This window comes from Carassius auratus, unplaced genomic scaffold (assembly GCF_003368295.1).
Source record: "Carassius auratus strain Wakin unplaced genomic scaffold, ASM336829v1 scaf_tig00214657, whole genome shotgun sequence".
Lineage (NCBI taxonomy): Eukaryota > Metazoa > Chordata > Actinopteri > Cypriniformes > Cyprinidae > Carassius > Carassius auratus.
In genome coordinates this window covers 1,049,135-1,121,223 of record NW_020527754.1, presented here as the reverse complement: position 1 = coordinate 1,121,223, position 72,089 = coordinate 1,049,135, and the positions used below count along the sequence as shown (strand labels likewise).

At 36.3% G+C, this 72,089-nt stretch overlaps 3 protein-coding genes and 1 pseudogene across 3 annotated transcripts; 2 read left to right on the top strand and 2 right to left on the bottom strand.

The window, feature by feature from the left end:
* Positions 1-7,082: 7,082 nt before the first annotated feature.
* LOC113092587 (bone morphogenetic protein 2) lies at positions 7,083-12,351 on the bottom strand. The gene is made up of 3 exons (XM_026258235.1): positions 11,965-12,351; positions 10,481-10,854; positions 7,083-8,303 (listed from the first exon to the last, which is right to left on the bottom strand). Exons 2-3 carry the CDS (start codon positions 10,839-10,841, stop codon positions 7,429-7,431), a joined length of 1,236 nt encoding a protein of 411 aa, XP_026114020.1. The 5' UTR covers positions 10,842-10,854; positions 11,965-12,351; the 3' UTR covers positions 7,083-7,428.
* A 31,457-nt stretch (positions 12,352-43,808) lies between these two features.
* On the top strand, positions 43,809-59,599 carry LOC113092591 (fermitin family homolog 1-like). Its single transcript, XM_026258239.1, has 15 exons — positions 43,809-43,871; positions 45,571-45,740; positions 48,346-48,579; positions 49,011-49,133; positions 49,632-49,821; positions 52,713-52,815; positions 52,916-53,023; positions 54,348-54,479; positions 55,126-55,175; positions 55,628-55,752; positions 55,835-55,941; positions 56,703-56,927; positions 57,063-57,187; positions 58,565-58,706; positions 58,902-59,599. The coding sequence occupies exons 2-15, from the start codon at positions 45,590-45,592 to the stop codon at positions 59,073-59,075; spliced, it is 1,989 nt and encodes a 662-aa protein (XP_026114024.1). The 5' UTR covers positions 43,809-43,871; positions 45,571-45,589; the 3' UTR covers positions 59,076-59,599.
* Positions 59,600-60,388: 789 nt separating this feature from the next.
* On the top strand, positions 60,389-66,871 carry LOC113092581 (tRNA (adenine(58)-N(1))-methyltransferase non-catalytic subunit TRM6-like). The gene is made up of 11 exons (XM_026258212.1): positions 60,389-60,677; positions 61,188-61,318; positions 61,405-61,514; positions 61,957-62,048; positions 62,135-62,218; positions 62,957-63,081; positions 63,359-63,681; positions 64,528-64,613; positions 64,905-65,007; positions 65,260-65,346; positions 66,092-66,871. Exons 1-11 carry the CDS (start codon positions 60,568-60,570, stop codon positions 66,254-66,256), a joined length of 1,416 nt encoding a protein of 471 aa, XP_026113997.1. The 5' UTR covers positions 60,389-60,567; the 3' UTR covers positions 66,257-66,871.
* Positions 66,872-66,933: 62 nt separating this feature from the next.
* On the bottom strand, positions 66,934-70,802 carry LOC113092583 (trichohyalin-like; annotated as a pseudogene).
* Positions 70,803-72,089: the final 1,287 nt, after the last annotated feature.

Below are 72,089 nucleotides of genomic sequence, written 5' to 3'. Positions count from 1 at the left end.
AGCCAGAAATCATCAGTTAAGCTTCACAGACCATATTGCTACAATGACCTGGTCCTGCAGATTTGCCTTATTTAACATTAGGAAGATTAGACCCTTACTGTCAGAGCAAGCCACCCAACTTCTTGTCCAAGCTCTTGTTCTCTCCAGACTCAACTATTGTAATGCTCTCCTGGCAGGCTCTTCCTGCATGTACTGCCAAGCCTCTGCAACTGATCCAGAATGCAGCAGCAAGGGTTGTCTTCAATGAGCCAAAATGTATCCTCATCAGATACATTGGCTACCAGTTGCCGCTCTCGCATCAAATTCAAGGTACTGATGCTTGCCTACAAGACGATAACTGGCAGGAGACCAACATACCTAAACTCACTAGTTCAATCTTATGTGCCCTCCAGAAGTTTGCACTCTGCAAGTGAATGACGCCTTGTGGTACCATCCCAAAGAAGTTCAAAATCACTCTCACGGACCTTTTCTTGGACTGTGTCCAGTTTGTGGAATGACCTCCTAATCTCAATTTGTACATTCTTTACTTATTTTCAAGAAACATCTAAAGACTCATCTTTTACGCCAGCACTTAACCAACTAATACTAGGTTTTTTTTTAACTATGCGTTCTGTACTAGACTAACTGAGACTTGATTATACTTTAAGATTTAATTGATTCAAAGATTAATTTTCAGGTTCATTTCTCCAGTCTTTAGTATTACATGATCCTTCAGAAATTATTCTAAAGGCTGATTTGCGTTTCTTATTATTGTAGAAAACATTTGTGCTGATTAATATTTTTGTGGAAACCATGGATTTTTTTTTTAGGAATCTTTGATAATATAAACAGCATTAATTTTAAATATATATATATATATATATATATATATATATATATATATATATATATATATATATATATATATATATATATATATATATATATTGTAACAATGCAAAATATTACCCTTTTTAAGTGTTACTTTTGATCTCCTTAACTCATATTTTCTGAATAAAAGTATTAATCTATTTTTAAAAAATTAATCCTAAACCTAATTTTCAAACAGTAGTGTTTATAAGAGATAAATATATTTAGACATATAGAAAATATATCATTTTTCTTATATATATATATATATATATATATATATATATATATATATATATATATATATATATATATATATATATATATATATATATATAAACTTAAGAAAACACTTTGTTTATTAACAATATTTCAATGCCAAAAAAGAAATTGCTGTGTATAAATCTTCCTCATATCTTATTCCTTTTGATTTTGGGATGAAATGTGACCTGGAAATGTCTTTGTGCGATTCACTTAAACTTGTCCATTAGTTGAGCTATCCAAACAGGGCCTTATCTAAGTGCATGCATCACCAAAATTCTTGTAAAGATAGAGAACAGATAGACCACCAACTGCGTTTAGCACTGCGCTACAGCTGCCCTTCAGAAACAAACACCCCAAATATCTCCTCTGACCATCTGTTTACATGCTTGCTCACTAGAGTGTTCCAAACTGAAACATCCTCCACGCAACGCTTTTATGAGAAACATCAAAATGCTTTCATACACCAAGTCACTGTACTGCCATGGTTACCATCAGTCAATAAATGTCAAGAAAAATGACCAAAGTTTACTACAGCAAGTCTCTGGGGAACATGAGCGATGTGGTTTACAGTGAGGGGAAAGAGGCCTGTGTCCCAACAAGAAATAGTTTAAGGTATGAGTCGTAGTGTGCTGGCGCTGAATCAGAGCAAACAGTGGATCTGACATGAGGCCACGAGAGGGTTCTGACTCACTCGGCCAGAGGCACCTGTTCTGTGGGTGTATGTACGTGTGTGTGTGTGTGTGTGTGTGTGTGTGTGTCCATGGGTTTGCTTGTGGGTTTGTGTGCTGGTGCAAAGCAAAATGACTTTGACTCTATTCTGAGTGGATGCCATGGTCATTAGTGTGCACAACAAATGGTGCATGGGTTTGGGAGATATATGCATTCTAAAGACAAACACATGTTTGTGCATTTAATTGTCCTGGAAGACACATTCATAAAGAATAGATTAGAAAATTGATTTTTGTTGCTTATTCAGTTGAACTATTTCAAATTAGTTAATGCAACACAAATCTTGAACGTTTTGTCAACTTCATTTTACTTATAAGCAAGGTTTCTGCAGGTCGTAATTACACAGATTGAGGTCTTAAATTGATCTCAAATCAGAGCAGAAACATCTAAATTAATAAAGTCATGGCACTGTCTGTATGTTGCATGCACTACAAAAAAGAATATCTGCCTCAGTGTTTTTGTTTTCTAATATAAATATCTAAACACCCTTAAATCAGGATTTACTTCAAATGCAAAATTAAATGAGTTTATGATTAAAACAAGAAAACAAATATCTTTCAATGGGTATAAAAACCTTTTTATTATATTCCAGGCCAGTATCTTATATCCTATTGCGTTGAAAGTTTGTAAACAAACCGCACAATTTGAGGAATCATAAATGTGTCTTTAATATTCAGGGGTAGAGGTTCGTTCATTTCTAACCCTAAGTATGAGCAACAGAATTGATGCTCGCCTAGCAAACACCCATAACTATAAAATTTATTTTCAAGGTTTTCTGAGGGAAAATACAGGTGGCACCAAGATTTTCCAGTGACACTTCTGGTCAGCTTAACCAATGCAAGAAAAGCACGGGCTCTGTTCACCCACGGCCTGTAGAAATGAATCCATCTCTAAGATTTTGTGCCGGGGTTAAACAGTTGATGTGCAAATAATCTGCTTTTCCAGGAGCCGAAGTGGAAAAAACACAAACAAACAGAAGACTTCATAAATACAACTGAGTCATTTCCCAACATCTGAAGGCCTGGCCTTCTTATAGACCTAAACACACACAGCCTCTATTCTATACCATTTTCCAAAAAAACGACCACCTCCTCACACACACACACACTCATGTTTGTTTTTGTGAAAAGTGGGGACATCCCATAGACGTAATGGTTTTTATACTGTACAAACTGTATATTCTATGGCCCTACACCTAACCCTAACCTAACTTTGTACATTTTTACTTTCTCAAAAAAACTAATTTTGTATGATTTAGAAGCGTTTTGAAAAATGGGGACATGGGTTATGTCCTCATAAGTCACCCTCTCCTTGTAATACCTGTGTCATACCCATGTCATTATACAGAGTTGTGTCCTGATATGTCACAAAAACAAGAGCACACACACACACACACACAATAAAATCTAATAATGAAATAGAATAATATGTTCTTTAAAGGGACGTAAGAATTAGACCCAACATTTCTGGGTTTGTCGGTCACTCTGGAAAAGTCATTTCAGTGTGTTTCTTTCCTCTTTCAGCAACATGTGGATGTGTGGCTTTTTGATGTGTTTTGAGCTGCTCCACAGACGCTTCGTTTCCAAGTGTGCTGGACGTCATCATACGGATGCTTCACAGAAAGGCGTAGTGAACCTTCTCTCAAATTAGCGTTCCGCTGTGGGATAACAAAAGCCGCAGCAGACCCTGTCCGAACTTCAGCGTCCCTCTGGCATGCGGCCAGCAGTTATATTCCAGCTCAGTCGGCTTCTCCTCATCAAAGGTACACACTGCATAGTTTCCAAACACCGACCGCCAGAAATCTGGAAATCGGATTCTGATGCTGCATGAATCTGGTCAGAGGAACTACAGATACTTTCGGTGTGGTTTGCACTCAGTGAGACAAATCAAATTACTGTTCTTTGCCAAACTGAATCCCTCGCAACAGATGCCCAGACTGAAACTCGCAAAGGCATGTGGTTGTATTTCCCGACCTTTTTTGATGCCTAAAAAAAAAAAAAAAGCATCTTCAGTCGATATATCATTGTAAAGTTTAACTGAAACAGTATGTTTATAAGCTACTGCAATTTTGTAAAGGGGGGGTGAAATGCTATTTCATGCATACTGAGTTTTTTACACTGTTAAAGAGTTGGATTCCCATGCTAAACATGGACAAAGTTTCAAAAATTAAGTTGTACGTTTTAAGGAGTATTTCTGTTCCAAAATACTCCTTCCGGTTTGTCACAAGTTTTGGAAAGTTTTTTTCGAGTATGGCTCTGTGTGACGTTAGATGGAGCGGAATTTCCTTATATGGGTCCTAGGTCACGTCTGCCGGAAGAGCGCGCGCTCCCGTATAGCAGAGCACTGAGAGCAGAGGCATTCAGTGATCAGAGCGAGAGCGTCGCGAAATGTCACAAAATAAGTGTATTTTTGGTTGCCAGGGCAAGACAACCCTGCACAGATTACCCAAAAAAAACAGCATTAAGGGACCAGTGGATGGAGTTTATTTTTACAGAGCATCAACGGAGTTGTGCAAGTGTTTGTTCCCTGCATTTCGAAGATGCTTGTTTTACAAACAAGGCCCAGTTTGACGACGGATTTGCGTATCGTTTATTTCTTAAGGATGATGCAATCCCAACGAAAAAGGGCCACGATCGTGTGTTGGAACCGCAGGCGGTGAGTAAAACTGCTTCAAATATCTCTCCCGCTCGGAGCGAGTCGCTGCTGCTGCTCTCGTTAAGTTTCAGCCTTGGGATCTGATTCTGGATCATAAATATACGCTGAATCTGACTGTTCGCCATGGTTTGTTTTGGTTGGTTTTTTCCTCACGGTGTCACAGCTTCCAAACGCTCTCAACGCAAAAGCCTACTCGCGCTCGGGATTCTTTAGCTCCGCCCACATGTCACGCCTCCAGTCGGTCGTGTTTTTCCGGGAAAAATCGGTACAGACTATCTTTCTCTTATGAATATAATAAAACTAAAGACTTTTTGGAGTTATGAAGGATGCAGTACTACTCTATAGGTACTCAAGATTAACAGGATATTGAGTGAAAATGAGCATTTCACCCCCCCTTTAAGGCAGATTTTCATTTTAGACATAAATGAGTAATTAATAAAACATTAAAGCCTAACTAGTAGTTTCATTGTTTTATGTAAAACAACATAATTGTGAACGGTAGCCATCCAGTGACCAGCGTAATTTCTGCTGTTCAGTAACGTTTTAACTATGCAAAAAAAAAAAAAAAAAAAAAATGCATATCAACTTACATACAGTACATAATATACATAACATATATACTGTATAACAAGTTTGCAAAAACAAAATGTTACCATTTTTAAATATAATATTATTTAATATGTTAATATTTGAATTTTATGTTCTATTCATCTACTTGATAATAATATTCTATTCATCTACTTGAAAATAATGGTGAAATGAAAAAATTACTTCATAGTAGGATTGGCCCACCTGGGGTACTTCCATGTGAAATCATAGCATAGTATACCACTGATGTAGTTGTCTGACAAATGTCAGGAATGAAATATTTTATGGCTCTCTGGAGTGACCCTGACCCTGCTCTAGTCCCCTGATCTCCTGGGTAGTAAGAAGTCAAAAGGTCAGAACTTGTAGGCTAACAGAATAGGACGGACAATGGGAAATGCATGTTAAATGTGAAACATGCCAGGGAGTTGTATTGCTATACAACTCAATTAAAGCTTTATGGTCTCTTTAAAGACAGACCATTAAATATAACACTCCCTGAGAATGCTTCCCTACTCTATGAGCACTCAGGATGGAGGAAGTCAGCTTTTACCATTGCATGAAATTTAATTTTCATTAAAAGCATTTATTCTGGGGTTTTTAAAAGAAAACAGTTCCTTCTGGGGTTGAGTGAATATCTGGTGAACAGAAACCACAAAGGCTGTTGAGTTTTTCCATATGAGCACTGCGGTTTGGTCTATACAATGACAAACTAACACAGCAAGAAATAGAAAACTTTTGGATAAACTTCAGATTGGAAAGAAATAGCCACACACACATAATTATGCTGAAATCAAAGCTGCACAGCCCTCAGTGGGCTCCAGGGTCATTGTGATGTATTATTTTGAAAACACATTTCAGTGTTTCTACATGAATATTTCAGTTTAGATGAGATATGAATCTTGTCTAGAGAACCAGTGCAATTGTTTCCTAGAATGACACTTGATCGTACATAATTACACCTGTGCATCTGATGTGTTGATCCATCATTGGACAAACCATCCAATGGATGTCTGTGGTAAATCTATTTAAAATAATTATATGTATGGCTATATCTTTGGATTTACTTCACTAAAGTTCACAGAGCCAAAAATTCCACTAATATGACCATGCATGCTTACAAAACAAAATAAAAAATTAAATAAAAAACTTTATTTTGATGATCCCACAAAAGCCATACTATTAAGTAACTTTGTAACTATATGTCAGCTAACTCTAATTAATGCACAGTTAGATGTCTTTAGACAGTTAGGTTAGGAGTTGGGTTAAGGTTACTAGAATAAGTTGACATGTACTTGCAAACTTACTTTTAGTTAGTAGAATGTTTTTTTGTGGGATCATCAAAATAAAGTATTATTAGATATTAAGCAGATAGTCTAATAATACTTTAATGACTGCTAGTTGACATGTAGTTTCAAAAAAACTGTTTCCCATTTTTATTATTATTTTAATTTAATATAAAAAAAATTTGTTCATAGTTTGTACTGCCCCTTATCAATGGAAAGTCGTCACAAAATGAAATAGTTATGCTGCCTTCATTGTATATGGCATGTTGGTTTCTGCCATGTCTTGATTCTACACCTGCTTAATTCTTAAGGCCCGTTCACACCAAGAATGATAACTATATTGATAATTATATTAGCTTCCACATCAACACACAATAAAGTTCTATTTTTATAAGCATGTGCTGCAATCAGGTAAAGTCTGAACGGCTGTCGATGTTTTTATTGTTTATCAGCTGGAAGAAAAAAAAAACATTCTGAAAGGGATTCCAATATTATTATGATGCCATTAGTTACAGTAGTGCTGTGGACTTCCCTATTCTAAATAAGAAACTTTATTAAAACTTTATAGTTATAGTCTTTTGGTGTGAATGGGCCTTTACTCAAACCAGAATCTCAATGTCTGCATGAAATCTAATATTACATAAGTAACCACAGGGATTTATGCAACAGCATGTTTGTTATATCATGAATTTTAAAGAACTACACCATCCATGGTTTATTTTTTGGTTTCAAATAATGTATTCCCAGATGCACACTGAATGAAGATCATATATTTTTTTCATGATAAATACACATCATTTACAAATAAAGTGGTTATGCAATAAATACATAATAAAAATCTGAGCATTATACTTCATGTGCAATTGCACTCATTTTGAAATGTACATGGGACATGTAGAAAAAGCCACTAGAAAAAGCAAACACTCTCATTAAAATATTTATTTTCCCATTTTTTTCAGTCAACATAAATATATTCATATATATTTCTTTTCTTCCTCCAAAATAGCTCTTTGAACGTTCTTTTATATAAATAACAGTCTTCATTGGGGAGATGTAGCTCTCATCGGCACCCGCAGCCCTCCACCACCATGTCTTGGTAGTTTTTAAGAATGACTTTCTCGTACTCGTCCAGGTATAGCAGCGATATGGGACTAAGCTCTGTTGGGACGCAACACGCTTTGGGAATATTGGAATTGACTGAGTTCACCAGCGTCTGGACGATGGCGTGATTGGTGGAGTTCAGGTGGTCCGACAGCGGGAAGGGACACTCGCCCTGACAGTAGAAAGCATGGTAGCCGGGTGGCGCCACAATCCACTCGTTCCAGCCCACGTCGCTGAAGTCCACGTAGAGAGCGTGCCGCCTGCAGTTTGTGCGCTGTTGCTGCTTCCTGCGCTGCTTTGGCCTTTGCCGCACCTGCCGCTTCTCTCGGTTTGAATTTAGGACGGCGGAGCCCTGACCGTCATGGCTGTAGGTCACTAGCAGGGGTCGGGCCTGCACCCACGAGTCTTCGTCCGCATGAAGGGAGCGACTAACCCTTACGTGCCTCCTCCGGTTTCTCTCAACCTCCGCGGATCCTTCTGACTCCTCGGGATGGAGCACCTCCACCAGGAGCCCATGGTTATGCAGGGATTCATGGGCCCAGCGAGCCACTGCCGAACCCACGTCAAAGCTCTCCCAGCGAGTATGAGAGTCCTGCACCAGACGGGTGTCGAGAAGTCTGGTAAGAGGCTCTGTGGAAGGGGCCAGGGCTGGCCTGAACACCTCGTAAATATTAATTCGGTGGAAACCACTTGCACCAGTGTCACCGAGAACCTGGTCCCTGAAAATGCGCAGCTCCGCGGCCGTGATCAGCTCCTGGGCAGGAACGGAGGTAAGGTTGAAGAAAAACTGCTGCGTTGTTTTTCCTTTCAGGCTGGAGAGTGCCTCGAGAGCCTCTGGAAGGGCAGAAGAAAGAGTGCGTTAGGATCGTGTCAACAAATTGGGCTACAACAAAAGAATACTGTTGGATTCTGAAGAACTTCAGGCTGAAACCTGACATTTTTGCTTTGAGTCTGAATAGGATTTTCCACTCAGCATTTTCTTGTCTGGCCTGAGAGAGAGATTATATGGTAGAACCAGGTGTTAAAATGAAAGGCTAGCTGCGAGCGTGAGGCTGTTTGTGTGGCTGTAGAGTGACAACATTCTCTTGTTTCCAAGTCTTTATTGAATAAAGGTTGCAATCAGCGAAAGAACAGATACTCCTACGACTCAATGCCCTAAAATAAAACGCTCTCAGACCAAAGAGCTCGCTTAATCTCTTTTGAAAAGAGATGTTTTGGAAATTCCATTCCCAATAATCCAACCTATCTGCTTCATAATCACAAAGAGCCTACAGAAGATAAGCACGCTTTATTTGATGTGGGAAAGCCCAGCTTTTTCTTTCCCTCGTTCTGTCTGTCTTTCTTCACCTTTTCCTTTTTCTCCCAGTGAATCCGTCTTGAGGGGGAGTGACTGTGAACATGTTGGGGCTTGTCGAAAGCAGTCAGCAACAGTTATGAGTCTATTGACATTCCTAATTTCTGTTTGTACATTATGCCAAAACAGCAAATCATACAAGTCGTACATTTATGATGGCTACCTTGAAACTGATTGCGTATCTCAGCTCAGAATCTCAACGTCAAATCAAAGTTATTTCAGCAGTGCCTTATCGGATGGAACTTACCCATACTTATTATTAAACAATTTTACATCAAAAACTTTATGAGGGCTGTGATAAAAATCTAGTCAGGTCCTCAACCACCGAGTTAACCATATTAAAACAATAAGAGAAGCCTGAGGCGTAGGAGGTGCTCAATTACTACAGAGGGCATGAGAAATGTCTCATTTGGAGTAAACGAGGATGACGATTATTGCATTTGTTAAATTGTTTGTTTCAACATCAGCTCACAAAAAGCATCATTGTTTGCACTGTGTCAGCTTGACCACTGGATGTCATCCATTCGAATCTGTGCCATTTTACAGGGCCGCCTAAACAGCCTGTAATGACTCTCATAGTGGGAAGTCGTGGCCTAATGGTTAGAGGGTTGGACTCCCAATCGAAGGGTTGTGAGTTCTAGTCTTGGGCCGGCAGGAATTGTGGGTGGGGGGAGTGCATGAACAGCTCTCTCTCCACCTTCAATACCACGACTTAGGTGCCCTTGAGCAAGGCATCGAACCCCCAACTGCTCCCCGGGCGCCGCAGCATAAATGGCTGCCCACTGCTCCGGGTGTGTGCTCACAGTGTGTGTGTGTGTTCACTGCTCTGTGTGTGTGCATTTCGGATGGGTTAAATGCAGAGCACAAATTCTGAGTATGGGTCACCATACTTGGCTGAATGTCACTTCACTTTCACTTTCATATGGGTCCCTCTCCTTAACACAGTACAGCAGGTTAGCATGATTTTTCCTATGTTACCATGAAACTAAAATGAAATGTTTCTAAATTGTGTGCGGTAGTTTATGTTGACCTCTAAACAGTCTCTACAGAAGACTTCATGAACAAGGCCATTGACTTTCACAGGCTCATATCTTCCAGATCAAGAGAGGGCATATTTAAATCAGATAACATGCCTAAAAGTGACTCAGCTGACATGCCACCCAGGATGATTTCATTATAAAATACAGATTCTGTTTCTAGTGAATTCAAATCTGACCATTCAACAAGGCCACCCACAATCCCCTGACTGGCTCAAACAGTTGGACTAGAATATCTTAATCATGTGATAAAGAGTTGAGCAAAGCTAAACACTCAATATACAATATCTGTACGAAAGATGGCATATCCGCTTGTCTGCGGATTCTTGGAAAATAACTAGTGCATGAACTCCACACCTTGTCTAGAAAACTACTGTAAAAGACAGACACTAACAATTATTTGCAGTAAAGGCACCGTTAGGATGCATTTGTTTGCTTCTTTAATAACAGTGAGAGCTGTTTGTGGAATGTCAGTAGTTTCCAAATGGTCTCGTCACATCATTCCTTAGAATTTTAGAATGTTCCTGGAATAAACAAACGCTCTTTCAAGCCTCAAAATAAAACATTTGAATTTTAAATAAATTTGGAACAGCATATTCACAACCAAAATCAGGCCTCACCTTCATGATGAAAACTTCGTATTGTGTTTGCTCTGCTGGCCGCCCGTTCCACATGCTTTCCCATAGTGCTCCTTGGGCGCCGGATGTTCGGGTCATCATTTTCTGAGTGCATATAATACAAGTCCAGCATGTACTGAGGGACCACTGCCGATTTGCTCGGCATGGGTTTTCGCTTCAGTCCAAACATGTTGAGCAGCCGTAGCTCAAACTCTTTCAGGAAGTTAATATCGGATCGCTCCGGCGGGTGTCTCCCTGAATCACTGTATTTCCGTTGGTCGATCTCTGGAATGAGTCCAGTGGTACTTCCCAGCAACACCTGACCGAGCAACAGCACCATGAGAGCGCGGACCACAGCGACCATGTTCAGTCAGTTCCTGCAAAGAGGAAATGCTAATTAGTCAAATTGATACTCTAAATTCAGCATAGAACATTCTTATAAGAAACATTTTCATGGTAAAAAAACCTTTTTAGCTTCCACAAATTAGTTTTTTTTTAGAAAACCATTTGCTTTAAATAAGCCAGAAACTAATACACTGATCTGAAGAACCTGTAATGTAACATCTCAAGAAACTTGAACAATAATATATATATATATTCCTTCAAAGAACCATTAAAGAACATTGTTTTTTTTAAATGTACGATACATTTCTTGTAACTACAGTCCCCCTTGAGCAATCTGATGTCAAGTGCTGGCACAATGGGTCATAAATCACCCTAGAGAGGTTCCGACCTCTAATCACTCATAGAATTTTAAAGTTTGTTTGGTTATTATGGAATACCTGCTCCTTTAAGTCCTAAAACATTTTGAATACCAGCCCAGAGTTCCAACCACTTATATGCATGGAAAAGATCCCTAGCCACATTCAACCTGCGGCTGACTCAAACCACAGACATATCTAGATCTTTTGGAGATGTCTTTGAGGCAATGAACTCACACGCATGCAAAAAGATTAAGAACAATATTCTTGCCGCAGGGTATAATAAGAGATTGATCTACAGTGAAAGTACGAGACTCCAAAGAGGATGTCAGACAAATGTGATGAAACAGGAAAGAGTGAATCAAAAGAAATCGAAAGAAGAGAGACATGAAGACAGCAGACATGGAGTCTGCAATTAGAGAGAGATAAGACAGCAGTGTCTGGGTGGGGGTCTGCCTTTAGATCATGAAAGGAAAGTCTTCAAAAAGACTGAATGTATAGCAAAAGCCGGTTCGCTGAGGTAGAGCTAGGGTTGTGAGGCTACAGGTGGTAGATCTTACGCAAAACAACTCAAGCAACAAAGACGACAAAGAGATCTTAAGATAAGGAAGCAGAGAGGTGTTTTCTTTTCATTTGCGCATACCTTCTGACCTTATACAGACTACATGTATGCACTTCTATGAAGTGTTATACAATACACCGAGATATAGATATGGTCAACGCTGGTTTTGAAGCGCGCGCACTGTTTGCAAAACTTTATATTAAAGAAAGAAGATGTGGCGTTACCGAAGGAGGAAGCGCTGTGGCCGGTCTGCGTTCCCGTTTTCTCTTAAATTCCTCATGTATTCGTGTTTTAATCCACAAGTGACTTTTTTTATCCCACGACAGAGAGTCGCCGCAACTCAAATCGCCTCTTCTTGTTCATACTTGTGCAACGCTTCAAAAAAACTAGACTGTACAAAACTCTTATGAAGTGCACGAGCGCTTAAGGCAAAGAAAGCAGCAATTCCAAAAGTGACAGCGCGAGTTTGCAAAGTCCTGGATCTGTCATTTTTCGCTTAAAAAAGGATGATCAGCAGATGTTTTTGGAGGCTGTTTGGAGACTCGTCTCTGCGTCCAGCACGCGCCGCGTCTGTGCCATTGATTGGAGCACTTCACTCCGCGAGCTCGAGTCTTTTTGTTGTCTGGTGATGTCACAATGACTGTCATCATTCAAGTCCATTGAAACGCGCCGCGTTCTCTCCATTCAAACGTTTGAACAGGCCCACTGTTGCATGTTGATTGATCGAATTTGTCCTTGCGCGGATTTTATGTATTCTACACTGTAAACATGTTGGTAGTTTAACAGGGAAGGAATGTAGAAATGCTTCAGTTAAACAGTTACTTCACTAAAATTCAGTACATTTACAATTAGGGATTTTCAAACGTTATGGTGCTTCCAATTATTTTAGTCCCGTTACTATAACATAGTAAATTGTCACGTGTAAATAGCCCCATACATATAATACTAGAAAATAACAAACGTGATGTAGAAAAATAAATAAATAAATATATATTTTTTGTCATTGCATTATATTTCCTGTAAAATATTTGTTTTGTTTCAGATTGACAATGAATATTCTTTATATATATATATTCACAACAGCTTTAGAGAAAATGTTGCCTGAGGGATATCACTGGCTAAAATCCCTTTGTAATACATTTCTTTATCTTTTGCAGACATTTTGATCGTGCTAAAACACTCCCAAATATGATGATTTCCCGTGTTATAATATAAAGGCAACTGTACATTCACATTTATAAAAAGCCATTTTTAATATGCCAACATAGAAAAATAGTAAATGTAATGTAAAATATAAATAAATATTCAAATTTTATTTTGTTGAAATGGTTTCTTAAAATATTGTCTGGACAAGATTGTGAATTTTTTTTTTTAATTTAAATTAAATTATTTTTTTCTATATTACTTCTCTATGTATTTCTGTCACACAAAAAATAAGCAGCATTATAGAAAATATTGCCTAAGGCAACGGAAAAATACAAGTTAGCACCCCTTAATGCCCCCTGGAAGTCCCTGGCCCTCAGTTGTAAATCCCCTGTATTAATATAATATAAAATATGTGTAATTGTTCTATAAAATAGTGTAAAACATTATATTTTACAACTACATGTTAATATATGTTATATATAAATATATCTACCCAGAACAATACTTATATCACAAACATTTCACACTATCAAGGTGTGAATCACAGTAAGATCCTAGATTCTTTGCTATTTGAATAATAATGATATGTGTGAATTGATTGCTGATGTGTCTGTTACGCAACATTGTGTTTGTTTTGCATAAATAATTTCTACTTTTTTCTCTTGAACCCTCAGGAAACATACTATATTATAAAAAAGGCTAACGCCTTTTGAAGCATGACATGATATTAACCCATACTTAGAAGATGAGCCACGCAATACTTTTGGCCATTCGTGAAGAAGTTAAATCCCTGGTTATAATTGATCAAGATGTGTTAATGGCTGGTTTAAATCTAGTTTTACGACTATGCTCATTAACGGGTTTGCAATTGCAATGCCCTTTGCTCTCTCAGACCAGGGGGGTTTAAAAGTGACCTCCTCTCCTGAATCCAGACTTAGAACAAGGAAACAGAAAGAGAGAAGCAGCTTTTAAAACCCCTTTGATAAAAATTGATGTTTATATAGTTACTCTAGATTTTGTTTATACCAAGTTTATGGGTAATAAAATGCTGTTTTGTGCTCCACAGAGGCATACAGGTGGGACATAAACATGCTGTGCCTGTCTGATGCCATGACTTAGGAAAGTCAGACTGAAACCATTACTATTAGACAAATCTGCGGACGTCTGCTTAGTCAACAGCACGTATGTGGAAGGAATCCGCATATGAAAACCCCTCATCGGTCAAGGTGTTCATTTCAATTATGTGTTGATGGCACGTTTGTTTTGACAAAAGCAACTGGGCCATTGAGATGGGAGAGACAGCAGTGGATTAAACCCCATTGAGATCAAAAGACATCTTTGTGTGCTTCCAAGGCAATAACATTTTATGAGGGATGATCCCTGGATCATCCACTTAGCAATTAAAATGCACTGATGCATTCCATTCCTCAGGTGATACTGGTCTCTACCAGTCCTGGCCAGTAAAAGTGAGCTCAGTGCACAAATCAGATGATCACTTAAATGATTACAGATAGCTTTCGGGTGCACTAGTTTTATAAGGAATATGTAGTCTGTTAAAGTTGCAATAAAAAACATTTATGTGCTTTTATTTCTAGTTGCTGCTCCCCTAACTTTCACCTTGTTGTCTAACACAGTGCCCTAATCTCACCATTGGCCAAAGGTGCTTTAGATTCAGGGATAACACTTCACAATGCATATTAAGTAGCCTTAATTACTCAAAACAAGAGGACTGCGGAGAGTGAAAAGAATGTTTATCTTTGCCTTATTGTCTAGTGTGGGCTGAACCCAGGCGAGGAGATTGTGTCCACGAGGTCTGCTGGTGTGGAGCGAGGTGTTCGTTTGCTTCAATTTTACCCCAGTGCCCTGTTAAAAAACCTAAAGTCACTATCTAATTCATTGATGGTTGATCTAATTATTCTCTGATGGGATGAAATGTTATCTTTTAAATTCCATCTCATTATTTGCTCAAAGTTATCTGTTTTGTTACACAAATGCCTACGGCCTGTGGGTAAAAATTCTGCTCCAAAGCTTGGTTTGGTGGGAATATTGTCACTCATTTAAATTACAAATGAAGAAGGGACCTATATGAAATATTGTGTTTATGCTTTCAGGGGCTTTGCTGAATCTTTGATCTAAAGCTTGGGAGAGCAGAGAATGTTTCTGCACAAGAAACATCGTCAATGTAAAAAAAAAAAACGGTTGTGCTGCTTCATATTTTTTAAAATACATTTGTAGAAATTATTTTTTTTACCAAATAAATGCAGCCTTTGTGAACATAAGAGACGTAAAAACCTTAATTATTCCAAACATCTGTCCATCAGTGTATGGAGATAACATATATTTAAGTGAACAGATATATTTAATAGATTGATTGTTATTTTTAAAGTCACTAGAGATCAACTAATGTAACTTGAAAAATGCTTGTTTCCAAATAGTTTTCCTTTAAGGAATAGTTTTCCTTCCATTGGTTGGAAAACTGATTGCTCCACCCTAAACTCACACCAATGGTTGAGCTAAAGTCAATATTGTGAAAGTGCCAAAAAAATACTCCAGTAATCTTAGTTTTATTTAACTTTGACTATTGTTTTTTTCAATTATGTTTTATACAAATTTGAAAGAAAAAAAATTGTACAGTGTATGCATAGGGAACATTCAGTTCTTAAGACTTTTTATTTACTGCCTTATGGTCACTTTCTTTCTGACCTTAAATAAATCCAAGACAATTTAAGCCTAAACCCTGAACTCAGAACAATATTGTTTTTTTCAATTATGTTTTATACAAATTTGAAAGAAAAAAAATTGTACAGTGTATGCATAGGGAACATTCAGCTCTTAAGACTTTTTATTTACTGCCTTATGGTCACTTTCTTTCTGACCTTAAATAAATCCAAGACAATTTAAGCCTAAACCCTGAACTCAGAACAACAGTCAAAGAATTTTGGTTTCCTAACCATCACAGCTATTTCAATATGCACAAAGCTGCATGCAGAACGAAATCTGAGAATTCCGCCCACAAATCCTCTTGACTCCATCCCAAACCTCCGTGAGTGTAGAACATGGGGTTTTGTCAGTCATCTGTCTGCATGGATGAATCAAGCAGTATGTTATTGAGCACTTCGGCTAACCGATGAAGAGCAGCCATCATTAAGGAGCATCAAAGTACCAGAGCGTCTCTCCTCTGTCCTCCATCGGAGCTGAGTGGAGCTTCTGTCATCACCTACATTCCATGGGTCTGTCTGGGAAAAGGCATGGAGATGACTCTGCAGACTGAGCCCCTTACATTGTGCTAACAGTTGTTTGGCAGGACGCTTCACTAAAATTCCACGGTCTTGTTCAAATCTGACCTGAACCACCACCATGAGTCTTAATCATGGTTAAGGCCCCACTGGTCATTTCAAGCAAACGCAACAATATGCCATTGTACTTTTCAAGCTTAGAGTCAGTGTTTTTGTGAACCATGAATGAAAATAGTGAATGAAAAAAAAGATTTGTGGGATGCACATCCAGGGCACAAAGCTCCCATTCCACCACATCCCAAAGATGCTCTATTGGGTTGAGATCCGGTGACTGTGAGGCCATTTTAGTACAGTGAACTAATTTTCATGTCCAAGAAACCACTTTGAAATGATTCGAGCTTTGTGACATGGTGCATTATCCTGCTGGAAGTAGCCATCAGAGGATGGGTACATGGTGGTCATAATGGGATGGAGATGGTCAGAAACAATGCTCAGGTAGGCTGTGGCATTTAAACGTTGCCTAATTGGCACTAAGGGGCCTAAAGTGTACCAAGAAAACATCCCCCACACCATTACACCACCACCAGCACCACAGTGGTAACAAGGCATGATGGATCCATGTTCTCATTCTGTTTACGTTACGAGTGGTTATTTCAGTCAAAGTTGCTCTTCTATCAGCTTGAATCAGTCGGCCCATTCTCCTCTGACCTCTAGCATCAACAAGGCATTTTCGCCCACAGGACTGCCGTTTACTGGATGTTTTTCCCTTTTCACACCATTCTTTGTAAACCCTAGAAAAGGTTGTGCGTGAAAATCCCAGTAACTGAGCAGATTGTGAAATACTCAGACCGGCCCGTCTGGCTCCAACAACCATGCCACGCTCAAAATTGCTTAAGTTACCTTTCATTCCCATTCTGACATTCAGTTTGGAGTTCAGGAGATTGTCTTGACCAGGACCACACACCAAATGCATTGAAGCAACTGCCATGTGATTGGCTGATTAGATTATTGCATTAATGAGAATTTGAACAGGTGATTCAATTCAATTAGCCAATTACTGTTTTATAATATTATTCTAGGATATATATATATATTAGGGGTGTAACGGTACGTGTATTCGTACCGGACCATTTCGGTACAGGGCTTTCGGTTCGGAAATGCAATATTTTGTGCGCGGATTATAAGTACATTTTCGTGTTTTCAGACGAACATATTAAGTGGCGGAAGTCTCCGCGTTCAGCGCAAATCCCGCCCTGCAGCTGACTTAAGGCCGGCGAGACACTGGATGCGTGGCGCAAGCGTCTCAGCTGCGTGGTGTGTCTGTTTTTAATTCGGCTCCCATGTTAACAGGTTAGAGCTTGCAGACTGCCTGCGTGAGATGCGCAACTCGCCGCGCGGAAAACACGTGCATGCTAGAAATAGAACTGACGCCTATCTTTCATGTGACACGCAAGCGTGTTGGAAGCGTTTCCAGGCAAAATAGAATAGGAAAATATGTTTATATGTCATTTTGTACACAAATACATATTAATTCATGACACTTTGTTTGAAAGTCTATAGGTTGACATAAATTCAGATATAAATGTAATTTAAAAAATAAATTAATAATTATCGATTTTCAAATATTGCACCTGTCAAACTTAGTCTATTTTGCAGTCAATACTGTTGACAGTGTCCTTTATCAGTAGGCTTTATATTTATGCTCAACATGAAGTATAGATATTGTTGTCATGAAGACAAGAGCCTGGTCTGTCGGCGGTCTCCCTGTTACCTACAGCAGCAGGCACGGCATGGTTCTGGTGAAGCAGGCCTACAAGCTGGGATTGGTAATGCTGCACTGTAATCATAGTTATTTATTTATATTTTTCATTATATTTTATTATATGATATTGGTTTGAGACTGAGAGTATGTTATTTAGTGGAGAGCTTTGCAGCAGTATTTTATTTCTTATTCTTTTTTTATTTTATAAATATTTTATTAAAAAGTATTTTTAAAAAAGTGTATAGTAATAAACAACCTGCAGTTTAATGTTTGCATTTCTTTCCCTTACTGTACCGAAAAATGAACCGAACCGTGACTTTAAAACCGAGGTACGTACCGAACCGTGATTCTTGCGTACCGTTACACCCCTTATATATATATATATATATATATATATATATATATATATACACACACACACACAGACAATGGATATATATATATATATATATATATACATATATATATATATACAGTACATACAGTACAGACAAAAAGTTTGGACATACCTTCTCATTCAAAGAGTTTTCTTTATTTTCATGACTATGGAAATTGTAGAGTCACACTGAAGGCATCAAGGGCTATTTGAGCAAGAAGGAGAGTGATGGGGTGCTGCGCCAGATGACCTGGCCTCCACAGTCACCGGACCTGAACCCAATCCAGATGGTTTAGGGGTGAGTTGGACCGCAGACAGAAGGCAAAAGGACCAACAAGTGCTAAGTATCTCTCGGAGAACTCCTTCAAGACTGTTGGAAGACCATTTCAGGTGACTACCTCTTGAAGCTCATCAAGAGAACGCCAAGAGTGTGCAAAGCAGTAGTCAAAGCAAAAGGTGGCTACTTTGAAGAACCTACAATATGACATATTTTCATATAACTTATAACTTTTTTGTTGTGTATATAATTCCATATAAAATACCACATGTGTTAATTCATAGTTTTGATGCCTTCAGTGTGAATCTACAATTTTCATAGTCATGAAAATAAAGAAAACTCTTTGAATGAGAAGGTGTGTCCAAACTTTTGTTCTGTACTGTATAAATATATTTATATGTATTGCTTTTCAGGCTGAAGTTCTCTGAGTTATAGACACGCTCTCTGTACTTTTCAGAGTTATATTGATGGGTTCATTGGACTATATAGTGCTATATTTAGCACTGGAAATCCTTCTAGGACAAGACAGCAATTACAGAAATATTAAAATGGATAGTAACAGTCTGTCAAAGAACAAAAGAAGGGTGGTAGTAAAGTTCAAGCAAATTATTAAACAAGTGCAAGGTAGACACAGGCTTTCATCACTTCCAAGAAAATGTATGATGTTTAAATATTTTATAGAGAAGGCTTCATAATGTTTCATAATGTTGGGGTTTTGTAGCTCTCTTCACACAACAGTGTGATGCAGTGAAATATTAATAAAAATAGGAGTGAAATTCTGTCCTTATTTCATCTTCATGTGTTTCTAAACCTGAATGTTATTTATTTTCAGAGGAGCAAAGATTAGATTTTTTTGACAAATCTTTATGCAGCAGTTTCCATGAGTCACTTCATAGTCCCCACATCTGTCAAGGCCAAAAACACCATAAAAGTAATAAAAGTGATCCATATGACTCACATTGTACTTTTAGTATTGTAGTATTCTACACAAAGTCTTCTGAAGTCACGTGGTAGTTTTGTGTTAGCAATAGACCAGAAGTTTTTTTTTAATGAAAAGCTTCTTTTATGTGATTGCTTTCAAATATAGTGGCTGTGATTCAGGTTCGGCAATAATAAATTGGGTCATCTGTGTGTCCTAACCAAACACCACTATGGAAGCCTGTTTCTGACATTGAATACAAAAATAAAACAAACTAATGGTAAATTTTTACGTCACAAAAGTTTCTCAAAATTCAAAAAAAAAAAAAAAAAAAAAAAAAAAATATATATATATATATATATATATATATAGAATTCTGAAACTCACAATTGTGTTTTATAAAGTCAGAATTGCAAGTCTTGTAGATTTGATTTCATTTCAAATTGCGAGTTCATATCTCACAATTCAGACTTTTTTCTCGCAATTGCGAGTTTACATCTCGCAATTCTGAGAAAAAATGCAAGAATTTCAAGATGTAAACTCGCAATTGCAAGAGAGTAAAAAATAGAACTAATTCACAACTCAGAATTATGCAATAAAAAAGTCGCTATTACCTCATTTTATTTTTTATTCAGTGGCATAAATGGGCTTCCATAAATCACTGATGTCAAACTTGACAAAATGGCACGTTCAGTGAATGACATCAGTTTCATCAGTCTCTCTATAATATGAATTCAGAAGATTTGCAATAGCGCACAAGTTGTATGGACTTTTTATGTGGATAATTTAATATGGAAAAAAAAAATATTAATTTACATTTTTGGTAATCTATTCTAAGGTCTTTAGAGAGTTTCCTACCACTACAGAAAACTTGAGTAGATCTGAAGAGTTGAGATGAGAGATATAACGCTCTCGGGGTTCAGAGAGAGACTGGTAAATACAGGGATCTGCCCTTTGAATCAAACTGCTCTCGTAAAGACACCACATGTCACTGAATTATACGTTCGCATGATTAGAAGCTTGGGCTGCATAAACATCCCGTGTCAAGATTTACATTTCTCCGCTTAAGCACATGCAGCTGTTTATAGACTCCTCCGCAGACATAAGAAGCTCCAGCTATACATAGCAGCAGAAACCTTTAAAAAAAACACCCGGAGGGGGCTCATTTAGATTAATGGATGCAGTGGTAAATTTAATGTCAATTACGGAAAACGTGCCACACTACGAAAAGAGCTGCTGTACGTTCGACGTTTGTCAAAGCGACATTGGAAAGCAAACATGCACTAGTGGACGTGGCTGGTGCGCGGCCCTTTGGAGTTTCTCAGGAAAGGCCAAGTGTTCTGTTTTTCCCCCACAAATATAATTTTCTGCTTGCGGTTAGACGTGACCTCGAAATGGGCGGCCTACTTCGTACCTATTCCACATATATCATCTGACAAGTAGAGAAAACAAGACATTAATCTTTCTTCTAGACTTTGACAAAGTCTTCAGCAGACACTTGAGCTCGACTGACTGACACCACGTCTGCACAGAGGGATATTTGGAGGCATCTGATGGTGGGTTGTGTCACCTGGCCTGCAGGTTTACACTTGAGAGGCAACCTTAAGTGCACATACCAAAGATAGACAACCCTAAACACTGCATTTGGGTACAAGTCAAACGAAATGGGGAGAGTTCCTGTGAGAGGCTTGTGTTATTTCATGGAAAGATACACAATTTACATCCAGTCTTTACAAGTAGATCCCATACCTCAGATGGACTTGTTGATTGAGGCATGATTGTCAAGCATTTCTGAGTTTATAATGCTTTGTTTTGTCCAAATCTATTTCTGCCCTTCCGCTCACCCCTTATGGTACGAAAACATGTCAAGGCTTTTGGGCTTTAAAAACCAAACCTGGGATCTTAAAGGAAGTGTTCACCCCAAAATACACTTCTGTCGTTGTTTACTCACCCTTTTTGTTTGTTTCTTTCTCCGGGATGTCCAAGCTACTCTTTTTAATGCAAGTGAATGGTGACTACAGCTGTCAAGCACTTTTCAAGACAAGATTTGCAGTAAATAATACACAAATAACATATAACTATGTAAGCCGTTCCCGCCATTAAATAAAAAATAAAAATAAATCTAATTGCAAATTAATAGCTCAAAATTCAGACTTTTTTAACGCAATTCTGCATTTATATCTCACAATTTGGTCATATTTTCTTGCAATTTTGACTTAATTTCAACAATTCCGAGTTTATATTTCTCAATTCTGAGGTAATATCTTGCTATTGTGAGTTTGACTTTATCTCTGAATTCTGAGTTTACATTCCACAATCATGTTTTTGTTGTTTTCACCACAAAAAAAATTTAATAAATAAAAAGAAACACAATTTAGAATTTTTTTTATTGGATTTCCAATTTTCCGTCTCACTTCTCAGAGTTGTGGGTTTATATCTCACAATTTTGCGTTTATATCTTGCAATTCAGATGTTTTTTCTCAGAGTTGCAATTACCTTCTTTTTTTTAAATCCTGTGACATTAACAAGCTTACGTATGTAAGTCATATTAAGTCATATTAAGTTTTACCACTTTGCACAATGTACAGTACATTGTTTTAAAGTAGCTTTCCTTTTTTTTTTTTTTTTTTTTTTTTTTTATGTTGTAGAGCTTTACAAGTACCCATCCAACAATTTTGTGGAAGAAAACAGCACTGACAAACTTCTTCTCTGGGTTCTTCTTTTGGTTTAAACCAAATTTCTGAACGAACTATTGCTTTAAAAGTAGTGTCTCTGTACAGAGCATGCCAAGTATTTGTAGAAAGGTAAAAAAACAGAGGGCCCAGCAAAGTGCACATGGCAGACGTATTTCTTTTGTAAAATCAGCGACAACTTCTTTATTATCTTTCTACAACACGTCCGGAGACATGTGTAATATAATGTCCGAACGTTCATCGACTCTCCTATGAATCTGTCACTTTGAGCTCTATGCTGTATGGAGAAGAGTTGGAAGTGCTCAGAAGGGAGGTAAAGAGCAGACACGTCTTGGCATCCACACAGCAACATTAAAAGTGTGTGGTTTCACAATAATAATAATCTTGAGAGCAGCTGTGTAAACATTTAACTGAGCACGCCTCTTGTGGCACGTTACGGGATACTCATGTTGAACTGTGTATTTAGTAAGATGCGATTGTGCACTTATCAACACTTATCTAAATACCTGCACTTGTCTGTTTTGCATCGTAGCTGATATTGACATAACCCTGGACCGTGATGTTTCATAGCGAACAGCTGTAGGAATTTAAAAGTTTCATTTAATCTGCCTTATGAAACTGTGTCTATATTTTCAAATATTATGTAGTTGCATTCCCAGTAAAGAATGGGACTTGAGTCGCGGGTCTTGAAAACTTCCAGCCTAGTGTTAACAATGTTCTTCACACAAAGATTTGTTTTTGTTTTTTTAAAGAAAGAAAGAAATTAATAATTGTATTGAGCAAAGATGCACTGAATGGATCAAAAATGACAGCAAAGACATTTATAATGTGAAAAAGATTTCTATTTTGAATCTGGCAAATAAAGCAAAATCAGAAAAATAGCCAGTATTATATAATGACATGCACATCAAATATACACAATTTAATCATATTAGCTATTTTTTCTTTTTATCATGGAGAAGGAGTCCAGCACTTTTCACAGAAAAAAAGAAAGACAATAAATTAAGACAGAACTCACAGCAAGTTTCCAGCCCTCTCGGGTCATGTGACTTAATTGCATGTTTGCTCTATTTATCTCTGTGAAAAACTGCTCTGGGTTCACAAAGTGTAGAGGATAATCAGCTGGATCAAACACTGCCTTAAATTACAGCAGAGAATCAAATAGTGGCTGATGTCTATTCATCCACATGGGTAAATACTGTGCCTGTAATTCGCTTTTTCTCTACCCCCACCCCCATCATCACACACTCCATTACCGTGATGTGCCACTAACATTGTCATAAACAAACCCCAGATGCTCAAAAACACACCTCTTTGATCCGGGTTCGAAGACCTCCCTGAATCTGCTGGTACCCCTTCCACCTGATGTTCAGAGACCACTTACAGAGGAAACAGGAAGAGGCCATGTTCAGTTATCTTGCTTTGTACTGAATGTATGGTTTAAAAAGAGTCAGAGAAACAGTAGGCAAGCAGCAACATTTCAAACAGTGGCGTACTATGTTGTTGTCAAATGACTATGACACTTTGAAATAAATATGGTCATTTTGCATTTTTAATCAAATTTTTTAATTTATTTATTGCATACTCAATACTTGATTAATTTTAATTGTTTATCTGAGTATTCCATGCATACAGAAAATATGCTTACTTTGTATGCATACTGAATGCTGAAAAAGTAGTGTGAGTATATGCTTTTCTGAATATAGCCAGACGCTCTCTTTAAATGTTTCAAAATATAGCAATAAAAACCTTTAAAGGACTATTTCAAGTTATTTACAACTTATTGTCTGTGGATAGCATGTAGTCGATTACATTATGTGACACTGGACCACAAACCCAGTCATAAAGGTAAATTTCTTTCAATTGAGATTCATACATGATATTTAAACTGAATAAATAAGCTTTCTATTGATGTAGGTTTGTTAGGATAGGACAATGTTTGGCCGAGATACAACTTGAATATCTGCAATCTGAGGGAGGAAAAAAATAATAATTCAAAAAATTGCCTTTAAAATTGTTCATCTGAAGTTCTTAACAATACATATTACTAATCAAAAATTAAGTTTTGATAATTTTGACGCATACAGTGTATTTTTGGCTGATGCTTCAAATATACCCCAGAGACTTAAGATCCAGGGTCACATATAAGAAAATAATTTTACTGTCCCTCAGTGGATTTGTCCTGTATTTACAGTCATACACTTTTATTTTTGTTTAAGCATGTATAATATGAATGGTTGAATTACATAATATGCATGATTGTCGATTGTACATTTTTCCCTATGTGAACAAACACTGTATTCTTAATAAATACTAGTACACTGCTTACTGCAGACTATGCAGTGTGTTTACCGATTTAGATATCTACAGTTTGAGATATTGATGCTCACCCTATTTATTAAAAAGTGACACATAACTTTGATGACAATTTGTATTGGATATGGTTGGATATACTAAATAAGTAGTATGCTATTCCAAACATGGCCGGATTGCAAGTGTAAGTGTAAGTGTAAGTAAATGTAACCAACCAGGTTTATTGTTTTTAGCTGATCATGGTGTGGAAAGATTGTTTTAAACTTTGGACAGACAAAGTTGGGAAGTGATTCTATTACACTGGTCTCAAGCAAACACATGTTATGGTTATACTTTAAAAACACTGTGATAGTCACATACTTGAAATGTTAATTCACGGTGCCGTCCTCTTGCCTGCTGTTTTACTGCTTTTGTCTGTGGTAATCGCTAGCATGCCTCGAATGCTGCCCATAGACAGAGTTGTAAATAACCTAAAATATTCCCTAAAAGCTAAAACCAGAAGAACATTTTATTGCTTAGAGATACATTACTGTTTGAAGTCTGTAAGAAGTCCTATGTTCAAGGCTGAATTTATTTGACAAAATACAATAAAAACAGTAATATTTTGAAATAGTATTGCAATTTATATTGCATTTATCCAGTCTTCAGTGTCATACGATCCTTTAGAAATCATTGTAATATGCTAATTCTTTATTGACACCTGTTCTCAGTTCAGTTTGAGGAATATTTGAGTTAATCTTTGAGTTTTTAACATTGTTCAGTCTAATTCTGTAACTCTAGATGAGACACATGAGAATATTCTGCTCTTTTTCTAATTTCAGCAAAAATAAATTGAGATTACTCTGTTCATTAAATGCAGAATTTTTTTAATTGCCTAATTTTTCTGCATTGTGGCAACACTATTAATCAAACAGAAATCCTATGACGCATTAAAGAGTGAACTCCAGCAGGACTTCATTCATTCATGAAAATCTAAGTTTGGCTTACAGGCAGTGTTCCCAACCTTAATTCAATATTCTGTATTTCAGGACTGCCTGTAGATCATCTAACGTGGATGTGAGCCATGCAGTGTTTTCCGAAGACAGAAGAGAAACTCAATGAGAGGAGACAGAAGTCCTGTTAAAAGTAAATAAGACGGGTAATTAATTATTTCATATGGCTGTAATTCATCTTTGATTCATTTGGCCCCTGTTCCCGTCACTGAGATCGGAGGCCCTCTCGGTTGGTTTGTGTATGGATCATTGAGAAAGACTGGGCCCCCTTGTCAAATTCTACCTAAGAACGAAACATTCTATTTTCCTAACCTGGTTAAGTAATCATATTACCTCAGGCTCTATAAAGTGGAACAAACAGTAGCATAGAAGTTTAGCTCCTTTTTTTACATGCTTTGAGTGACAGATTGGCTTCCATCAAAGGGGCTAGAATCAAACTTATGGAGTCATTTCGCTTTGCTAAGAATACTAAATTGATCCTCACATGCGGAACATCTGGTGAAAAGCAATTTCCACCCAAGTGTTTTAGTATTTCCTCATAATTAATTTCACATGTACATGACAAGAGCTACTGGCCTCCCAGAACAGGCTCACAAAAGCCAGCTTTGTTCCCCTCTGTCAAAGAGTATGCTGTGGTTCCTCGTTTAAACGCGCTCGTTCTTTTGACGCTCAAATTGATGATGAAAGGTCCGCTCAGGAGACACAAGTCATATCATCTGCTTCAGAAGCTCCAGAAAGCATGCTATGCTTGCGACCGAACTTTAGCCCTTTTTACACCTGGTTTCAGATTTGTTTTTGTCGATTTGATCACAAGTTGAAAGAACATCACCTACATCTGAACCTGGCAAAGATTGAGCTTCTTGTCTTCCCTGCCACTCCAACTCTACAGCTTGATTTCACCATCCAGCTAGATTCTTTTACAATCACCCCATCAACTTCAGTCAGAAATCTTGATGGCCAGATGACCTTCAAAGACTGTTGCAATGCTCTTCTGGCTGGACTTCCATCAAGCACATTCAAACCTCTACAAATGATTCAGAATACAGCAGCATGACTAGTCTTCAACAAGCCCAAAAGAGCCCATTTCACACCTCTCTTTATCGACTTGCGCTGGCTACCGGTTGCGGTTGGTATCAGGTCTTTCTCTTTATTTATTTCTTTCTTTCTAGATTGTACTTATTTGAACAATGCCTGAAACTTGGTATTATGAGCACTTCCCGTGGCTGTTCGCCTCTTTAATTTATGTATTCCACAGTTGTAAGTTTGTTTGGATAAAAGCATCTGCAGAATGACTAAATTTAAAAATTACTAAATGTAAGTGGACAATGCTAAATACAGGTGTAAATGTGGTCTGAAACATTTTCAGGTTGTCCACTTTTGAGGTAGTCAACACTCATGTGAACATCCACTAAAGATCACCTCCTCTCTGCTTCTGCCTGATTCTTAAACATTAAACTTTACCATCTTAAATCTTAAGTTTGATTTGAAAGAAAAAAAGTACAGTGTTCCCTAACACAAACCCATTCTAACATAAAGCCCCAGCATTCGGCATAGTTTTGCAACAATTAGAGCAGAAACAGAAGCTGCTGCTATCCGAATCATTTTCTTATTTTGAATTCATATGTAATTGCACAAGTTTATTTCACAATATTAGAGTGAAAGATCAGAAAAGGCCTCCCCTCAAAGAAACCAGGAAAGTGGTCAAAATCGACAAAAGACAGCAATTAAAGGGGTCATTTTCTTTGGAGTGTTACAAGCTCTGGATGCATAAAGAATATCTGTAAAGATGCTGTGTGTTTCGTTGTGGAAGCGAATCTTCCAAAAGAGGACACAACTAGAAATCAGTAGTTAAGTTGTATTTACAACACTGTTCCAAAACAGTGTGCTGCACGTTTCTATATTTAAAGACAGTATAAGGCATTATAATCAGTAATTATGTCCCCACTGGATGCTACAAATGTCCCTGATTTGTAATGGGTTTTATTGTTTTTGTCTCATCATGCCGGGACACGGCATCACAGTATGGTGAGGGGTGTAACATTTCCATCACACGCTTGAGGAATTTGGCCAATCACAACGCACTTGATATCTGGCCAATCAGAGCACAACTCGCTTTTCAGAGCGATGAGCTTTGAAAAAATCAACGCGTTTCATAGGCGGGGCATAGAGGAGAAACATTTTGCTTTGAAGTATGTTTGAATTATTGCTCGGAACAGAAATTGTAATTTCAAATACCTTCAGAAAAGAAAGGTAAAGGTCCTTTATTGGCATTGATGATTCCAAGAAGAAGATTTGACACTGTCCTTGAGGAAGCCTTCTCTTCCCTGCGAAAATCACTCATGTCGCAGAGTTCCAGATGTCAAAATTAGTCTTTATTGGCAGAAGCAACAGAGCTGAGATGTCTGCAGAATATCTAACCAATTCACTCGTAACTCATACTTTAATATAATTTTGCAGTTGTTCTCATCTCTTTCTCTCCATGGAAACTTCCCAATATTCCCGCCAAAGTCATGAGTCAATGAGGCATTAACTCATTAGCTTGTTTTCAATGGTGGCATCCTTCTAATCAGTTAATTTTCAACAAAATCTGCTTTAATTGCATTAAGGTATATATCTTTGTGCGATTAGTGAAACTGGTGCTTACATAAACATTGAGTGAATGGGTACGTTGCAATATCCTAGTTTGGCCTGTCTTCAAATGCACATGATAAAACATCATATATATCATTTTTATTTGTGCAACAAAATGATCATTGTATGTTTATACTCAGTGTGACACACAGAGGCATAGATGCCTAATCAAGGCAACAAAAGGTTATTTACAGTGGAAAAGGTTACTTTAGATTATTAAAATGGTCTTCACACCAAGAAAAATGGTTCTTTGAAGTTCTCTTGACTGAAAGGTTCTTTGAGGACCCAGAATATTTCTTCAAGGGAATCGTTGCAAAACCCTGGAACCTTTATTATATAGAGTGTGAGGAAATTGCATTGAAGTTATTAGTATGCTCAAGCGCACAAGTAGGTCAATTGTGTGATTATTTTTATTTTTCAAAACATCTTCTTTGACCCGTACTATCCTCCACAATGCTAGAAGCCTACGACATGAGACATAACAGTACCTGCTGTTACTTGTCTCCAAACTGTGAGGTGTCTCCAGATAAAAGTCAGTCACCATCAGATTAATCACCAAAGCCACCAGTGAAGTTGCTGTCCAATCAAACGCGCCTGTTTGTGTAGTGTGTCTGGGACCACCTGCATGTGCGTATGTACTGTAATGCTTTCTTGGCAAAACCATTTATAAGCATCTCTTTTTTTTCCCCCAAGCGGACTTCCCCCTCTTTTGAGGTTTATATTTCATGCACGTATTTTTAAGACGTTTTATGTTGCCAAAATGAGACTTAAATGGGTTGAATTTGCCATACACAGGTGAACAAGAATGGAAAATATATTCTTGTTTCGATTACCGAACCCAGATAAAAGCAGCTGTTTCAGGTGTTTTGGATAACTGCTGTATTTAAAGCGGTGGAACATCCTGTTTGCCAAGCACACTCTGAAAGGCCAAGCATTCTTCTGGTGTTCCTCTCAAGAATCAAAGTGTCTCATTCTTCTTTATCTTCATCTTTTATGTCAGCCAGCTGTTTTTCTATCTTTTCAGCTTCATTCTTAAAGATTATTGCACTCAAAAATGAAGATTCACTTCATTATTCTATGGAACATAAAAAGGAATATAGGTTTTAATAATACACTGGTCATTTTCTGTGCAATTACAATGGTGGACTCCAAAAATTCCAAAAGCACCAAAATAAGACTTGTGTAATATATTCCAATTTTCCTGAAGTCATTCAATGCCTTTGCATTGTGAACAGAGCAGAAATGTTGCCATTAAACATTTTAATGCATTGTGAAATAATAATGTCTAAATTTTCACATCACATGTCATATGAATAAAGTGTACAAGTCTTACTGACCACTTTTATCTTTTTGTTGTTGTTGTTGGTCCTCATTCACTTCTATTGTTTTGAAAAGTGGCCAAGATATCTTTCAAAGACTGAACTTTTATTCATACAGGTTTAGAAGAAATAAAGCCAGAATTTTAATTTTTGAGGGAACTATCCCTTTAAGCAGAAAGCATGACGTATTCCTATTCCTATGTTTTGAAAAACCATATCAAGAACTTGAGATGTAGCTTCACTATCATAATCCTCTTTATTTCTTTTCTTAGGCAGCCAACTTTTCCCTTCGTTGCCAGACTAATCTAGTGTTAATAGTCTAGTTAGTCTTTTTCACTTCCACATTTTTAATCCCCGAATGGCAGGTCTGCTTCCATTGTTAAGCGCAGCAGAAATTGCATTGATCCTTTAACCCTGCTAACCCTGCCGATGATCCCCGGAAGGGATAGCATGACTCGTAGGTGATGAGTGGAGCGGTAGGAAGAAAAGAAGCCTTACAGTCATGGGGGAATCTTGTCCCAGAGAGGTCAAAGTCATGAGGGACCACTATTATCCAGATGAACTCTGTTGTTTGCGACTTCAAAAGCATTTAAATACAACAGTAGACTCTCTCAGAGAACCTTTTGTGACCCGGGCCCTTTGTGCCGAGGTCTGGAGGGTGACTGGTTTCACTCAGAGTCGTGACAGGTCTGGTGCTCAGAGACGTTTAAGCGTCTAATGTTACCCAAGCAGCTCCGGTATTAGAGCCTGATGACGAGCGGGAAAAACAGCGAGGCCGCTTCATTTACTACTAACAAAAACACAAATAAGAATGAGCGGAGGGGCACAATGGTTAAACAGTCTTCAAACTGGACCCCTGTTATTGGAAAATAATAGCTTTGTGAAAAGGAAGTAATCTAGAGAGCCTTTAATCAATTTCTGCTAGATGAGCGATCGGGATGAAAGCTCGGGGACGGGGTCTCCAGCTCCAGACATTGTGGGCTGGTTGGTGTATAGGAAGGATGGGCTTTAATTTGTCTTTTTGTCCAGGCATCTTTAAAGCCTTAATTGTTACCATAAACAGCCTTGATGCCATGTGTTTGCGGAAATGGTTTCAAGGCCCGCTGTGGTAAAATCACAGTCCGAGTGACCACTAACTAAATGGCGAGCGCAGTATAGGTTAAAAGCCCATTCCAGTGCCATTACGCAGATATTTTTCCAGGTTCCGGTTTCTGTGTAACATTACCCAGACCAAAAGTGTCAGAAGAATGAAGAGTCTATGAAATTATGGATCGATGTGTTTAATTGCTAACTTTAAAGTTAACATCAGCTTTAAACATTAACTTTGGGGGTTGGTGATGCAGCGAAAGCTCGTATCACTTTGCTCATTCAATAATGTGACAATAAATGGCCTAACAAAAACCAATCTGAAGCGCTGTCCCCTGAGGACAATCATCTAATCGCTCAATCCTCTCTCGTTGCATCCACAACTAATGAAAGTCTAAGAAGTCACTTTGTTTGGTGGGACATCATTTATTTCTTGTGGTTATGATGTAAACTCCCATTGTGGGATTTGGTGGTGAGAGGGGAAACTCGGCCTGGGTTTTGTTCGGCACACAGAAGAGCAGTAATCCCTGCACCCGAGGCCAATTTCAGGGAGGTTCCTGTAAGCCGAGAGCTATCCCAGAACATCTCAGATGAGCTGCTACAATACAGACCTGCCATCTTGAGATCCATTACCTTGGACAGGAATGTCAAGAATTCCGATGCTCTTTCACTTGAAGAAAAAAGGAAAAGCTGATAATTTCATTGTTGCTTAAGTTTTATTTTAGATTCCAGTGGACTGTCAACTGAACTGCATCACATCTGCAGGAGTTTCTGATTAACTCCATGATGTAATGTGGAATTTTATTATATTGATTGAGAAGAAATCATTAGCAAATGATATGTAATGATTACTTAAACCCAGTAAAAAAAAAATATTTATTTATTTTATTTTTTTGTGTGTCAGGAGCTGTACAAATGTTTATTACAAAGTCTATGATGCAACATGGAAAGTCACTCTAAACGACAAGCAATCATTAGCAAATGGTAAAAAAGCTTGTAATTCTATTATTATGCACTTTTTTCTCAGTGGCAGTAACTGCAAAATTTTAATAGGTTTCTGAAGAAATGCATAATGCAAAGCCATAACTTGGGGTTATTGAGAAGCCATTGTTAGCAAATGCTATCCCAATGAGAAATTCAGCATATTATTTAATGAAAAAGTTGATAATTACTTATTTCTGCACCTCCAGCTGCCAAAAGTGCAAACGCCATGCAACTCAAAAATGCAACATGATAATTCAGGATAATCGTGAAGAAATCTTCAGCAAATGATCTGTAGTGATTCCTTTAACATATTTAAAGTGCAAAGCAGATAAATCCTGGATTGCTTACATCTTATTTAGTAGCAGCAACTGCAAGCGTCGATAAACATTTCTGACAAACTGTGTAACATCAGGGGATAATTCGATGTAATTGAGAAGCAATCATTAGCCAAAGCTTTGTAGTGAATTTTTCAGATAAAATCATTTCCTCTCCCCCAGCCAAAGATAACATACCATCAACAGAATATACTGTAGCCATATTTCTTCTTAAAAGGACAGTGGTTGGGTATATGAATAATGAAGTGAAAAATTGTGCCAAGAGGTGCTAAATCATTTGCTATAGGTTCAACTAGAGGACACCTGTGCATTTTGTTACTCACGAGCGCACTTCAAAGTTCTCCAGGCGGGCTTTAGGCAGGCTAAATGTTTCTACCTGATGGACATGCATTCAAGGAACAGATGAAAACAGTAGCTTCTCTGTGTATTTAAGCAACATGTCATGATGATCCCTAATGCGACAGTAATTGCTCCTTGATGCCTGACTTGCCAGCACAGAGAGCAAGACCTTTCTCCCATGAGTCAGAGAGAAAAGACTCCGAAATTGGAATGTCAACGGGATAATCCCCATGTTGCTGCTGATGGATCCTCTTGACCTTTGACTGCCAAATATAAGGTGGAGTGAATATTTTACAAACAGCTTACGTTAACGATGCTTGCCTTAAATGAGAAATGAAACCTTTTAACATGTTTCAGACGGTGCATAAACACAAAGGAGGTGTTGCCGGAGGCGTTTGGCTCTTTTGAAGATGACCACTGATGAGTTCGGCATGTCATCTGACTGAAAACTGTGGGGAGTCTTGCTATAGGGCGGTCCGAAGCATGTGGAGAACACTTGAATATGTATATCTGAGTATTTAATCTCAAAACAGTGTGGGACGGGGATCTTTCATTGGCCTGAATTCCTTCTCCATGTGTGAGAAATCTGCCATCTGCAACCTGAAGTTCAAAATTCGCAACTGCAACAAATGTCTGTGGATTATCTGACTGTAGCCATGGTTATAGGAACAGGAAGGAACCAATTCCAGAAGCACTAGAAATATTTAAACTTGAAGTGCATGGCAGAAATTCAACTGACACTTGATAAAGTGTGCGAGACATTCAAATATTTACTTTTATTCCTTACTTGGAAACAAATTTACCATAGAAGAGTAAATTACAATCCATAAATCTTATTTCCTGTCACTTCTTGCCTCAAGCATTGCAGCAAACTTAAACATTTTTACTGCTGTGTTTTTACATTTTTGTCTACCAGGCCCACCTTGATGATTCTTTATTTCAGTATAAGCTTTTTAAATGATTTGTTCAGTTTTTTGCTTTTAAAGTGCATTTTATCATTACATTTTGGATAGTTATTGTAGTGTTTTTTTTTAACCTATTATGTGTATTTTTAAGTCATTTAGCATCCCTCATTGTTGTCTGCTGTTCATCATAATAAATATTTAGAAAAAAGTCAAAACATTAAGCAAAAATGGACAGTAAGCTATGCAAGTTCAAAACTGCAACTGAAAATTTTATCCCAAATATAGACATAATGGCAATAGTTGCATTTTCTAAGGCAAGCAAGTAACAGCATGTTTTTATCAAATTTTCTAACAAATTAAATATATGTATTAAGCAGTGTGAACAAAAAATGGTTTGGTGCATGATATTCTTATAATCAAATAATCTAAACATTTTGATTAATCAGACAAAATATTAAAATAATGTTTCATGTATGTAAAAAATATATAAAAAAGCAAATGATAAAAATTTATAATACATTTAAGCAATGCTTTTTTTTTTAAATTACATTCAATTTAAATGTTTAAATCACATTATTGTTTTTAGATTTACTAATTCATTTATTTTGCAGCTGTTGTTGCAGCCTTGATCATTCTATAAAAATATATATATATATTTTCATTTATTTTTCTTGAGTATCTCTGTGCTGAGGGGAACCCTCTAAATTGATCTATTTTTCAGCATGCATGGAAGGCTCTGGGAAGCCATGCCAAAAAATGTCAGGAGCTTGTCAGCAATTCTTCTGATTTGTCATCAGCCTTATCAGATTGTGCAGTGCATCTCCTTCCTGAGTGTGAATGGAAAAATGGAATTCATTCATTCAGCACTGGAAACTGTATGGCGCTTCGAGTATGTGTGTCTTTGCCTCTGTATAAACAAAAATGGATTTTGAAAAATGCCAGATCTCTTCCAGATGGTTTCACACAACACCTAGCTTTACCATTTAAGCTCTGCGTGTAAAACCACGACAGTGTGGCATTCTGTGCGTGGCGTCCATTGAGACATGTACAATAACAAATAATTTTTCACAGCGATCTTTTGTTTAGCACTAACTTGCCACTGAAATATATGAACTCTATTACAACAAAGAAATATAAACCATCTGAATATTAACTAATTTGTCAAGATGTTTAAACAAATCCAGTGGTTTATTTACTGGTCTTCTCTAATAAGTAGTTAACCAAAAAAAATTAAAAGTATTTTTTTATGACTTTTCAGCCACTGGTTCTCCAGTTCAGTTCACTAAAATGGTTCTCAAGTAAAAAATCAGTGGAGGCAAAGATTATTAGTGAACAGTGACTTTAAATTTAGTCTGTATTTGAGAATATTTGCCGTATTACATTCATGCGTTTGGCAGACGTTTATGTCCTAAGCAACTTATATAGCATTCAAAGTATGTTTTATCAGTTCATGCATATTGAACCCATGACCTTGGCATTGCTGGCATCATGCTCTACTATTTGAGCTTCAGGAATGCATGCAAGCCGAATAGACAATTTTTCTGATGCTGTTCACCCCAAGCTCTTTAGTTCACCCCAAAATGAAAATTTGCTGACAGTTTACTAACCCTCGTGCCATTCAAGATGTAGATGAGTTTGTTTCTTCATTGGCGCATAATTTGGAAAGCATTATTATGGATTATGGACACATATTTTGGCCAGAAGCAATGGATTAAAGTTAAATGCCGTCATATGGATTACTTGTTGATTATTGTGATATTTTAATCAGCTGTTTAGACACTTATTCTGACGGCACCCATTCACTGCAGAGGATCCATTTGTGAGCAATTATGGAATGCTACATTTCTCCAAATCTGAGCCGATGAAGAAACAAACTCATCTATGTCTTGGACGGCCTGAGCTTGAGTACATTTTCAGAAAATTTTCATTTGGGGTGAACCACTTCAACTAAGTCCCAAAGCTAAAGCTTGAAAGATTTAGTCCTCATTCACTGAGACTGCATTGTGATTGACCAGACTATCTACTTTTGTTCCACAGAAGAACATTATCGGGTTTGGAAAGGGATGAGGGTGAGTACATGATGACAGAATGCACATAAAACTGAACCACATTTCACATTTTCTTATTAAAAAAGTTTGGTGCCCAGAAAGAATCTTGCAAGTAGCTCTTGTACTGTTGGTCTCTGTATAATGTCAGAAAAAAATTGCCGCAGAGCTCCGCTTAAGCTGCGGTTTGAGCCAGACAGGAACATGGGACAGGAAATGTCTGAGCATCTCTGGATGAGGGATTGAACCTGCTGGTCTAAGCAGTCCAGAAGTATGAACTGCATGTCTTTACTGCCTTTAAGAACAATTTAAAAAGGAAAAAAGGCTATGGATTTATGATTTAGCACAAAAAGAATGTGCACATATGTAAAAACAGGCGTAAAGTGATGTGTGACAGCTATATAAAGGCTTGTAGCCATGTCAAGATAACGTCACTAGTCTAGTGTTTTTTTCTTTTTCTTTCTTTTTACTGCTGCACCAACAGTCGGACAAGCATGCAGTTGGCTCCAAAAAAAAAAGTCTAACATTTTTGTTCAATTTAAAACGTTTTAAAATAAAAGTCTTTATTATGGTGAGCTGAAGCACTTTTAAATCAATGCAAGAAGTTATGTTTAAAATCTTATTTGCAAGCATTCAAAGCAAAGTATGTATGGGACATGGGAAACATGTGCCACTAGAGCTGTGCTCACATGCACTGACGGCATTACACAAATTCCTCCCTAATTGTATATTTGACATCTTTCAAAGCCGAAGAAGTGGCAGTCCAGCAACAGGGAATCTGGGGATAAGGCGATCTATGGACCACATCCGTCCCGCTTCTCCCGTGGGCTATTTAAAAGTACAGTAGGCTGTATTTTCCGCTGCAAAGCCAAGCACCCACCCTTCCGTCCATGCACAATATTGGAAACAGATGCTGTTGGATGCAAGGCCTGGCTAATTTAAGTGGACAGGCCAGATGGAGGAGAATGATTGCACACTACCCCCTGTTGGCTTTCATTTCGTAAGGTTTCAGAAACATGGTAGAGGTCTGCAGAGAGGCAGTGAAGAATTGTTTTACTGTTGAACGTTTCAGCCCCGTACAGCACTGGATCCAGCGTGGGTAGCCCTTTCCTAAATTAGACTGTCACACGTTCAGGCTTTTATTGCTTTAAGCACTCAGAGGCTAGCATGCAGATATGCAGGAGGGAACTTTTTAAAAATAGAAATATATCTAAATATTACCGGTTAGTACGTATGCCATGACAACTGTATCCACCAAATTGTATTTTGCAGTTGCTAAATGCTACGTTTTTTTTTTTACTCTTATATGAATCAGGTCTTTTTTTTTTCATAAGTTGTATTTAGTATAAATGTATCAGTTCTACTTTCACCAGCACCTGTATAAAACACCTTCAAAAGCATATAAATCATGATAAGAGGTTGTCTAGAAGAATATTTTATGTTTACGAATGATTCTGTCATCATCATCTCACTCTAATGTCGCTTAAAACCACGTCATTTTTTCTTCATTTTATCTTTTATCATGTTTATGTTTATATACAGATAGGGGAAATGTGTACTTTTATTCAGCAAGGATTAATTAAATAGATCAAAAGTGACATTAAAGTCATTTATGATGTTTAAAATAATTATATTTCAAATTAATGCTGTTCTTTTGAACTTTCTATTCATCATGAAAATCTGCGGAAAAAAGTACCAAAGTTACCACAAAAATATGAAGAAGCACAACTGTTCTCAACATTGATAATTATCAGAAATGTTTCTTGAGCAGCAAATCAGCATATTAGACTGATTTCTGACACACAAGTCTGGAGTAATGATGCTGAAAATTCAGCTTTGCATCACAGGAATAAATGACGTTTTAAAACATAGACAAATAGAAAAGTGTTTTTTATATTGTAATAATATTTCACAATATTATTGTTTTACTTTATTTTTAATCAAATAAATGCAGCCTTGGTGAGCTCAACACACTTATTTCAAAAACATTTTTAAAACATCTTTTGAACAGTTGTGTGTTACATACTGTATATGTGTGTAAATGTATAGAAATAATGTACAAGTAGTACAGGCTACTTTTGTAGTGCTGTTTTGACTTTTGACTTTTTAGCTTAACAGCCCCAGTTCCCATTCGCTTTTCTGGTATAAAAAAGAACAGCTTCTGCAAAATATCTTTGTTTATATTCCACGGATGAAAGAAAGTTTTCCATTTGGGTTGAATTATTGCTTTAAGGGTTCCGTATTCTAAATATTAAGCTCTTCTAGCTGAAATTCAGTCCAGTAACCGAGCATGTATCATCATACGCGTGGTTGTACTATGTAATTTGTGCTTGTGTGTGTGAGATAGAGACAGTTAGCTCACTCAGTGAGGTCTGTGAAATAATTGCACGGTGTGCGCACATGCCAACGTCACTACAGCAAACATTTGCTAGTTTAATTCTATCGTAACCTGAGCCAAGCTTTATTTTCACTACAGGCAAGAAATATTTACTTAGCCAAGCCTGATCCGTGCACACAAGTGATCTCAACTGTTTCCTAAGCCATGTTGACATGTTTGACTTTAATTAAATCAGTGGCTGTAAATGAGAAATCTAGAGGGGGTTTGTTGCTAATCTAGTGCAGAGGCACATTGTAAAACGGAAGTTGTACACAAATAATGAGTGTGGGAACGTTGGGACGGCATAAATAAGTTTTAACTAGAAAGAATGCTGCACTGCTCAGAGTCTGTAAACTGTAATTCTCAGCATCAGCCCTCTGTGAACTGCATTTGCACAGTGCTGTCTTTACCATAGTAAATGTGTTTTATCTTGGACAGATTCGTCTAAAGAGCTAGGTCACCATCGCTAACAAAAATACTTCCAAAAACGATTGGCATACATTCCCATTCATTAAGTTGGAAAAACGCTGTTTCTGAATCTTCTCTGAAATGTTCAAACCGTCTGAAATGTATGAATTAAAAAAAATTATTCCGAATTTTTTTTTTCGCGATATGCAAATATTCTCCAAACATTCTGTTACAAGAAGTAACAATTAAAAAAACATTAGACAGATTAACTGACTCACCATCACAGCTTCTAATAAGAAAAGCTAATGTGTTTGTATTCTTCTTATAATAATAAAAATGTAAATAATGAATTAAAAATACTTGGACATTAATGTCAAACAACTTGAACATTAATGTCAAACAACTTAATTGCTGTTATTTTTAAATTGTTAAATAGTAAATTGGGACCAAACTGTTTTCAACGCGATATTTCATTATATGGATTTATTCGATTAAAATAACATGTGGCTTGTGCCAAGCTTAATGTTCATAACTGTTAATTGTTAATTAACCAGAATTTTGAATGTTTTAGAAATTATTCTTTGTTATGCAAATGTTAAGGAAACATTACATTAAATAATTTTGCAAGCATTTAGAGAATTCTACTTTTAAATGTGAGAATTCTGAAGCAAGTAGTAACCTTTAAAAAAAACGTGAGAAAATATCCAACTAAAACTTTTTTTTTTTAAATAATAAAAAAATAAAAAATAAAAACGTTATCCATCCATCCATCATCTTCCGCTTATCCGGGGCCGGGTCGCGGCGGCAACAGTCTAAGCAGAGACGCCCAGACTTCCCTCTCCCTAGCCACTTCCTCCAGCTCTTCCGGGGGGAGACATAGTCCCTCCAGCGTGTCCTAGGTCTTCCCCGGGGTCTCCTCCCGGTGAGACGTGCCTGGAACACCTCCCTGGGAAGGCGTCCAGGAGGCATCCGAAATAAGATGCCCAAGCCACCTCAGCTGGCTCCTCTCGATGTGGAGGAGCAACGGCTCTACTCTGAGCTCCTCCCGAGTGACCGAGCTTCTCACCCTATCTCTAAGGGAGCGCCCAGCCACCCGACGGAGAAAGCTCATTTCGGCCGCCTGTATCCGGGATCTTGTCCTTTCGGTCATGACCCACAGCTCATGACCATAGGTGAGAGTAGGAACGTAGATTGACCGGTAAATCGAGAGCTTTGCCTTACAGCTCAGCTCCTTCTTCACCACGACAGACCGGTACAGCGACCGCATTACTGCAGAAGCTGCACCGATCCGTCTGTCAATCTCACGTTCCATCCTTCCCTCACTCGTGAACAAGACTCCAAGATACCTGAACTCCACCACTTCAAAAACGTTATTTATACATTAATATTTATATATTATTGTTTCACAAACCAAAACAGAGACTGACATTCCGGCCCAGAACACACATTTTCAAAGGAGAATAACCGACTTTAGCATTGTTTTTCAGATAAATAAGTAACTTAAATATCTGTGCACCTTTAATGTAAGGTTACTGGAAGAATGTTTATATATATAACTTGGGGAGAACAATCATTAGGCCTATTTAGTACCACTGAGATACTATTATAGTATGTATTAATTCATACATATATATATTCCTGTCGCTCTGTGCTCATGCTGGTGGAAACTTATTTGAGCTTCAAAACTCAAGTTCATACGCATCTCGGCGGTCGTAATTATTAAAATAAAATTTTCAAAGAATCATCTGCCGGGTTCACATGAAGAAGGAGGAGAGAAAATTAAAAGACTGATGCGCAGATAGAGTGGCATCATCCATCACCTCCCTGAACTCTCATCTTAAGAAGTTGTTTTGTTATCTCCCGCTCACCCTTCGGGTGTGATTAAGCCTTGTTTTCCCTGTCCGCCTCGTGTACTTGCGCTTAAATGTCAAAACTATGGCAGGAATGCTGGAGCGGAGAGGTCAAATGAGGTCATACGGAGGATGTAAACAACCGTGTTTTCTTTTCTTCTTTCTTAATGGACTGATCCACTTAGGGACAGAGCGCACCACGAGCGTAGCTTGATCCCACCGGCCTCTGTGTGTGGATTCCGAGCAGGGATTTAGGTTTTAGATCGCAATCAGACCCGACCTGAGTTTTAACACTGGGATCTAATCGTCCACTCAAATGTCTCTCTATTTGACACTCAGATGCCACTGACTGCCTGATCAAACTTTAATGAGCTGCCTAAATGGTTTAAGCTCAGCGAGATAACCCTTGTTGGTGTTCCTGTGGGATCTAATCAAGTCTCAGAGTTCTGAAATAGAAAACAAAAGATCATAAGCGTTGGACATGGTTTGAATTAGCATAGATGTAAGAGGACACTTCTCCCACGAGAGTCTGCTTTAACGGGGCATATTTAGGGTCTTTTTCCTGAGCCTTGACATTTGAGATTTTGGTCAAGTCCACATTTTGAGTTAGGTTTACCAAACCATAAAATAATGTCCATTGGGAGACAGAAACTATGTGAGTCTTTATCTGAAATTGTGGCTAAGCTCTGGCAGAACACCTGCTGTACAGCACCACCATGTGTTGCGTTTCAGAAATGCAGCACTGAAACATTTTAGAGCAGTGGTTCCCAACATTTTTCAACTCGCGGCCCACACAACCAAATATATATGTTTGCGCGGCCAACTGCAAAAAAAATTAACTGACCCCGCTATTGTTGGGTTAATAACTTAGTACTCAGAAACTAGTTTGTTAACTGTATTTATTGAATGAACGTTGTGCAATATGAAAAAAAAACCAAAAAAAAACCTATGGCGATCTCTTTGATAAATTTTGTGATTTCGATTTTAATCACAATTTTGACACACAGAGATATGTTTTACAGTCATAAATAAAATCAAAATAATCACTATAGTAAAGATATAACAAACTTTATAGACTTATGGCAAATTTATATATATAAATCCCATGTCCAGGGACTTTTTTTGCCATGCATTGTTCATAGACAGGGGCGGATCTACCGAGATGGCATAGGGTAAAGCCATGCCACCCCTGGCAGCAACGAATTAAAAGTTATGTCCAATTTGAAAATTTACGTCCGCAAATCTTTCTGATTCGTGATCCCGCTCAGAACTCCCTAACTGATTTAAATGATTTGCGATCCCCAAACTGACTCAAATGATTCGCGAACTCGCTTTGAACTCCCGAACTGACTCAAATGATTCGCGAACCCGCTACGAACTCCAGAACTGATTTAAATGATTCGCGAACCCGCTCCGAACTCTCGAATTGATTCAAATGATCCGCGAAGCCGCTCTGAACTCTCGAACTGATTCAAATGATTCGCGAGCCCGCTCCGAACTCCCAAACTGACTCAAATGATTCGCGATCCCACTCCGAACTCCCAAACTGACTCAGATGATTCGCAATACCCATAACTGACTCAAATGATTCGCGATCCCGCTACGAACTCCCGAACTGATTCAAATGATTCGCGATCCCAAACTGACTCAAATGATTCGCGATCCCGCTACGAACTCCCGAACTGATTCAAATGATTCGCGATCCCCAAACTGACTCAAATGATTCGCGAACCCGCTTTGAACTCCCGAACTGACTCAAATGATTCGCGAACTCGCTCCGAACTCCCGAACTGATTCAAATGGTTTGCGATCCCCAAACTGACTCAAAGGATTCGCGAACCTGCTTTGAACTCCCGAACTGACTCAAATGATTCACGATCCCGCTACGAACTTCCGAACTGATTCAAATGATTCGCAATCCCCAAACTGAGTCAAATGATTCGCGAATCCGCTTTGAACTCCCGAACTGACTCAAATGATTCGCGAACCCGCTCCGAACTGATTCAAATGATTTGCGATCCCCAAACTCTAATGATTTACAGAATATTAATATACTGTAAGATTTTTTTGTTGTTATTGTTGTTGCTATAAAAACAGACCTAAGCCATCAATAGCCTTTAAAATGGCTTAAACTGCATTATATAAAAAAATAATGAGGCAATAATGATTGGTTAATAATAACACTGTTAAAATACATAATGTAGGCAAATACAAAATAAACAATTTATGTACATGTTATTACAAATGCCATGTGATTGCTGCTGTTACACTTACAGGACAATCAAATCCTGTACAAAACTGGCGCGTCGCTTCTATTATGAGCGCGCATGCCATGTGCCTATAGGAAATAATGAACTTGAGCACGCAAAAGACGTGATATGTGAACGGCCCCATACACGCTGCTCTCCCGCAGAGAGTGCAAGCACTTAAAACGTGTCTCCTCTCATGCTCTCTCTATGCTCATGTGCTAGATTTTAATTATTTTCGTACGTCAGGTCAGCGGAAAATCGTGCTATAAAGCGATTTAGAAAGCGCGCACGTTCAAATCGTGATTTTATAACGATTCCGATTCATCACACAGCCCTAAAATGAACTGGAGCTGAACAGAAAACAACTCGGGCTGGCACCCCTCAGCAAAAAGGGGAAAACCAGATCCAGGCAGAGCTCGCAGCGGTAGATAGTCACTGGAGCAAGCAGTCAGGAGGAAACACAACAGACATTTATGCATGTTTGAATTTGTTGTTCTGTAGCATATGCAGCAAAAATATCTAAGATAAATTGGTGGTTTATTCTTAAACCAATCAGGTAGCTCAAATAGTGGAAGCATAGTATCAGTTTAATATGTATATTTTTTTATTTATTTAATTATATATATGAAATGGTGTTATTATGTTATGACTTAGACATTTTTACATTTTTTACATTTTCTTTTAATAGTAATTGGCGGCCCACCTGCAATACCACCGGACCGGGGTTTTAGGGCATTTTTGTATTAAAATGTCGTGCATAAATTGTAGTTGTTTAGGAATAAATAGAATGTGGAATATGTGGAATTAATAATAAATGTGTGCTTTCATATGAAAATGTGGTTAGAAGCATGTCTGTTTCTCATGAACTAAAAGTTTCCTATTTCCAGTTTGTGACAAAAAAAGACCATCTATATCTCTCATCAATCCTAAGTAATATTTACGCTATTGCATGATTACCTCATTCACATATCGTGGTATTTGCATGCTACACCAAGGTACATCAAAGAATGCTCACGATGACAACAAACAAACAAAGCATAAGGGTTATTTTACTGGTTAAATAAAGCTTTTCTTGTAATCTTAAGGTGTTTTGTTATTTCCAGTATAGCGATCCTGACCTCTGCTGGACAAATGAACTAACGCAATTTCACAGCTTCTAAGAAATAAGCAAATAGGTTTGTAAAGATTTGGATATAAAATCTATTTGTTCAAATTATTGAAAATTATTGATTCAAATTGCGTTTATTGCTTATCATCTTGAACATGAGCATCAAACATCTTCATCATCACTGTTATTATGTAAAATAATACATGTTGACCAAATTTCTCTATTATCGTCTGGATATTTCACATAATAGATTTATTTGATTTAAATAACATGTGGCTTGTGCTAAACTTAATATTTTAATTTTGTAGTCTGTGAAGGCTATCATAACAGTAAGATTTGTCTACAGCTGTTTAAATCATTACAGTTGGCTAGAACTGGTGCAAAAATCTCACATTTACAACACAGCACTAAAGTTAGTCATTGTGTGGTCATTAAAGCTTGAGCAACAATTACAACACAGTGTTCAGTCAGGCTCGTTTAGTCACTTCCGTTACATGCCCTTCTTGAAGGTTACACACCGAAGTTATGGATGAAGACTGTTCATAATCTTTATAACTCAGTATTAATATTCACAAAACAATGGCGCAACATCACACACTCGCAATTAGCATACGCCTTCGTGATTGGAGAGTTTGCAGGTTCTGCTCAGGGCCGCTGCTCTACTTAATTAATTATTCATGAGCCCAGCCTTTGTCGTAGTAGGATTCTGGGCGGGGTTTCCTCCAGCGCGCACACCTGGGCAGGAGAGCTGTTTCACTTTCCAAAGGTTTCACGCTTTCAGGTGAGTTGGATAATTTACCTTTAGCCTATAGTTTTACTCAAATTACAGTATTAAAACCGTTTCCGGGTTCGTTTGCCCTACCCTATTTTTTTTTAATTGCACAAACTTGATTACAATAAGTTGCTAAAGTTTTATATAAGATACCCTGTTAAAGAATTGTTTCATACCATGAAAAACATTGGATTATATACATTTCAATATATTCTGTATATTTTCTATAGGCAAAATGAATACAATTAGGTATTTTCTGAAATAAATAAGGATTGTTGTTGTAAATTTCTATCAATGTAGCAGAGATATTGAAGATGACTATTTTTCTGCATATTTGCAATAGTATTCTCTTTTATGTATGGTTTTATCTTATTAAAAAGTTCTTGAAAAGATATCTGATTAAGGACCCCCTCCCCAAAAGGTTTTTATCTTGTGGCCTTCTTAAATATAGTGCACTTTACATATAAGGGAAATAATTTAAGTCCTCATTTAATTGTTGCATATGATCTTCAAATGCAATCATGAGCTGATCTTCATGTTTTTATCTGAATTCAAGTATCTGGCTGTTACACTAGGATGGTGTAAATTATTTTTTTTATGCCTGCGGACGTGTAAACCTACTCACTTACCAAGTTTACGCTGGGGCTGCATAAATAGTTTGTCTTGGTAGTTCAGAGCTTTTGTGTTATCTCTAATCTAGTCAAACTTCTCGCCCTCCCTCACACTTCTTAGTGAACGTGAATAGACCTGATTTTTAAATGATAAAACTGAGGACTCAAATGCAACTTATGAATAAAAACACTCATAGTTTCCCATCTTAAGTCACAAAAAGCGCCTTAAAATCTCAGACTGTGTAGTTTACGCTAAAGAGCTTGACTGTGTATTTGTGTGTAAAACCTGAGTTTTGTTGTTTATTGATGTGCAACCCAGCACAAAAAACAGGATGGGTCTGTGTACAGAACAGAGTCGTTCTGTTACTCTTTCTGCTTCTGGTCTTGTCTCTGCTTGTCAGGAATTTTAAGCTGAAGTCTCTGTAATCGCATCCCTCCTCCACCCTGTACCTTTAGTTCCCTGTCTATCACTCCCTCTGCTTTTAGATGTGGTCATCAGAGACATTATAGTTAATACAAAAAAATAAACTTCTGTCATTGAGTGTGTAGAGTGACCAGAGGTTCTCAACATGCTCCAAAATAATTTCACATTCAAAGGAGTCTGTATGCCATGTGTGCTCATATTCCAAATCATAGAAGCCATTCAACTAAGTGCTAATTTTGATTTTGAATAGATAGCAGAACACTATTTTTGCAACTTTGAACTCGTTTGTGTACAGCTGTACACATGCACTTGCTGTACACATGCATTTGTTTCTGCTGTAATTTGCATAGATTCGTACCTGCACACAAAACTTACATTCTCCTAGACAGTGTTGTCAAGTCCTGTGCAAGTGCAGCCTGGGCCTGTTGCATAAAATGCTTAGACTAGTCTTACAAGTGAGTCATTTGATTTTTTTCATGTTTTTTTTTTCTTTTTTTCTGTAAGACTGGACATAACTTTTTCAAGTAAGTTACATAAAAACGTAGATTGGTCTAATCAGAAGGTGTACTATACCTTGAATAACCACTATACACTGTAATTGGTCAGACTAATTCTTATTACAAAATATTATAAAGTTTATGCAACAAAAGTAACTGTTTATGTTTGTCTGTAGTTTGATTTCAGGCAGAGTCATGGCTACTGCTGCTGGGTACGGGCACAACTCCTGGGATCTCAGCGTCCAGGTGGACCAGCGTGAGGGAGATGAAGGCATGAAGTTTAAACTGCGGGTCAAAGGGGATCTTCACATCGGAGGTCTCATGCTCAAACTCGTGGAGAAGATCAGTAAGTAATTTACAGAGTTCTGTGTTGAAGAACCAGTTCACACTGTGAATTTAAAAATCAAAAGCTTTCATTTCATGAGTGTAAATTTGAATAATCACAAGGGATGTTGAATCACAATGTCAGGAAGTTGAATTTTCTCATAAGTTAGGCACACGTCGGAGTAGTTTGATTTACAGTTTTGTGTCAAAAAATTTGTTCATATTATTTATTTTATTATTTCTTTGCCTTCTGAGTTAAGTATCAAAACAAGTAACAAATATTTGAAGCATTCAATTTAGCCATACACTGTAAAGAAATATTTCTAAATTTTTCCTGCATCATTTACTTCAGTGCTTTTTATTATTATTTCTGAAATTTACTAGCAAATTTTAAGTGAAAATTGTATCAAAGTGAATCATACTTTTCAGCTTACAGATAATTTATGACATAAATATATAATTGTATATAACATATTACTTTAGAAAAGTATTTAGTAATTTAAATCTACTAACTATACTATATTTTGAGTAATTTAAAGAATTCTGGGAAATTAAGTGTTTTCTATAGTATTAATTTGTTAAATATATATGTAAATGAAATAAACTTACAGGTGGCATTTCAAACATTTATTATTCATAATTGAATGTTTCTGCAATTACTTCAAATGTTGTGTGTAAGAAAACACTTAATGGTAATTCATAATAAAAATTATGTTTATTAATAATATACTTACAGCATTCTTTTTTTATTGCAATTTTTGTTGCAAATTCTGTTTCCTAGTTGAAAACGAATTCAGGAATTTTAATTCTGAAAAAAAGCACAGCGTCATTAGGAGCACATCAAAAGCTCTTCAAAGTAAGGTTTTATAAGACAAAATCAAAAGAACAGTTAGTTAGACCTTTGGCTAACAAATCTCACAACGTTCTCTAAAAGTTATGAACAAACTTTTAATCAGTAATGTTCTTATTCAGCAAAATTGTTAGTTATATGGTCTTTGATAATGTTATCAAAAATGTTAGCATACAAAAAGAAAACATTATTTATACATTGTTCATGGAATGTTTTTCTTCTAAAATATTTATTTGTCTAACATTTTTTAAATGTTACTTAATCAGAATGTTCATAGAACATTCAAAAGTAACATTCCCATAATGTTTGCAAACCAATAGAATGAAATATTCCCTTAACATTTTATAACCAAGAAAAGGAAATACTTTGAATTTTTAGAGACATAACATTTTCAGAACTTAATGGAAACATTAGAATAACGTTCTTAGAACACATCTTTGTTTGCTAGGTGAAAGCTAAAATCCCAGTGTAGTTCTAGAGTGTAATCACTGGTGGAAATGCTCAGGTGCGCTCATGTGTGCCTCGTGCATGGCTTGTGCTCAGAGCTATTGTTCTTTGACTCAGGTGTTGTTTGCAGACGTAGGGTCTGAAGTTCACTGTGTGACTGTGTCAGCCTGGGAAACATTAGCAAAACATCCTGGTTTCTTCTACAGACTCATCAGATGATCTAATTACTAAATATTGTGGTTTGCCATGAAGGTATTTTATTGGCTGTAGCCATTCATTTGGTTTAATAGGTGTATTATAGTAGAGACAGCAGTAGAGAAAATTTCTTTAGTAGGTTATTACAGGAGTGAGTCAGTCTGATGATTACTACGGAAGGATGAAGAAAATGTGAGTAAAAGAGGAAGCATGAAAGTTTATATGGAATTAGGATGTCATCAGACATGTTTGTGTTACTCAGGGATGACTGGTTTGAACTGATTTATTCAGGTGTAACGTCATGCAGTTTAACTACACATTAAAACACTCCACATAAATTCATTCCAGTTCACCTCTTTAATATAACCTCTTTAACTTCACATATAAAGCAGTTGTTCAGAGTCAAATATTTGGAACCGCTTTTTTATATTTTCAGTTTAAATCATTTTTACGGAAATAATTTGCATTTTTCCAGTGTAAGTTTTTTATTAATTTAGCTTTATTTAGGATTTAGTTCATGTTCATGTGCTTTTGCCATTTTTATTTTATTTCAATTTTTTGATATTTTTTATCTTTTGTTAATTGTATTTCTTCAACAGTTAGTTGCCAAGGCATTGCTAATTTTTAAAAGCTTTTAGTTGTTTTGTTTCATTTCAGCTTTATTTATTTATTTGTGAAATAAATCTGTGAAATTTTTATTTCAACATTTATTTTTAATAGGTTTAGTTAACAACAACAATACTTGCAATTAAATTAAATTATAAATACTGAACTGTTTAAACCAAATGCTGAATTGAAATTGGTGTTTTAGGTCTTTACAGTAAAATAACTTTTCCATATAAACTCAGTGAGTACTCAGATAAATCCACTTCAAACTTTTTATTAAAATAAATAAATGTAATAAACCGTATGTTTTTGTAGGTGGTGTGATAAAGTAAATAATATATATAAAAATACTATATATTTGAAAAAAAGAGTGCAATTGATGGCCTGCTCCTTGTTAGGTCTCAAAAATCTGTTTCACTGTAGAATTGTTTTGTGGGATTGAATGACCCACACTCTATATTTGTGCATGTGTGTGAATTGTCTCAGGCTCATGTTCTCACAGTACTTTTTGTGGTTGTCTGTGTTTAAGGAGCTCCTCAGGACTGGTCTGATCATGCCATCTGGTGGGAGAAGAAGAACTGCTGGCTGCTGAAGACTCACTGGACTCTGGATAAGTATGGAGTCCAGGCAGACGCTGACCTGCGCTACACTCCACAACACAAACCCCTCTGCATCCAGCTGCCCAACATGAAGACCATCAGACTCCCTGTTAGCTTCTCTTGTGTGGTCTTTAAAGCCGTGGCTGAGATCTGCAAAGCACTCAGTAAGTGCAAGTGCAGAGGAAAATATTTGTTTTCTTATTCATTTTTATTAATATAATATTTTTGTAACATAAAAGTATTGTAATTGTAGATAGATGTAATACAAATTTGTCATGTTGTGCAATTTAGATACAACATCTCCCATAGACACTGTCATTATAAACAAGAATTGTCATTAATATTTCTAATGCATAAATTTGGGATCACATATTCATTTAATACTTAATACATACATTTTTAATTAAAAAATGGTTAGAATATTTTCTGAATTTTTTAAAATATATTCATGGATTTATTAATATTTTTTGGAATTTTTTAAACTACTAATTATTTAGTTTTTACATGTGGAAAAAAATGCAAAGAAATATTTCATAATTTATTTCTGCTCATGAATCTTTACTAAACTTTGCATGTTTTCCATCTCTGTTGACAGACATCAGAAGTTCAGAAGAACTTTCTTTACTGAAACCACCAGATGATCCAAGGAAGAAAAAGAAAAAAGACAAGGGCACAGAATCAGCTTTTGATGACATAATAAACATGGACATGGCAGGAGGTATTTATTGCTGTTTTTGAAGATGCCTTGAATATATTTTTGTGATTTTTAACTATGAAACATTCAATCATAACCAATTAACAAACAAAATATATATATTTATGCATTCAAATAAATGTACTTTCTTACACTAACTTTACATTATTTTTCTTAAAAAAAAAAAAAAATTGTTGAAAATGAAGTTCACTTTAAATTTAAAGCTGCAGTATGTAACTTTTGTAAAAATATATTTTTTACATATTTGTTAAACCTGTCATTATGTCCTGACAGTAGAATATGAGATAGATAATCTGTGAAAAAATCAAGTAGTTCTGTTTATTAACCGCTAGAGCGTCAAAAGTTACCTACCGCAGCTTTAAGACTAGAAAAAGTCACAAACGCATTATGCATATAGGCTTCCACTTCATTTAATACATTTCATATAAAAGAAGCAACTGTTCAGATAAACATATAAGTCTTAAACAATAGTTTACAAGTTTATATTCATGCTTTGTACAGGAGCCCTGAGTCTGTACAGTAAAACTATGACTCCGACCTATGACCCGGACAGCGGGTCACCTGCATCTTCCACCAGTCTTTGGTTCGGAGAGAATACTCTGATGACCTGCCAACCCAACCTTCCAGCAGAGGAACTGGCCAAACTCTACAAGCCTCTTACCCTGGAAGATAAAGCAGCCATTAATGCTGGGTAAGAAAGGAAAGACAAAATAAGACTACCATTCAAAAGTTTTTCAAAAGAAGTCTCTTAACTCACCAAAGCTGCATTTATTTGACCACAGAAATACAGTAAAAACAGTAATATTGTGATATTTTATTACAAATTAAAATAACAGCATAAATTATTTTAAATTAATTTTAATAATTATTTTTTATTTATGAATTGAAAGATATAACATAACTGGTAAGTCAATGAAAAAGGATTTACAGTAGTCAAAAGCATGAATCAGAGTTTCTGCATCATAGCACTAATGAAAGGGCAGAGCTGGACAATTTAACGTAAATTAAAGAATGCTGATTTAGAGAAAGAGTTAAAGGTGCTGTAGGGAACTTTTGTAAAAAAATATTTTTTACATATTTATTAAACCTGTCATTATGTCCTGACAGTAGAATATGAGACAGATAATCTGTGAAAAAATCAAGCTCCTATGGCTCCTCCCAGTGTCCTATTGCCATTTGCAGTTATGGACTGCTCCCGGTAAGAAACAACCAATCAGAGCTGCGGTCCGTAACTTTGTTTGTGTTCAAAATGTAGAAAAATTTATAAGCGAGTACACCATGAATCCATTTTCCAAACCGTGTTTTTGGCTTGTCCTGAATCACTAGGGTGCACCTATAATAAGTGTTTATATTTGGACTATTTTAGATTGCTTCGGGGGTACCGCGGCGGAGTAACCCAGTACCTTTGTGATTCATCATAGACATAAACAGAGAGAAGTAGTTCCGGCTACGATGTTCTTCCGCAAGACGCAAGCAGTTCTGTTTATTAACCGCTAGAGCGTCAAAAGTTCCCTACCGCAGCTTTAATATGAGACTGAAACGAAAGAGACGAGTCAAACATTACACAGAGGTTTCTAATGATACTAAATGGAGCAATTAGACTGCCAGTGATATTGCAAGGAAAGTCAGCGGGAACATTGATGGTAAGTGATGGGGTACTAATAATGATGATCTCAGTTTTATCCATTTAAGTTTCAGAAAATTAAAGTTAAGCCATGTTTTTATATCCTGCACGCAAACAGAAATTTTGTCGATTTGGGTTGATAGAGAAGGCCTTCATTACGTGAAAATTTGAATGTAATCAGCATTAAAATTATGGCTAAAGCCATCACGCTGTTGTATCTGACCCAATGGTAAAATATAAATAACAAACAACAAAGGCCCAAGAACGGAACCCTGGGGAACTCTAAAATCCCAAACCGAAATGTAAAACTATCTGTCACACAGGAGTGAGGAGAGCCAGGAAAGAGCAGTACCAGATATACCCACATAGAATCGAAGGCAGAGCTAAGGTCAAGTAACAGAAGTAAAAACAGAGAGCCAGTGTCGCATGCGAGTAATAAATCGTTCGCTACTTTTACAAGGCAGTTTCAGTACTATGTTGTGAATGGAAGCCAGACTGAAATGGGTCAAAGAAATTATTTGCAACTAGGAAAGACTGAAAATAGGAAGCTACAGCACTCTCCAATAATTTAGCAATAAATGGTAAGTTTGAAATTGGATGATAACTGAATAAAAAACTGTAAGATTGAGATTGTGTTTCTTGAGAACTGGGGTAACTGCAGCGATTTTAAGTGACTGAGGAAAAGAAGCAGTGACATGAGAAGCCTTTATGAAATGAGAGATAGGTGCAGAGATGACTGAATGACACAGTTTCAAAAGAGAAGTAGGAGCTGGGTCAAGTCGACAGGAAGAAGAATTGGATTTTGAAATAAGCTCAGAGACAGAAGACGGATTGGTAAGAGAAAAGCAGGACAGGGAATGACCAGAAAGATTAGGCTCAAAGCTAAAATTGATAGCGTTGTTCGAAAAGCCTTGGTGAATGATAAATTAGAAAGGAGCAGCAGAATTCATTTACACCTACAGCATCATGAGGTGTGGGTTTGGTAAGTTTATTTCCTGTGTTGAAGGCCTGGTACTGGCTTTATTAATCATAGCAGAGACAAACTATAACACTTTAAGTGTAAAGCAGATTTGTAATTTTCGAGATGTTCAAGAAAGGCTTGGTGATGAACAATGAGGTTAGTTTTTCTCTAGAGATGCTCAAGCCGTCAACCAGAGCTCATAAGGATACAAAGTTCAGGGGTAAACCAGGGAGAAGTGCGAGTGGAAAGTACAGTTCTAGTCTTAACAGGAAATATCAGATAATATAAAAGTGAAATGTTGAGAGAATCAGTGAAGGAAAAGATCAATCAAAGACATCAGAAAGATTAGAGGAAGCATATGATTGTTTTAATAGATCTTATATTCAGATTTCAGATTCTAACACTGGTAGATTTGTTTCTCAAATCTGACTGGACATTCATTCGAAACCATTTAAAACCATTACAATAGCCACACAGCTGTGACCAGTTACACTATTTGTATTGTTACATCTCTGATTTTTACATTGTTGACATAGTTTGCAGAGCTAGCAGACTATGTTACTATTTTTAAATAAACACTCAAAAAAAAGGAAAAACATTTTTTTTTTACAAAACAGTAACTGGGGCACTGTCCCTTCAAAAGGTAACTAATGAGTACACTTTAGTAACTAATACATAATTTTAAGGTACTAATAATTAAGGTACAAAGACGTACCTTTTAGCTTTTGTACTTTAGGGTACTGCTCCGGTGACAGCTTTTTACCTCCATTGAGAGTATATACAATATTTAATTTATTGAATAAATGTTTTAGCATATTGCTCTACAGTTTTATACAAGCTATATCACCTTATTCCTAAAAATGTCTATTTACTATGGTAAAACCACTGTAGCACACAGCATTTGGTGGTTTATTGGTTATATATATTTCTGTTTTTATTCATCAGATGCGTTTCAGTCACTGTGTTTGTGTATTTTAACTGAGACATTGCTCTTCAGGTGGCTGGATTCCTCTCGCTCACTTATGGAACAGGAAATTCAGGAAAACGACAGACTCCTGCTGCGATTCAAGTACCACTGCTTCTTCGACCTCGACCCAAAGGTGAGAAATCAACTATTCCTACATACCACATTATGTTTTTAAATTCATTAGATGGCCCCGATATGTCTAAATTAGCATGCCTTTTTTCTTCTTCTCATAGTATGATGCTGTGAGAATCACACAGTTGTATGAACAGGCCAGATGGGCCATACTGCTGGAGGAGATCGACTGCACTGAAGAAGAGATGCTCATGTTTGCATCCCTGCAGGTACGGGATGCCTCTTCACAACATAAACTGAACTTATTCCTTGATTTTCCGTTCATTCATTGAATTCAGAGCTCCAGAAAGCAAGAGAAGTATTCAGACAGTCATTGGCTCCTGTGTTATTTTGAGATACTACGTACTATAGTTTTTATTTAATATTTCGAACTGCTTTTTAAAATATCCTCTATTTTTATTTTATTTAAAGTTTTAATAATTTTGTTTTGTCATTAATAATTTTTTTTTCACTCTTAGTTTACGTTTTAGTTTCTTCAGTACATCAAGTTAACTACCGTATTTTTCGGACTATAAGTCGCACCTGAGTATAAGTCGCATCAGTCCAAAAATACGTCATGATAAGGAAAAAAACATATATAAGTTGCACTGGACTATAAGTCGCATTTATTTAGAACCAAGAACCAATAGAAAACATTACCGCACTCTCGCGGCTGGAGATGGTAATGTTTTCTCTTAGTTCATTTCTCTCGGTTCATGTCAAATTAATTTTTATAAATAAGTCGCACCTGACTATAAGTCGCAGGACCAGCCAAACTATGAAAAAAAGTGCGACTTATGGTCTGGAAAATACGGTAAACGAAAATTAGAAATGTTACCTGGCCAGCTAACTTTATTTTGTTTATAGATGCATCTGTCTTTTATATTTTTAGTTAACTGTATCCCTGACTAGCTCATCCTACAGGTATGCTTTAATGTGTCATAGTATTTGGTTGCATTACATTGCTAAGGTGTTGAATTATGGCAAATTCTTTAGTACTGTACTTTCTCACCTGAAGCTATGATATAAATTACTTTGAGGACAAAGGATATGACATTCCACAGCTAAAATAAGATATAGCATTCAATAACACATCGAGGTAATGTATAGGTGAACATGGTACTAATAAACCAAACCAAGCCTAGTGAGGACTTCATGTGAGCGTGTGTCTGCAGATCTAGAACAAATCCACAAGAGAACAGGCCGAGTATTTCACAGAGTACCTCTCAGATTACAGAACTATGCATTGCACAGATATTTTAGGATTTTTGTTTTATTTTCCACATTATTTGCTACTAAATCATTAATTACATTCTGCCTCTCAAGCAGTGTTAATGTAATTGCACTGAAAACCACAATGGGTTAAGTTTGTGAGGTTAGTATACAGTATAATAAAGTTAGTAACCTACTTATTTAATGACCAACTTTATAATTATGTTTACCCATATATTAAAATTGAAAGGTGAAATTTGTATTTTTGCCATTGACTGTTTTATTGTAATGCATCTAAATTGGCATGTCATGTCAGTTGTAAAATACTTGCATCTTCTCTAGTATCACATCTGTAAATTGACCTTATCAACGGAGCCTCTGACCAGTTCCAGCGAACCAGAGATTGATGAAGTCGAGGCTGCGCTCTCAAACTTAGAATTCACCCTGGAAGGACGAAACGCTGATAAGATCTTGGTGATTTTATGAAATGATAATTAGATATTTTTATGAACATGTCTGCTTTCCAATGGTACTTGCATTTAATTGATATCCAGCCTGCTTTTGGGATGCATCTGCTGTTTCGACAAATGATTGTGCACTAATTTCAAAAGTAACAACGAGAGACTGATTTTAGATTACTCTGTAGCATCCTGTTTATTACATCGATAATCAATCTGAAATTGAAGCTAGTTTAGACACTATTGTTGAAATGTTTGCTGTCAGTAAGATTACTACTGTAAGAAATTAATAATCAATAATGTGTAATATTGAACAAAAGTACAGTAGACAGTAGAGACATTTATATTTCAAATAAATGCTGTTTTTTTATTTTAATTCATAAAACAATAATAATAACAATAACAATAATAATAATAATAATAATAATAATAATAATAATAAAAGAGTTCAGATTTCCTAAAAAATATTAAGCAGCAGATATTGGAAAGTGATTTCTGAAGGATCATGTGACACTTAAGTTAACAGTTAATGTAATAATATTTCACAATATTACTGTTTGTACTGTATTTTTGTTCAAACTAATGCATACTTGGTGAGCATAGCATAATTCTTTCAAAATAACAAAAAGAATATTGCTGAACTTTTTCTTGAACTTTTTCAGGAAGATATAACTGACATCCCGAAGCTGGAAGATACACTTAAATTGTTTAGGTGAGTTTAAGATTATCAAAATTGCTCAAGAAAAATTTTTATATTTTTTTCTTTTAAAATGATGCTTGATGTTGTTGATGAATAATCTGTTGAAAAGTAGTTTATAAACTATTTTATAAAATAGTTCTCAAATAAGCTAAAAAAAAAATTGTATTTGAGAAAACTGTTGTGTAAAAAGTAATTATTCAAAACTCTCAGACAATCATGGCTGATACAAAATTGCTGTAAGCATTCAAAGTTCAACAGACGCAACCCTTACTGCAAAGTATTGTTATGACAGAACTATGATACAGATGATATTACCATGTTAATTTGATGCATACTGAATGAGAGCATAAACTTTAGTTCCATCTACTTTTTTTGTCCATCATGTTCAGTGACATTTGCAGTCTGCAGTAAGACAGACTATACAGTGCATAGTTTACTTAAATTTTCATTTCTTTGCTTTACAGGCCTAAGCGGTTGACGTTAAAGCCGTATAAGGAATACTGGTTTGTTTTTAGAGACACCACTATTTCTTACTTCAAAAACAAAGAGTCAGCGAATAAAGAACCCATTGAGCAACTCCATCTACGAGGTGAGCAGCCAAACTGAGAAAGATTATACATTTGAATACAGCCAATGCAGCAGAATGATATATCACATCATTAATTGTACAGGATGTGAGGTCATTCCCGATGTCAACGTCACTGAGAAGAAGTTCGGCCTCAAGCTGTTACTCCCAACGGCTGATGGAATGAACGAGGTTTATATTCGCTGCGACAATGTGAGTTTATATTTATGTTTTATGCAGATTGTGGTGCATGTGTGTTTTTTGCTGTGAAATCTTGAATATTAATGGTAAAATAAACTTTTATATTGTTATAAATATTTTAAGATAATTATTTTCTGGTTTTAAGAAACTTAAGTTAATTGATTATCCATAAAGCCTTTTTCAGAATAAAATATGAGTTTCAAAAATGATTTGACAGGCTTCTGAGGAATGTTCAGTTGTTAATATGTCAGTCATCAGTGTTATTGCATTGCTTTATATGTTTTGCACCAATTAACAACAATTAAAATGAAGGAGTTTTTATCATAAAACAAGCTTTTAAATGTAATATTAAAACATATTCTTTGAAGATATAGGGACTGATTTTTATATGCATTTAATGTCAGTTGTTATACTGGTATAAAAATTCAGATAAATATCAGCATCTGCACCAAATTGCATATTTTTGCTTAGATTGGAGTTTGAAATAACATAAAAAATAATAAAAATTTCTGAATTTGATGTTACAAATTATAAGGAACATAAAACAGATCTAGATTTTTTTTTCAATTTATATATATATATATATATATATATATATATATATATATATATATATATATATAGTTTGTCTCAAGATGTTTCATTTGATGTTTTTTCTGACTGTTGTTTCCGCCAAGCTTGACAATTATAATCAGAAGCTTCATGATCAATCAAACTGAGGCGCATGCATTCATTTGTTTCTTTTGCTTAAAATAAATGTCTCCTGAAAACAGGAAACGCAGTATGCCAAGTGGAAAGCTGCTTGTATGTTGGCCTCCAAAGGAAAGACGATGGCCTACAGCTCGTACCGCACCGAGGTGAAGAACATCCAGTCCTTCCTGCAGATGAAAAGTCTAGCGCCTCCTCCTGGCCAGGCAGCGCCTGACGTAGAGTCCATGGAGATGAATGCTGAGTGCTTCGTTTCTCCACGGTATGCAAAGAAGTACAAGACCAAACAGGTGATATTACAATCTCGACACACACAGAAAGGACAAGATTTGGCTTGAACTGGATCCATCATTGGATATCTGAGATCTGTTTTGCCATTTCTTTGCTACAAGGGAAAAAAGTCCTATTTATTCTTCTCATTTCAGCTGACCACACGAATCTTGGAGGCCCTTCACAATATTTCCCAACTTTCCCTCATGGAGGCCAAAATGCGTTTTATCCAAGCATGGCAGTCCCTGCCCGAATTTGGCATCAAATACTATATTGTCAGGTAATTTCAGATTCATTTTGTTCCTAGAACTTTTTTAAGCCTGATTAAGGTTTTTGAGCTCAGCCATAAAATATGAGTTTCTTTGAAGCTGTGGACTAACAAAGTGCTTTTTATTATTTATGTTTAAAAAAATGTTTAGGTGCACTTGGTTTATTTTCTGAAATATGGATTATAATAATTCTTGTTATGTTCTGGTCATTTTGACCCAGAGAGGATATTCTTTATTCTTCCTCCTGAAAATGCTTGTTAATGTTATTGCATTGGATTAAAATTTACTGACTTTGCTCACATGTGGTATAACTTTGCTCACATGTGTTTGCCTGAACATTGGCAAAAATATTTGCAAATAATGCCTTTTCACTCAAAAACTGAGGCGCATAAAATCAGATTAATGCACCCTATGATAAATCATTGAAAAAAAAAAAAAAAAACACTGCTAAATTGACAAAATATTGAATACAACATTTGGTGATTTTATATCATAATGTGAAATTTGTACAATTTTTGAAAAGCTGGTCATTTTTGACTGGGAACACCAAATGAGGTAAAGAACTTTCAGCACAGCACAAGGGTTAATAGAGTGTTGTTGTTCCATTTGAAGCTTTTTTTTCTGATTTTGTTTTCTTTGAGTATGTTCTGAAGAATTTAAAAATGAGTCTTATTTTGACTTTTGTCAAAGTTATAATCAAGCGCTGACAATTTATGGAGCTTCAAAAGGAATATAGACATTCAAACATATGCTAAATATGAGCTTTTAATTATAAGTTAGACACAAATTTGCCATATTGTCAAACAGTTATGCTGAACAACAGATTAATTTGTGCCTGGTATCACTCAGGAGCATCCTTCTGAGAATTAATATGGTTTTTGATCCCATGAAATGTAATTATTATTTTTTTTTTACGTTGAATTTTTTGGATGTTAATATGTTTGCATTATACTCATAATTAAAATATCTAAGTGCATTTGTATTGTTTTGAGACATTAAGATTTAATAGTGTGCTGTTGTTCCATTTAAAGGTCATTTTTTTTACCTTTTTTTTTTGTGACTTTTTTTTGAGTCCAGTTTGGACTTTTTAAAAATGTAATAATCAATTGCTGACAGATTACGTTTCTTTAAATGGAATATACAGATAATTTAAAGAAGTCTGAACAAACTATATAATAACTACTAGTAACACATTCTGAATAACAAGTTATCGTTTATTTATTTTTTTTAATAAAAAGCATTGTGTCAGACAGTTTTGCTGAACGACAGACTGATTTGTGATTGGTATCGCTTAGGAACATCCTTCATCCTTCTAAGTCTTTGGTTTTTGAGCTCTTCAGTATGATTCAAACAAATATGACTCAAATCTCTTTCACTTTGTGTCACAGATTCAGAGGAAGCAAGAAAGATGAGCTCTTGGGAATCTCCTACAACAAGCTGATCCGCATCGATATGTCAACTGGTTTGCCGGTGACCACCTGGAGGTTCTCCAACATAAAACAATGGAATGTCAACTGGGAGATCAAACAGGTGAATAATAGGCTGGTGTGAATATTTACATTTATGCATTTAGCAGATGCTTTGCACAATGCCAGATTTATTAGTAAACTAGGAAACCAGCTAGATAAGAGAAGTACAGAGGAGATTTTGTGTGTGTTTGTGTGTGTTTAGGATTGTTGGGTGGTTAAGTGCATTTAATTTCTGAGTGTGTTATTGCTCTTACAGGTGACCATTGAGTTTGACCAGAGCATTTCAATTGCGTTCTCCTGCCAGAGCTGTGATTGCAAAGTGGTTCACGAGTATATCGGAGGCTACATTTTCCTTTCCACGCGCTCAAAAGACCAAAATGAGACATTACGTGAAGAACTCTTCCACAAGCTCACAGGAGGACCAGACTGACCTCAAATCAACATCAGCATTAAGAAAAGCAAGAATAAATTGATGGTGTTTTTTATTTTATTTGACAAAGTTGTTTTATATTAGTTTTAAGACACACAGAAGCCTTGTGCACAAGAGAATAAACTAATCAAAGGATTCAAGCCATATTTAGGATCTGAAACAAAATATTTACTGACTCTTGACATCTTTATTGTCAGTTTTTTTTTTCATACATGAATTTGCGTAATAGATGTGGGATATGCTGGGGTTTGGATTGAAACTATTTGCTAGTTTCTAGCTAGGTTTCTTTGAAGTTGTGTACTAACAATGTGCTTTTTACAGTTCAGTTGTAAATATGTATACATTAAATGCTTCACAAAAATGTCTAGGTGCTTTCTTGTTTTATGAAAAAAATAATTTTTAGTTTAGTTGTGCTTTAAAAGTCTGTCTGAATATTATTTTGTTCAATGTCATTTTGTTTTCATTATGTTGTTTGGAAAATCTAAAAATAGTCTAAATAAATCCAATCACTTTCATTATGAGGTCCAATTTTGACTTGTCTAAAATTCATAATCCTGCACTGACAATTTATTACACTTAAAATATATTTAGCGGCTATTTAATATGTTTCTAAAACGATATAGCCGTGCATTTTAAGTATCATCAATACTTTTATAGTTTTTATAGTTCACTTTTATTTTTTAATTTTCAGTTTTCTTTAAATTTTACTAGTTTTTGATATTTTTTAGTGTTTTTTTTTGTCAATTTTATTAGTTTTTAAAATGTCTACTCAGTTTTTATTCATTTAAGAAAATGACTTTTTGTTGTTGTCTATTTATTGAGGTACTTAAATGAAAATAAGAAGTAAGGAAAAGTACTTCTTCATGATTTTAGTTTTAGTTAATCCTGTAGTCACACGTGCCTGAATATGATTTTTTTTAAATAATAAATCAGACATAAATGTAACCTTTATTTTTGAATAATAGGACCGAATGGGATATAACTGTATTATACATAAATAATATACGTGTAATATACCACTTTTACGTTGGAAGTACTCATATTTTAGTAACGATTGCCATAATAGGTCATATCATATTTTTTTTACTCATATAAATGAAGTACAGTGGCAGTACCGACATTACATCACGTGATAATTTCCAGATAAACATGGTTATGTTTTTTGTTGATATAAACTTAATGTGAAGTTCATTCATTCCAAAAAAATAAGAGATTAAACACATGTTAATTTTAACTGACTAAAATCGACATGATCTGTCATGTACTAGTCTTCCTGACTGACTGGTGCTCTGCAAATAAAATCAGCGCTCGATTAACTGGCCTTTCGCAACAGGAAGTGATAGAACACACGTGGGGAAAGAAACATCTCTTGTGTGAAATTACTGATCTATTTGCAGTCATAGACATTACCACTTTTGCGTTGTGTTAGTTAAAGTGTGAACTAGTTTCTAAATATCCTCCGGTCGATCTTTATCCAAGTCGATCGCAGTAAATGGCAGAGTGTGAAAATGACAGTGATGTAGAGAGCAGAATCAGTTACAGAGACTATGTTGTCCTGAAGAGAGGGGATGTCTTCAAATCAGTGCAGGTCGAAAATAAAAAGTGAGTCAAACAAATAAAACTGGAATTAAATCTGATCTTGTGAGTTTAGTCTAGAGGAGTTGGGGTTTTGTATACAATGGGATCTAAAAGCTCTGTTCTGGGATGCAAAAGCTGATTTAAATTTGTACATGAAAGGTTTTATGACTTCAAAAGAAATACTAATATGTAAAACGAACAAGACATGAAGGCTATTGCATTCTGCAATGTTTCTTTATCTGCAAAAAGAGATCATAATAAATATTAAGACTAAATGTCAAATTTGATGCTAAACTTTTCACTCAAATTGTTCTGAAAGAAATAACATATTGTTTTCAGTAGTCTTGCCCAGTGTATATTTTAAAGGCAAACACTGTAAAACAACCATTAATGTACTGAGTGAGGAGTAATAATCTTATCTGTTAAATGTGATAATTCATAGTACAAAGTCTAATATTCACATTTGACTCCTGTTAAGTGCTTGTGCTCGCCTCATTTGCTTTGGTTTGACTCGTTGTGTATTTTGTCTTTCAGGAAAGTGGTCTTTGAGAAGCAGTGGTTCTTCTTGGACAATGCGGTCGGGCAGCTGTTCGGGACCAGGTTTGAAATCGAAGCCGGAGGTTCACTCAAACTCAAGGCAGCTAAACACTCCGGAGACTCCTTGGGTAAGGATGCTGTGGATTTATGTTGTTATCTGTGTATAAGTTTATTTTCTTTCTGCTGAGACGATCTAATGTTTCTACTGTCACAGATTCTAAGGAAGCAGGCCAGGATAACAGACATATTGTGGATGATGGCAGTTCTCAGAAACTGACTAGAGATGATATTGAAACTCTGAAAGAGCAAGGGCTGAAGGGTCAGGTATGTACCTGAGGAAAGTTTTCCAAGGATGCATTTTAACGAAAACCATTCTGAGCTTGATTTTCTATTTTCATTTTTTTATTATTATTATTATTAATTTGAAAAAGTAACTGCCCCTTATCTTTTTTACTGGCTGTTATCTATATATATATGTATACACATTCATTATTTTTCAAATACCTCCCATCCCCTCACCCTTTTTGATATTGCACAAAGGATTTATGTATTACTTTAATAATATTTTTTTTTAGGTATTATTTTCTAATAGATGTTGTTATGAGTGCATGATATAAATATGTGAATACAACTTAATTTTTCTTGTGGAGTTGTAGAAATATTTTCTTTAGTCTTTACTTATTTATATATATCGACAGCAGGCTGGGAAAGTTGTGCTGTTATTCATGAAGGTGTTACAAATAGTGTCCTTGCATGTGTGTTAAAGGAGATTGTTCAGCAGCTCATAGACAACAGTACAACATTCAAGGGCAAAACTGAATTTGCTCAAGAGAAATACATCAAGAAGAAAAAGAAAAAGTGAGTTTAAACCATTGTTATTATTTATTTGAGCAATAACATGGAAAATATAAATCTTATGAAGTACATTGCTTTTATGTGTACAGGTACGAGAGTGACATATCAATCTTGAAACCCTCCACTCGACTCCTTGCCATGATGTACCACGGCAGAGAACCAGGGAAAATATGGCATGTGAACTTAAAGAAATACTTCAGTCATTTACATGAAATAATTTATGAGTTAAATGAAATAATATATATTTTAGTACAGGTACTTAAAAAATTATTTGGCATTCAAACCCCTTTGAAAAATGACCTGGAAGATTTAGGTTGATATTTTGCCAAGTTATAAACATATTTGCATTGTCACCTTTCTCCAGTGTTTTTTTTTTTAAGTATTATTTATTTACAGTGTATATATATATATATATATATATATATATATATATATATAAACAGTATATATAGTATGTATTAATAATTTGCATATATATATATATATATATATATATATATATATATATATTATATATATATATATATATATATATATTTTTTTTTCCTTTTTTTTTTTTAGTTTTTATTCTGTTTATTGAATTTTTTTAATTAATTTATTAGTTTTTTATATAAATACATATTTTTAGCTATCAGTTTATTTTTATTTCTATTTTAGTCATTTTATTACGTTATATTTAATTTCAGTTTTAGTTAGCATTTAACAACAATGTGATTCTCTGATGTTGGTTAATGGTCAAATCACATGCACAAAAAAAAACAATGTATATATATATATATATATATATATATATATATATATATATATATATATATATATATATATATATATATATATATATATATATATTGGGAAGACCTGTACATTGTAAAGCACTAATACTCTATTGTCAATATTTGTGTCTATTTTAGTCATCTACGGTACGACACATTGGCACAGATTTTGACTCTGGGTAACATCCACGCTGGCAGTAAAATCCTTGTTTTTGAGACCTGTGCTGGACTTGTGTTGGGCTCGGTGATGGAGCGAATGGGAGGTAATCACACTTTACTTCAAGGGATCGTTCACCCCATAATGAAAATTGTGTCATATTTAACCACCCCTCAAGTTGCTCCAAACCTGTATGAGTTTCTGTCTTCTGTTGAACATAAAAAACTGTTTTGAAGAATATGGGTGAACAAACAGTTGGTGACTTCCATAATATGACAAAAAATAGTAGGGACCATCAACTGTTTAGTTACCCTTATTTATAAAATCTTGTATTAGGCAGCCACCCTTACACTGCTGAAGATCCAGATGTTTCTGTTTCTCAGGTTTTGGCTCAGTGATTCAGATGTATCCCGGTGGAGGCCCAACGAGAGCCGGCATGGAGAGCTTTGGCTTTCCGTCGCACTTCCATGAGACGCTGCATGAGTTCCCGTTATGCAAAGTTAACGCTCTGCTGGCGGGAACCCTGGATCTGTCAGAGAAGGACGCCGATTCTGAGGTCAGTGGCAGCGGGAACGGTCAATCTGAGTCCACTCAGGAAACCTCAGCTGTGTCTGAGAAGAACTCAGAACCTCAGAGCATGGAGGTCAGCATCGACCCGCAAGAGGAAATGAGGAGAGTGGAGAGAGAAAGACTGCGAGAAAAGAAGGTACGATTTTTCTCATTATTAATAGAATAATAGAATAGAATCTTGGAAACTTTTCCCATGCCTTCATCATTTACCTGCTTTTGCTTTATTGTTGTCTAAGACCAAACCTTTTTAAAAATCCATTTTAAAATAATAAATATAATTGAAATAGTTCTAAATATTAGTTAGAACTTTTTTAATATAATTATATGGTAATTAAAAAAAGCTATATATATAAGCAAAGACTTAAACTTTCCATTGTAAAATATGAATTTAATTTAAATACATTTAATAATAATTATTACTTTCAAAAGTTTAAACAAAAAGCAAAAATAAACACAAACTATTTAAAAATGTATTACATTTGTTCCAAGACCAAAATGTCGCTTTTAAAATAACAGTATAATTTAAATCATTTTAAATATATGTCATAATTTAAACAAATCTAAATAAACACAATAAAATTAATGTCAAAATGCATTGTATTTGATCCAGACCTTTCCATTTTAAAATATTAATGTGATTTAAATTAATTAAAATATAAATATTTTAATAATTTTAACAAACAACTGAATAAACAAACGAAGAAAAAAAAGTAATTTCTTTATTCTGTACCCAAATTACAACTGTTTCTCTGTTGTGGTGTAATTTTTTTCAATGATTGATCAATTTGCCGTTTTGATAGTTTTCAAAATTCTACATCGTTACCAAGGAGACAAAAGATTAAAAGAAGAGCACCTAGAGGTGAAATGTGTGAGCGTTTGTGCGATGCATTCTCAATGGCAAACTAGTCATGGTGGGAAAAGTGTCTTTTAAGAGTTTTTCTAAAATGTCACACACATTTAACTGATCTTTCTAACCTTACAGGCTCAAGAGAAAAAGGTGAAGATGGAGGAGAAGAGGAAGAAGTTAGCTTCAGCTGCAGCTCTATTAGAGGGCAGAAATGCAGATGGGTATGTTTTGTGTTGTAAAAGAAATAATAAATGCGCTTTCTTTTATAAAGCAACAAGATTATTTTGAACTGTATTGTCCAACCATAAATGCATTTAAAACTTGTAAACATTTTCAATCTCTTACTAGTCCATAACATGATTTCAATATGATTTCAAAAGAGGGAAATGTGATGTATGGTGATATTGATGAGTCCAGTCCTGTCATTGATTTTTAAGCTGTTTTGTAAGCAGTCCTCCAGTGATTCACCTAGTTAATACGGGCAAGCTGACTGAAAGGTTTGTTTGTTTCAGGTTGGTGATAGCTAGTCGCTTCCACCCCTGTCCTGTGTTAATGTGTCTGCTGAAGTTCATCGCTCCATCACGACCGTTCGTAGTCTACTGCCAGTACAGAGAGGTAAAACGGATTGGTTTGGAAAGTGCTGTTATAGAGGCGGTTCTTCCAAACTTGTTATTTAGCAAAATGTCGAAATGTCTGGTATTTTGCATGTATTTTGCCACTTTTGTCAAGTTCCCAGAAGACCTAAAAAGTACAGTACTATAAAAGCAGAGTGTACCATTGCTTTAAAAAGATTTGTATATTCAGTTTGAGTCAAGTGTTTTAATAAGGTCTTTCTGCAATATTTACTGTCTGATCTCTTTTGGACAGCCACTGATAGAGTGTTACACAAAACTCAGGGAACAAGGAGGAGCAATCAGTCTCAGGTTAACAGATTCCTGGCTCAGGCATTACCAGGTAATTCTTTACTTCATCCTATACACACAGAGTTGTTTTTGCTCTAATCCCAGACTTTTTATTATTAATCTTTTTATTTACACTACACACTGTGCAAAATCTTGAGGTCAATACTTTTTTTTTTTTTAAGAAAGGAATGAATACTTTTATTCTTCAAGGATGCATCAAATTGATGATTAAATGCTGTTTTTGTTTTTTTATCTTTATATTAATCCTGAAAAAAATGCATGACCATTTCTGCTAAAATATTAGGCAGCACAACCTTTTTAAACATTGATATATCATTAATAATAAATGTCACTTGAGCAGCAAATCAGCATATTAGAATGATTTCTAAAGGCTTATGTGACACTGAAGACTGGAGTAATGATGCTGGAAATTCAGCTTTGTATCACCGGAATACATTTTTGACATTTTGACATTTATTAAAATAATTTTTAATACATTTAAAAAAAAATTGCTGTGTTTTGATCAAATAAATGCAGCCTTGGTAAGCATAAATAATAATAAAAAAAACATAAAAGGTAGTGTACATTATTTAATATTTGCTAATTTATGCAAAAATTTGCATTGGCATGGTTGTATATGTGTAAACCTTTTTTTGTTGCATTTCCAGCAAAAACAGATACATTTCGATGTAATTACTGTTATATTAGATGAGTCATGCTGTGAATTAAGATTTTGATCTTACCACCCACCCCTAAAAGGCTTTGACGTGGTATTCACTTCTGTGTCATTGTTTCAGGTGCTGCCCAATCGGACTCATCCAGTGCTGCTCATGAGTGGAGGTGGAGGGTATCTCCTGTCAGGAACCACGGTCGCTGCAGACGCTGCCAAAGCTAGGAATCAGCACAAATCAGAGGAGCCTGTTGCCAAGAGGCTGAAACTGGATGAGATTAGTTCTGCCTAGGCAATTAGTTTAGTTTAACTTAACTGAGAAAAAAAAAACAAATCAGCGTTGGACTCACACATTCAGCCAGTGCTTTATTCTCTTTATGAGTTGCACAGCTTTATTATTCAAAGTCTGTTATCTACTGTGTTTTTTTATTTTAATAGATTTGCATTTAAGAGCTAAATAAATGTTCTCATCCTTATTTATTTTTATTTTTTTTAGCAAGATGTGGAGGAAGGAAATATGCTGCTTTTTCGGCATCCTCTGCACTTGGCGAATAACCAAGTTTTGCTTACAAAATGCATCATTGCACAAGTAGACTGTGTATATATATATCTGTTTTTAATCATTTTCAGAAGGTTTCCCGCATTAAAACACAAATAATAAATGCATTAATCGGCTTTGGTCCCATAATTACACATTTTATTAAACACAAACAATCATGTAAGCAGAGGCTCTGTTGAAGGCCATAAAGAACAACAGAAATGTTTCAACATACTGTGTTTTTTTTTTCACAGTTGTAAAGTAGCATGCTCTAAAATGCAGACAAATTTCCAGTCAATAGTACATGATCATTTTGTTTTTTTTATGTTATTTTAGAATGTAATAAAGAGAAAAATGATGCTCATAACATCATCAAGCTTTTTTTTTCTTCCTTTTATAGACTGTCTTGCTTCTAAGACTCTCACGTTAAACATTGATATACACAATAACAAAAGTCTAATGCAGTTGTAATAGGGTACAACATATAGTAATGCATTCATCTAAAGCAGCCCAAGTAAGCACACATGGCAAATCAAATCAGGCAGCGTAAGAAGATGATGTTTCAGCGGATCCTAGGAATGATTAAGTTGCCTCCTTCTGTTGATCCACAGAGGCCAGTTTCTCAAGTTCTTTTAACTGAAAGAAAAGAACAAGAATTAAGTGATTCTTAAAAACAATTGCCTTAATCAGTCCCCAGAGTTGTTTTGTGCTGTTTTTGCCATTGTTGCAGTCTGGCATAAATTGGGTTGTTTCTTTATGATTGATAGAAATTTGGTTGCTCTAGTCAATTAAATATCCTGTTTCCACATTCCCAGTTGGAAAGTCATAGAGAAGTACCTTTAGTTATTCAGTATCCCTGTCATGAAGAGGAATGATGCTCTTAGCCTATCCCTCTACACCCTTAAGTAAATGCAATATTACTTTGTAGTTTGCATGTATATCAGATAACTCTGATATCCTTGTAATAGCACAACATTTGGCTTAAGTAGTCATCTGAGAGTTGATAGGAGGTTGTTAACGCTTTTTGGTGCAGCTAGAGTTTAATGGTCTGAAGAACTGAAAGGAGAATTACAGTCTACCCACGTCCTCTCAGTCAACTTATCCATGTTGTAGTCTAGCAAGCAGAGATACAGAAAAGTTCCTTGAAGCGGAAAAAATATGGCCTTGTTTTTCAAGAACTCCATGAAGCAAATCTTGACTGTGTTAATGTTGTTCGTTGCTTCCAATACATCCCTGTCTAGTAATAATCGACTTTGGTTAGTGAATGCTTTCTTTATTCAAATTAGTAATTTAACATGTAGACTTTAGGGCTCAGTGGGGCCATTTGTTAAATTGGGATTGTGAAACCTAGTGCAGTGGACAGCGTATTTCCAACCTCCTACAACACATCCACCTGGGATTTTTAAACAATCCTCAGGTGTATTTCCATTCCCAAAAATTCCCTAACAGTGCTCATTATGAATATCTCTTATCTGACACCCCCGTTCAGGACCTGGTGTCTCTACAAACAAGTTTATGAGTTGAATTAGAATAAGGAGACCCCAAAAATATGTGTGTTGTCAGACAAAATGTTCAAAAACTGTGTGTAAGGTCACTAGGACACATCGGACCATACCTCATCTGGTGTAAGAAGCTTCTGTTGGGGGACACCCTCTTCCTCCGCGGGTGACTCCTCCTGAGTAAGTATGCCTCTTTTGTACCGGAGAGTCTCGGCGAGGTCCTCTAGTTTATGGTAGGGGTGCTGGTCAGTGCTCTCACCCACATTATGGCCTCTTTTGTACCAGGCTGGATGATCGTATCCTCTGTAAATCCATGGGGAACGCTTCTCATAGACGTCACCTTTGTTAAGGAGACGTTCCTGTAACTCATTCTTCTTTTTTGTTAGGTACCTCAATGCAGCATCTCTGTCCTGCTTCTCCTCTGCTGAACTCTGGTGTCCTTTCTTCAGCTCATCTTCTTCCTCTTGGGTGGTTAATGGATGCCTCTTTTCATTAAGCTCGTGGGCAATTTCCTGTTTTTCCTCTTTAGGTGAATTGTGCTTGTAGGCGGCATCTGTTGAGTCATGGAGACTCTGAGTCTTCTCTGAGATGGGTTCATTTTCGTCCTCAGACTCTATGGAGTCGCCACGCTTGTGATGAAGCTTCTTGTGATGATATCTGTGTGTGGGCTTCCAGATCCTTTTGTCTATTTCCTCACTCTCCTCTGAGTCCTCATTCCTTTTTTCCAGGGGTCTTTCCTCATAATCCTCTTCAGATGAGTCCCGTTTGTGGTGTTTCTTATGGTGGTATCTATGGGTGGGTTTCCAGTATCGCTTTGCGATATCCTCATCTACCTCTTCTGATTCTTCAGATCTCTTTTCCTGGGAGTTTAAGTCCTCATTAAGTTGCTCATTCTGCAGGTGTTTATTTGGCTTGATGTGCCCCTCATCTCATTGACTCCTTTTTTGGCTGTAGCTTGGGAATTCTTCTTGACTTCTATCATAGTCTGGTTCTTCAAAATCCTCATTCTCATTGCGTTTGTGGTGCTTTTTCTTGTGGTGGTATCTATGTGATGGCTTCCAGGTCCGCTTCTCTCTTTCCTCACTCTCCTCATCCTCTTCTTCTCCATCCCCATGGTTTCTTTTGTGGGTGTAAATTGGGAAATCTTCTTGGCTTCTATCATAGTCCGGCTCTTCACGTTTTTCTCTGCTGGTCAGAAGATGACTCCTTTTATATTCATATACAGGAAATTCCTCTTGGCTGCGCTCCTCATCAGGATTATCCCGTTTGTAGAGGACGGAAAAATATATTTTTTGGGGAAAATCTTCTTGGCTTCTCTCATCATCAGGATCTTCTCTTTTATGCTTGTTGCCTCTTTTATAGAAACTTGGGAACTCTTCCTGACTTCGTTCATCATCCAGTTCATCACGTTTTTCTTTGATTCTTCTTTTCATAAAACTTGGAAACTCTTCCTGGCTTCGTTCATCATTCAACTCATCACGTTTTTCTTCCATTCTTCTTTTCATAAAACTTGGAAACTCTTCCTGGCTACGTTCATTCTCCATTTCCTCACGGCTGTCTTTGATTCTTCTTTTAACAAAACTTGGGAACTCTTCCTGGCTGCGTTCGTCATCCAGCTCCTCCCGTTTGTCAGCTTGGAGAAGATCCTCTATGAGTTTCTCCTCCTTGACTGCAGACTCTCCTCTTAGTTTTTTAAGCTCCTCTTGAGCTGGTTTTAGAGTGTCTTCCTCCTTTTTCACAACTAAGGAATGACCTTATCCAAGATTCATGGAGAGATAAAAAATGGACACAAAACACTCATGCAAATGATTCGTAGTCATAACTCATTTTCACTCCATTGCTTATACATGGCATGAATACATCCAATTATTATTCCACAGTCTTAGAGTGAAACCACTGACCCATAACAGTCTCATCCACCTCGCACAATGTACTGAGGTTAGAAACTGCATGTGACGATAATATTGTCTGACTGTTCTCACGTTATATGTCCAAAGGATAAATTTAATAAATTTAGACGTAAGATCAAATAGAGTTATGCTAAAAATAACCTTGATACAAATTCTCCATTTGAGTTCATTTACTTATAAATCAAATGTTCTCCTCAATAACACAATAAAGTAACACAGTGGGAAAGTGCAAAGTAACATACCTGATGTAAGGATGTTTTTGCATTCTGGATCCAGCGGAGTATCATCACTCTTATACAGCGCCTTTGAAAGGATGTGAACTAAACACTGGGTAAGCTGAAAATAAAATATATACTTTAACCAAAAGGAGTACAACAATAAATGGATTGGTTATTTTTCTCTTATAGACATAGAAGCTACAGCATACCAGGTCCTCTCTTTGGCTCTGCTGCTCAACTGGTTTGGACCCTCCATCTGGGATAGTAAAAGCCTTGAATTATATTTGTGCAAATCGCAATGCAAAAGCTTATTCATCTCGATATCACCAATTATCCATACGTTTTACTCGTGCAAAGGCCGCTTAAAGAAAATTTCCATCGTGATGTAGCCCTACTATTTGTTCCGCAGCAAACTGTCTTGTCGCTGACCGTGGTGCTGAAATCATTTATTCAATTAATATTTGTGTACACTTACCTGCAGCGAAGAAAGCAACGAAGCAGACTAAAGCTGCAAACTTCATGATGCACACAGATGTTTTCGGCTCTTGATGTTATCCGAAACTGATTTTGCCTGTACAGTCTCAAACAGCAGAGAGGACCTCCGATTCGCGTGCTGCAGAAAGGAGCGCGCGCTGCGTCTGTTTTGAGCTCGCGGTGGGACACGCAGGGTCTGAGCTCGTGAGTTGCTTACGTCACGACTAAAGTGAATCCTTAATGAGACCCCAGCACCCAGGGCCGCGGGAAGTAATTTTGAACAGGGGGTGCTGTGAATTTTTTTTTTTTTTTTTTTTTTTTGACAAAAAACCTATGAGCCTATAGGCCTATTTAAAATACATTTTAAAAATAAATACATTGAGATTTACTACTTTTATTGTCATATACACTTCAGTGCACAGCCAGCCAGGGTCTGAAACGTACAGACATCAGTTCTCAGATATGCGCAATGCGCTGTTAATCTGAAGCAGAAGCAGAATCAGAAATAATAGTTTAATAATCCAAAGAAAACTAAATAATTACTTTCATTACAATTTCAGATAGCCTATACATACATGCAACATATTAAGATACAACAAATAATATTACAACAAAATATAATATTAATCAAACTTCACAATAACGCTAAAACAATGCAATCGGTTTGGTCAGCTGGCTTGAGTCACTGCACGTTTATGTCACACGCAACTCTATTAACTCCAAAATCTTTTTACGCACACCACAAGGAAATAATCTCTGACTATTTAAGCAATTTGTTTATTGAACAGTTCTCCACATCCATTACGCAAAGAACACACGCACAGTATAAAGCTTTCATCTCCAACCTTTTTACACAAACCACAAGGAAATAATCTCCGACTATTTAAACTTTATTTTAACATTTCTCCACAATAATTACGCAAGGAACACACGAACGAAATAATTCTCTCCATCTCCATCCCCACCACCTTACAAAAATACTATAATAGTGTACTACTTACAATAGCTTGGCTAGTCAAAGCTGATCCCACACTTGTTGCCAAAAAATAAATGTTACAAGCGCGGCAGCACAATGCTCTTACCTGAGCTTCATGCAGGCGGGGTGCCCTGGACTGGTTACAAGTGTCCAAATGTCGAGGTGCGCTGTATTATATAAAGATGGATGTATTCTGCATGGAACGAGCGGGAAACCTCGTTACTCGGCGACCAAACCTGCCTGCCTGACGTCGACAACGTAACTTCCGAACCTGTGTTGATTAGGCCTCAAAATATGAAATTAAAATCCAAAATATACGTAATAGCCTACGTGTTTCAAAATCATTTTCTAAAATATTCATAATGAATTTATAAATTGTGCAAAATATTTTAATAGGCCTACATTTTTTTTTATCTCCCTCTCGTCACTAGGGGGTGCTGCAGCACCCCCAGCACCCCCACTTCCCGCGGCCATGCCAGCACCCCCAATTTAATGATTAAAAAAATCACT

Bases quoted from the DNA above. Each gene is read 5' to 3' on its own strand.
- LOC113092587 (XM_026258235.1), bottom strand. From the start codon at position 10,841: ATGGTCGCTGTGGTCCGCGCTCTCATGGTGCTGTTGCTCGGTCAGGTG. The intron at 8,304-10,480 runs GTGAGGCCTGAT...CTGCCCTTCCAG, and splicing joins ACGAAGTTTTCATCATGAAG to AGGCTCTCGAGGCACTCTCC.
- LOC113092591 (XM_026258239.1), top strand. From the start codon at position 45,590: ATGGCTACTGCTGCTGGGTACGGGCACAACTCCTGGGATCTCAGCGTC. The intron at 54,480-55,125 runs GTGATTTTATGA...GAACTTTTTCAG, and splicing joins GAAACGCTGATAAGATCTTG to GAAGATATAACTGACATCCC. The intron at 55,176-55,627 runs GTGAGTTTAAGA...TTTGCTTTACAG, and splicing joins GATACACTTAAATTGTTTAG to GCCTAAGCGGTTGACGTTAA.
- LOC113092581 (XM_026258212.1), top strand. From the start codon at position 60,568: ATGGCAGAGTGTGAAAATGACAGTGATGTAGAGAGCAGAATCAGTTAC. The intron at 62,049-62,134 runs GTGAGTTTAAAC...TTATGTGTACAG, and splicing joins ATCAAGAAGAAAAAGAAAAA to GTACGAGAGTGACATATCAA. The intron at 63,082-63,358 runs GTAATCACACTT...TCTGTTTCTCAG, and splicing joins GGTGATGGAGCGAATGGGAG to GTTTTGGCTCAGTGATTCAG.